Below are 72,089 nucleotides of genomic sequence, written 5' to 3' on the forward strand. Positions count from 1 at the left end.
TATTCAATGATTACATCACATGTTTTGCAGACAAAAGTTTAAAACAACATCCCAACATAATTATGAGCACTTACATTAATGTACATTGCCCAGTTAAGACGAATCAAGGATTTAACGCTAATCTGTCTGTGAACTTTATACTGTATTTTACATTTCTACATTTCTAAGTTCATGCAGGGTAATATCCAGTATGAGTGTACAAAACTGTTTAACTGCAGTATAAATTTGTATCAACATAGATTTTAAAGTAAAGGAAATTGTTTTGGTTTATCTAATAAGGTAGCGTCTCATGGTGAATTGCAGTAACCCACAAGAGCCAATCACCTACCAGGCTCAATTATTCAAATGGGCTGTAAAACTCAACATGACTGTAGCACTTTGGCTGCCACTACTAACCACAGTTTTGAAAACCTTTTTGCCTTGAACTGTAAAGTTGGCCATACCTGCTTACTTTTCTCCATCCACAAAATGAGGTTCATAAAGGAATTTTCTCTGATGGGACAGTGTATTTTGAAAATTGCACCCACTGCTATCAAAATACAACACTTGCAGACATTAGGCTGCAACTGCTAGTCAACACAAGTAATCCAGCATGTTTCTTTGACAGAAGTCAATCAAGCAATCAACTTCTGATGAGTAGGGATACATTGATCAGAATTCAGCCAGTCCATGTAGAACCAACTGAATTTCGATCAATGTATAGTCAGCTTAAAGTGATTGTAAATCCTCACCTTGTAAAACAACCCATTCAGAATAGAAATAAAAAAAAAAACGTGTATAGACAGAGCTTTTTATCTCAGAAAATTATTATTATCATACAGGATTTATATAGTGCCAACAGTTTCCTCAGCACTTTACAATACAGCAACAATACAGTTCAATACAAGAGGGTTAGGAGGGTCCTGCTCCTTGGAGTTTACAATCTAAGAGAAAGGGTCTGGTAGTACAAAAGGCAATAACTGTGGGGGATGGACTGGTGGAAGGAATAGAAGATTCCATTATTAACTGAAGGCAGGGTAGGCTTCCCTGAAGAGATAGGTTTTCAGAGATCGCCTAAAAATGGGCAGAGTAGGCGATAGTCTGATAGATTGGGGTAGAGAGTTCCAGAGGATGGGGGAGGCTCTGGAGAAGTCCTGGAGATGAGCATGGGAGGAGGAGACAGGGAGCTAGAGAACAGGAGGTCGTGGGAGGAACGGAGAGGACGGTTTGGGTGATATTTGGAGAATTTTATTCGTTGGGCAATGGGAAGCCAGTGGAGAGACTGGCAGAGAGGGATGGCTGATATGGAATGGTTAGTAAGGTGGATGAGTCTGGCAGCAGCATTCATAATAGACTGAAGAGCGGATAGCCTGCGGTGAAATAGGCCAATGAGGAGGGAGTTACAATAGTCAAGGCAAGAGATAACCAGGGAGTGAATAAGTTGTTTAGTAGTATCAGAAGTTAAGAATGGGCGTATCTTGGAGATGTTGCGGAGGTGAAGTCTACAAGATTTGGACAGCGATTGGATTTGGGGCTGAAAGGACAGTTGGGACTCCAGGTTTACACCTAGTACGATGGTTGTATTATTGATCTTGAGGTGCGCTACATACAAAGTGCAGAGTTCAGCCTTCTTCCACAACTGTTTACCTCTGCATCCCTGATCCACATCTCACTTTCACCCCTCTTCAGCTCTGACCTCTGCATGCAACCCCCACATTGAGTCACTTACCCAGAAGAATAATACAGATAAGGACTTCTGCTTTCTGGGTCAGCAACTGAGAAAGTATCAATGCCAGTGGATCGGCATTACAGCTGGGAAACTAAATGCAGAAGGAAATCAATTCTGGAAGAATGCAAATCTATGAAATGTGTTGTACTAATTTGTTAAAAGAAGCTGTATGATAAGAACAATTTGTGATGATGGTATGATATTATCTTTAGTATTTTCCATATAATTTTCACAAAGCTGCAGTTATTTCATAGCTTCTATAAAGTATTTCTTCCTTTGCAGTTCATTCCTTTTCTAATTCCTTTTCTTAGCAAATGTATTTGAAAAGGTGTGTTACTGTTCTCTTTTCACCTTTCAGCTTGGCTGTGACACACTTTGTATGCTACACCTTTAGCCAACAAGAACCTATTCCAATAATGAAAGAGGCAGTTGGTTGTGTTTGCCTCCAGAGCCCAAACTTTCCAGTCTTCCCCTGGGCAGCCACATATTATTTAAAACATGTTCACTTTAAAGTGATTTTTATTTTATTTAGAGAGTTTTTATTAATTTATAGCATTTTATTTTATTTTTCTTTATTTACATAGCATTGTCAAATTGAATGACTCTTTACAAAGTGTATGGAATTATTCACATTGGCTCCTATCCAATAAAGGACCCCACAATCTAATGCCCTTAGCAAACACACACTAGGAACAGTTTGGGTGGAAACCAGTTCACCTTCCAGTCTGTTTTTGGACTGGGGAGGAAACCATGGAATGTGGATTAAACCCATGTAGACATGAAGCAAACCTTCTAGCTCCTTGCAGCTAATGTACCTGGCAGTGCTAACCACTTGGCAGCAATGTTGCTATTAGAATCTTTGTCAGCCTGAAGCCTTCTACTCCCACTTCTTCATCTTTTGCTGTACCGCTAGATTCTGATTAGAGATGAGCGAATCGAACATGACGAAGTGGAATTCGTTCCGAAGATTTGGAAAAATTCTATTCGCGACGAATCCGAAGATTAGCAAACTTCGGATGCACGAATCGAATTTTCCCAAAAATGGCGGCGACATGTGTGGCGACGGAGAAAATGGACAGAGAAGATGGGGCGGGGATCTCTGGGAAGGCACGCAGACAAGGCGCGCTGACCCATAATGCATTCATGACATGTGATCGCATTAGCCAATCAGCAGCCAGCCAGCACTGTGTAATGGTGGAGCTATAAATCGCAGCCATCTTAGAATTCTCCATTAGCCTCCGGTCATTCAAGAGAGACAGACCTGTGAGTATTAAGGGACAGAGTTAGGGCCACAGAGACTTTAGGGCCACAGAATCGTTACTCAGGGACACAGAATCGTTACTCAGGGACACAGAATCGTTACTCAGGGACACGGAATCGTTACTCAGGGACACAGAATCGTTACTTAGGGCCACAGCTATCAAAGAATCGAAAATTTAAAGTGACATACACCCTTTTTTTTTTTGGTGGCTGTCGTGCACAGTTGGTGCTGCAGTTTGCCGATTGTGCAAAATAAACTGACTTTCTGCTTCACAACCACTATTGTACATTCAAAGAGTTAGATCCATTTACACGCCGGGTGGCGGTAATATTTTTTGGGTGATTAGTGCATTCCAGTGACATAAACGTACAGTTTCCAGCCAACGGCAAGCTGCAATTGACCGATTGTGTACAATAAACTGACTTTCTGCTTCACAACCACTATTGTACGTTCAAAGAGTTAAATCCATTTACACGCCGGGTGGCGGTAATATTTTTTGGGTGATTAGTGCATTCCAGTGACATAAACGTACAGTTTCCAGCCAACGGCAAGCTGCAATTGACCGATTGTGTACAATAAACTGACTTTCTGCTTCACAACCACTATTGTACGTTCAAAGAGTTAGATCCATTTACACGCCGGGTGGAGGTAATATTTTTTGGGTGATTAGTGCATTCCAGTGACATAAACGTACAGTTTCCAGCCAACGGCAAGCTGCAATTGACCGATTGTGCTAAATAAACTGACTTTCTGCTTCACAACCACTATTGTACGTTCAAAGAGTTAAATCCATTTACACGCCGGCTGGCGGTAATATTTTTTGGGTGATTAGTGCATTCCAGTGACATAAACGTACAGTTTCTAGCCAACGGCAAGCTGCAATTGACCGATTGTGCTAAATAAACTGACTTTCTGCTTCACAACCACTATTGTACGTTCAAAGAGTTAGATCCATTTACATGCCGGGTGGCGGTAATATTTTTTGGGTGAATAGTGCATTCCAGTGACATAAACGTACAGTTTCCAGCCAACGGCAAGCTGCAATTGACCGATTGTGCTAAATAAACTGACTTTCTGCTTCACAACCACTATTGTACGTTCAAAGAGTTAGATCCATTTACACGCCGGCTGGCGGTAATATTTTTTGGGTGATTAGTGCATTCCAGTGACATAAACGTACAGTTTCCAGCCAACGGCAAGCTGCAATTGACCGATTGTGTACAATAAACTGACTTTCTGCTTCACAACCACTATTGTACGTTCAAAGAGTTAAATCCATTTACACGCCGGCTGGCGGTAATATTTTTTGGGTGATTAGTGCATGCCAGTGACCTAAACGTACAGTTTCCAGCCAACGGCAAGCTGCAATTGACCGATTGTGTACAATAAACTGACTTTCTGCTTCACAACCACTATTGTACGTTCAAAGAGTTAAATCCGGTTTTATTTTTGGGGTGCCTATTGAATTAAAGAGTATGTCAGACAACACGCAGAGGAGTTGCAGAGGAGGCAATGTTTTAGGAGCGAGCAGACGTGGCAGCAGAGGAAGGGGTCGAGGCAGCACTAGTCGCAGCCAGAGGCCAGTGCTCCCGGTGTCATCCAGCGGTCGTGTCTCCACCGACAACCCTGCCGTCATCGATTGGTTGACTCGGTCGTCTTCCTCTTCCCAGGTCACCTCTGACACCTACAGCCAACGGTTGGTGGGTACGTCAGACACAACCGTTAGTTGGCATGGCCCGGGAGCAAGCCCACTGAAATCACGTGTTCTCGACCTGCCCCTGTCCTTTGGTGTTCCCTCACCAAGCGAAGTATCGCATGCTGTGGGCTCAGCCCTACTGTACAGTGAAGAAGAGCTAACAGAGGGCGGTCAGGAACGGGGGGAGACATCCGCCTCTTCAGCAGCCAGGCGAAGAAGTACTGGCGAGGAGAGTGGCTCGGTAGCCGGTCTAGAGACAGGTCTGTCTCCTGACCCACACGCAGCCGAGGGGGCTAGTAGTGACGCGGAGACCCTAATTGATGATGATGAGGCTGATCGCACTTGGCAACCTCGTCGTCATCAGGCTATTGCTTCCGCATCATCAGGAGAAGAGGGTGCCAGCTTGCCAGCGAGCAAAACAGTCGGTGGGTTGCCCAGGAGGCAGCAGGGTCGCAGCAGTGTCAGTGGAGCCAAACGGCCACGGAGTAGAGCACCAGCTCCACTGCAGCCTACCACCACGGCCAGTAGTGGTGCCGGTGTGCACGGAGGAAGTAGCAGTCAGCCAGTGAGGAGTAGCGGGGGCAAAGTTTCCTACTCGGCGGTGTGGCAATTTTTCGTCAAGCCGCCCGAGGAAGTAAACGTAGCCGTATGTCGACTATGTGGCCAGAAAGTCAAGCGTGGCCAGGGGGCCAATGTTGGGACTACAGCGTTGCGTCAGCATATGCAGCGTCGCCATTCGGTGGCCTGGGAAAACCGTGATAAAGATACGGCGGTTCTGCCTGCCCCAGCCCCCGCTCCATCAACCGCTCCGTTACTTGCTCCGTCACCCGACGTCAATCGCCCTCTATCTGCCGGTCAAGGCTCCAACACCTCTGCTGAGGGGAGTTGTCGCTCGTTGGCATCTTCCGCTCGTTCAGATGCTCCTTCTCCTGCTACTCCTCTTCACGGATTCCGTCAGCAGTCTTTCTTGGAATCCGTTTCCAAGAGACAACAGTTTGCGAGCACGCACCCGACGGTGCAGAAGCTGAACGTTCTCCTGTCCAAGTTGCTGGTGCTGCAGTCCCTCCCTTTCCAAGTGGTGGACTCAGCACCTTTCCGAGAAATGATGGCTTGTGCCGAGCCACGGTGGAGAGTGCCAAGCCGGCATTTCTTCGCCAAAAAGGCAGTGCCAGCCCTGCATTCACATGTAGAAGAGATAGTGGGCCAGTCTTTGAGCATGTCGGTCTCTGCCAAAGTGCACGGCAGCGCCGACGTATGGAGCTCTAACTACGGTCAGGGACAGTACATGTCATTTACGGCCCACTGGGTGAACGTGGTGCCGGCACAGCCACACCAGCAACTTGGACAGGTCACGCCGCTTTTGCCTCCACATTTGCACGTCCTTGGTCCAGCAAAGATGTCCGCCTCTACCACCTCTTCTTCCGCCGTGTCCTCAGCCGCCACCCCCGTGCCAAGTCCCATTACCCGACCGGCATATCACATGTGCAGGGCGCAACGGTGTCACGCTGTGCTGCACCTGGTATGCCTTGGCGAACGTAGTCACACAGGGGAGGAACTTCTGAGTGTAATGAACAGAGAAACCGACAGATGGCTGTCTCCGCGCAAACTGAAAATCAGAACCATGTTGACCGACAACGGAAAGAACATGGTGTCTGCTCTGCGTCAAGGAAGGTTGTGCCATGCGCCATGCATGGCTCACGTGTTCAATCTGGTTGTCAAGCGGTTCCTAAAATCCACCATCCCACTGCAAGACATCCTTAAAATGTCACGTAAACTTTGCATGCATTTCAGCCATTCCTACACCGCAAAGCACACCCTCCTTGAGCTGCAGCGGCAGAACGGAATTCCACAGCATCGCCTGATCTGCGACGTTGCAACAAGGTGGAATTCAAACCTACATATGTTAGACCGCCTTTACGAACAGCGAAAGGCCATCACCGATTTCCTGATGTTACAAGCGGATAAAGGTACTCCCCTGTGTAACTTAGATGTCAGCCATTGGCAGCTCATGCGTGACACCTGCCGCTTGCTCAGGCCCTTTGAGGAGGCCACGCTATTCGTGAGTCGGCAGGACTATGGGATGAACGACGTCATTCCTCTGTTGCACGTCCTGGAACAAATGCTGTTAACAATGGCTGGTCAGGGTGCGGTAGACGTGGCGCACAGATCTCAACACCACATGACCCCTGTGGGGGCAGGACAGGAAGAAGAGGAGGAGGTAGAGGAGGACATTGGTGCTCAGGAATTATTGAGTGAAATGGGTGGTTTTTCCACTCAGCGGACAGGAGTGGAGGAGCAGGAGCATCTGGTAGAGGAGGAGGAGGAGACAGAGGACCAGACGCACCGTGGCAGTATGCTGTGGAGATGGAGGCAGGGAGTCCCTCGCATTCCTTGGCACAAATGGCCCACAATGTCTCCTCACACTGCTGGTGGATTCCATTTTGTCATAGGGTGCTGTATGGCCTCCCATTGCTGCTGCCTCCACCGCCACACTGTGGCTCCACACTCTGGTTTTGGCCCCGTGACTGCCCAAATGAGTGAAGTGTGCGGTGATTCTAAGATCGACGGCACTCATCTGCATGTCATACTGACTGACAGTATTATTTCTCTTCCCCAGCAGACTCCAAGGGCATTTAAATTAAAGGTACAGTGTTCTGCACTGATATAAAGGCTCTCTGAAGCCTAGAAACACCCTTTTTATAAGTTAAATTCGCAGCGAATATATTCGGCTCGAAGCGAATTTATTCGGCGAATCAGCCGAACCGAATTTTTGAATAATTCGCTCATCTCTAATTCTGATCCTTACATACAGGTATTTATCAGTGAGAAAAACAATTAACTATTACATAATTAAGGAATTAGCTGTGAAAAAAATAAGTATATAACAAACGTTAGAATTCCTTAGCTGCCTGCTGTACTGTACGATTCTGGTGGATTACACAGCTATAGGTTCAAGCTCAATCAGTATTAAAAATATAAATAAAATGTAATAAAAATCTCAATCAACTATATACTCTGCCACAGGCCCCACTATTACCAAACAATGCCAAGACAGTGCTTTTTAGCAACCTCCCAGATGGAACCCCCAGACATCCCCACAGTCTAACTTTCTTTATTCTACTAACGGCTAGGGTGACCATTACCAGAGCATGGAAAGCCCTTACAATCACTGATTTCCACTCAAGAAAAAAATCTCTTGGATTATCATCCACAAAAAAATAGCCAGCATCCTATGCAAAAAGCATCTTGAGGTGGGCTTTCATGGGGGGGGTCAGGTTGGGTTTAGTGGGTCCAGTCCTCGCTTCTGTTTCTCCTCCTTTTTTTTCTGTTACTTTCTCCTCTGATGGGAGTTGAATATAATACCTTGAGCGCACTTAGAATTTTTACATACAGTAGCTGTTCTAGATTTGACATTTCCATTTTTGGAAAATAGAAACCATATTTAGTGACATATTTGTTACTGTCGCATCTTAAAATTAGTTGTGGGCCCTACACCGATATGCTTCTAAATCAGAGGTTGGTATACGCCCACCTTTAACCCTGACGGCTCACTTTCTATATAGATTATTTTTGTGCAATTTTGAAGTAAGGAGAGAGTAGCCCATAAGAAGTACTATGGTGGTCAACCTGGCTGTAATTGACAGGTGGCTCCTACTCAATATGTGCTTTCCATTTGTATGCAGATTCATCCAGATGTACTGATTACCATTACATCAGCGCTTGTACTATGAATCTGTTGTTCTTGTATTTGTTTCCATGTTTTAAAAAAAAAATCACGAATTACACCAGAAAAATCTCGATCAACTAAAAATTAGAAAATGGTGGCATAATGTGATTCACTGCATCAGCTGACTTGACTGTCAGGTTTAGAATGTGGTCACTGGAAGTCTTCTTGTTTCCCAGCTTTAATTTGAAGGAATGTTGCAGTTAACTAATTGAATTACCCCATCTAAATGCAAAACTGACATTATTATTTTGTAATGTGCTTAATAAGATATATCATTTACTTATTAGAACAGCATAATGCATGCATATGAATTCAGCCACAGACTCTTTTATAGAATGACCAAAGCAGAATACATTATTGGCAGGCTGTCAAAGAATAGGTCACAAGCTGGTCATTGCTGCAATTTATGGCCACAAACACACATATCACATGGCACTCTATTAAACACTATTTGTAGCTTATAAAGCCATATAAATAAACAACTTTCAGTAACAATGAATACTGTTTATAGTGTCTCTTTGCCACTAATTGTAAAATGTACTACTTTTCCACAGATTATCGTAAACAAGTAAGTCTGAGCCAATAAAAAAGTTTCCAATATACAGTTGGAGCTTTCCATACTTTGATCCTGCATAAGGTGTGCTGTCAATTAAAGGCTAAGTTCGCCTTCAAGTAAAAAATAATAAATGCACATAGTTTGCAGGTAAAAAAAAAATGTACATTTATTAGTTCTTTATACAGGAGCATGCAAAGTTTACGTGATAGTTTCGCTGTTGATTTAGATTATTGCGTGGCATTTCCGATTACAAGATTTGTAAATTATCTAAAGCGATTGATTTATAAAGCCCACCCGATCCACTACAGTATCAAGGGGATGGAGTTCCTGTCACACACGCTGCTACACCCATCCATCCTTAAAAGGGCACCTCTGGCTGACTGGATCCTACGCTACCCAGAAGTACCTGACTTACCACACACCATCCAGAGGGAGGATAATCCTTGACCTGGCTTAATCCATTTTCTAAAAGGGGACCTCTGTTGATTGATTTAATGCATAATTCCATTACGCATCTGGTGAGTGCGTATTCTTACCTCACTGATTCAGAGCACCAGCACTGAAGTATCGCTGCAGTTCACAATATATGTGCACGGATTGTCACCATGGACTATTAATATATCGATTATATTTATTGATTATTTATACGGACATTATTTATTTCATTATATTTTAAGCACTGCACTTTTTTATTTTTAAAGTATTAAAGTCCACTATCAATAGATTTTAGGAGCAATATCAGGCTATTGCAGACTTTTTCTCCAGCTTTCTGCCAGTACCTCTGTAGGGCTTTCAGTTAGGAAAATTCAAAGAAATACAAGTGTGCTGATGAGCACTCTCATAGACCATTGAGAACTATAAGTCATCTATCGTGGTGGCAGATAGGAATTGTAGTTTATTCATTCACAGATCATTCAGCTCCCTACAGCCACATGATTTTAAATGTGACAGCAATTTTTGGAGAGAAGAACCTACTGTCATGGGAGGGGGGGAGGGCTTGGTGGTGAGGGTGTTCAGTCTTTAGCAACATATTACACCCTAAATATGGACTATTATGTTGCTAAAGGTGAACCTGTCCTGTAAAGTGATGTAAGGTACATGAAAGCCATGGCAATGCTGGGGACTAGACTTGTATAATAGTAGGACTTTTTTTTACAAAGACAAGGAGTAAAAATTATTTACTTTCTTCAAATTCTCTGAAAAACAACATTCTACTTTTTTTTAATTGGGTCGGAAGTCTTCTTTAATAAATATATTCATATGTCACAGTGAATAGATATTCACTCAGCAAGGTCACCTAAGGTCGCCTATTCTTTCTTTTTCTGCAAGCCCTGCAGCTTTAAAAAGGAGTTAACAAACTGTTTGTTTCCAAAGCAGTTTGTAACCGCCTGAGAGATGCCTAGAAGACACCCAAGTTAATTGTATTCCGTCAATATTCCAAGAAGTGTCAGCTGTGTCAGATTTAAAGTTGGACCTTACGAGGGGGGGGTGAAAATGCTTGCGTCCATTATTCAATCTGGCTGAATGAGGTTTCAGTTTTAATATCTCTTGAAATGGCCGGAGCCCGCAATGTTCTGATTGAAGCCATTTTAAAAACATGACAACATCCTCAGGACAATGCGCATATAATATAATGGAGCTGAAATGCATTAAGTAAAAGATGCAGAAGGCCTGGAAAGAGGCAATTAAGGCATTCCAGAGTGGCAACGCCGGGGAGCTATGTGAAATCTTATATGAATTTAAGCAGAAGCTAAATGAAAACAGATGATTTAGTTGATATATTCATCTAATCAATTAAATTCATGGTTGTCTGTATTCTCCCATAGCTGTAGATAGGAAAAGGAATTTACTCCTACATCTGTTGAAGAACATTAATGCATGTGCTCCTGCTGATATCCTGCACCAAGAACAGATTGTCAAAATAAACTGAGGTTGCTTGACAGCTCTGTTAAATTAATGTTTTATCGGGTCATTTTAAACATCACCATTTGGTGCTGCAGGCTTGTTTTCTGCTGATGATAGCGTCTGAATTGTACCAAGCTAATGCTTCCATTTAAAGGGGGAATACCATAAGACAAGGATTTTCAAGTAGCATGTACTAATAGCAAATTGAAATAAATCTGTCAATAACATTACATATGGAATTGAGTTTATCTCTGTGCACACATGGAGAGCAACGAGGAACTGGACAAAAATTTGCAGCCAAGCTAATTGACTTTTCTCCCAATTTCGGTTCCCAGGATTATCTGTTGTAATTCATTGTACCCCATATGCTATCCAATTATGCAACAAATGTGTTGAAATAACAAGTATCAGATGATAGTCAAAGATTACTGGGCTTTTAAGGAGCAATCAAAGTACTATTACAAAGTAAAGTAACCAGCAGAAGTCTGAGATGACAGTTTACTGTAGGTTAAAGGATAAAATCACCTTTGGGAACATGTTACATGTTCCACCCATTTTTAGGCTGGAACATGTAACGTGTTCCCATAGCCATAGCCGCACCCCACTCCCTCTGACATATAGTATGGGGAGAAGTTTCCCCATACTATCTGTCAAGTTTGAAAACAGCGTGCGGGGCTCCGAGAATGAATGAACTGCAAGTCCCAACAGCCTTAACGGCTGTGAGCTTGTAGTTTTCAATGAATGACCACAGAGCTGTGGAGCGCCGTGGCAGCTCATTGAAGCTTCCTCTTAGAATATCTGCTTGACCATTAGAGATGAGCGAATCGAACCAGGCGAAGTGGAATTTGTTTCGAATATCGGGAAAAATTCGATTCGCATCGAATTCGAATTTTAGCCAACTTCGGGTGCACGAATCAAATTTTTCCCGATCAGCCGGCAAAAGTGTCACTGCAGAGAGCTCCGCTATTTCTGACAGTTCTGACAGTTCATTTACAGCGGTTGAAACATTGTATCTATTTGTTTCCATTTAGGATACAGATGTTTTTATTCGGAAATAAATAGATACAATGTTTCAACCGCTGTAAATGTGAAGGAACTGTCAGAGAACTGTCAGAAATAGGGGAGCTCTCTGCAGATACACTTTTTGCTGTACTGGAATACTTCTTCTTTTCATTCTTCTTCTTCTTTTCATTCTTCTTCTTCTTCTTTTCATTCTTCTTCTTCTTTTCATTCTTCTTTTCATTCTTCTTCTTCTTCTTTTCATTCTTCCTCTTCTTTTCATTCTTCTTTTCATTCTTCTTCTTCTTCTTTTCATTCTTCTTCTTCTTCTTTTCATTCTTTCTTCTTCTTTTCATTCATTCTTCTTCTTCTTCTTCTTTTCTTTCTTCTTCTTCTTTTCTTTCTTTCTTCTTCTTCTTCTTCTTTTCATTCTTCTTCTTCTTCTTTTCATTCTTTCTTCTTCTTCTTCTTCTTCTTCTTTTCATTCTTCTTTTCATTCTTCTTCTTCTTTTCATTCTTCTTCTTCTTCTTTTCATTCTTCTTTTCATTCTTCTTCTTCTTTTCATTCTTCTTCTTTTCATTCTTCTTTTCATTCTTCTTCTTCTTTTCATTCTTCTTCTTCTTCTTCTTTTCATTCTTCTTTTCATTCTTCTTTTCATTCTTCTTCTTCTTCTTCTTCTTTTCATTCTTCTTTTCATTCTTCTTCTTCTTTTCATTCTTCTTCTTCTTCTTTTCATTCTTCTTTTCATTCTTCTTTTCATTCTTCTTCTTCTTCTTCTTTTCATCTTCTTCTTCTTCTTTTCATTCTTCTTTTCATTCTTCTTCTTCTTCTTTTCATTCTTCTTTTCATTCTTCTTTTCATTCTTCTTCTTCTTCTTTTCATTCTTCTTCTTCTTTTCATTCTTCTTTTCATTCTTCTTCTTCTTTTCATTCTTCTTTTCATTCTTCTTCTTCTTCTTCTTTTCATTCTTCTTCTTCTTCTTCTTTTCATTCTTCTTCTTCTTCTTTTCATTCTTCTTTTCCTTCTTCTTCTTTTCATTCTTCTTTTCATTCTTCTTTTCATTCTTCTTCTTTTCATTCTTCTTTTCATTCTTCTTCTTCTTCTTTTCATTCTTCTTTTCATTCTTCTTCTTCTTCTTTTCATTCTTCTTCTTCTTCTTATCATTCTTCTTTTCATTCTTCTTCTTCTTCTTTTCATCTTTTCATTCTTCTTCTTCTTCTTTTCATTCTTCTTCTTCTTCTTTTCATTCTTCTTTTCATTCTTCTTCTTTTCATTCTTCTTCTTCTTCTTTTCATTCTTCTTTTCATTCTTCTTTTTCTTCTTTTCATTCTTCTTCTTCTTCTTTTCATTCTTCTTCTTCTTCTTATCATTCTTCTTTTCATTCTTCTTCTTCTTCTTTTCATTCTTCTTTTCATTCTTCTTCTTCTTCTTTTCATTCTTCTTCTTCTTCTTCTTTTCATTCTTCTTTTCATTCTTCTTCTTTTCTTCTTCTTCTTCTTCTTCTTCTGGCAACTCCACCACGCAGCTCATTTTTGTTCCAGTATTACTGTATTTTGCTCCTTCAAAATCCTGAAACTTTCTTTTGGCAGGTGTACAGACTCAGGTACTCAGTGCAGGAATGGTGGGAATCCCTCACAATGGACACAGCAGGTGTACATACAGACACAGGAATTCAGCACAGGGATGGTGGGAACCCCTCATAATGGGCACAGCAGGTGTGCATACCCAGAACCTCGGCACGGGGATGGTGGGAACCCCTAGTAATGGGCGCAGCAGGTGTGCAGACCTGGGACCTCAGCACAGGGATGGTAGAAACCCCTCCATAATGGGAACAGCAGGTGTACAGACCCAGGAATTTAGCACAGGGATGGTGGGAACTCCTCCTAATGGGCAGAGCAGGTGTACAGACCCAGGAACTCAGCACAGGGATGGTGGGAACTTCTCATAATGGGCGCAGCAGGTGTGCAGACCTGGAACCTCAGCACAGGGATGGTGGGAACCCCTCATAATGGGCACAGCAGGTGTGCATACCCAGAACCTCAGCACAGGGATGGTGGGAACCCCTCATAATGGGCACAGCAGGTGTTAGGGGGTTTAACTCTCCAGCATCCATTAGAGACTGATATAGTAATATAGTTCATTCTTCTTTTCATTCTTCTTTTCATTCTTCGTCTTTTCATTCTTCTTCTTCTTTCCATTCTTCTTTTCATTCTTCTTCTTCTTTTCATTCTTCTTTTCATTCTTCTTCTTCTTCTTTTCATTCTTCTTCTTCTTCTTTTCATTCTTCTTTTCATTCTTCTTCTTCTTTTCATTCTTCTTTTCATTCTTCTCATTCTTCTTTTCATTCTTCTCATTCTTCTTTTCATTCTTCTCATTCTTCTTCTCATTCTTCTTCTCATTCTTCTTTTCATTCTTCTTCTTCTTTTCATTCTTCTCATTCTTCTTCTTCTTCTTTTCGTTCTTCTTCTTCTTCTTTTCATTCTTCTTCTTTTCGTTCTTCTTCTTTTCATTCTTCTTCTTCTTCTTTTCATTCTTCTTCTTTTCATTCTTCTTTTCATTCTTCTTCTTCTTCTTTTCATTCTTCTTCTTTTCGTTCTTCTTCTTTTCGTTCTTCTTCTTCTTCTTTTCATTCTTCTTCTTTTCATTCTTCTTTTCATTCTTCTTCTTCTTCTTTTCATTCTTCTTTTCATTCTTCTTCTTCTTCTTTTCATTCTTCTTCTTCTTCTTCTTTTCATTCTTCTTCTTCTTCGTCGTGCCCCGTGACTGCCCAAATGAGTGAAGTGTGCGGTGATTCTAAGATTGACGGCACTCATCTGCATGTCATACTGACTGACAGTATTATTTCTCTTCCCCAGCAGACTCCAAGGGCATTTAAATTAAAGGTACAGTGTTCTGCACTAATATAAAGGCTCTCTGAAGCCTAGAAACCCTTTAAATAAGTTAAATTTGCGGCGAATAAATTTGCATCGAATCGAATTTCTCCCGCAAATTCGGCGAATCAGCCGAATCAAATTTTTGAATAATTCGCTCATCTCTATTGACCATACATCCCATACAGCAAGCAGATATTCCAGCAGGTCTGCAGGAGACCTGCATGGCATCAGCGATCTACTGATCGCTGGTGCAGTGCTTTCCAGGCTCCTGTAGACAAAAATAAATGCTAATTTTTTTTTTACATGCAATAAAATGTGCATTTATTATTTTTGTCTAAAAGGTGAACTTATAGTATCTTTTAAGCAGTACTCAATAAAAACATCTTTGTTAAAGCAACACTTTAGCAAAGAACATATATTCCAGACTAATAGTTCTGCTCTCAAAATTAGTGCGTTCTGTAAATTGTCTCCAGCATTGTACCTGTTTCTGTTTGCCGGAGGCTGCCATTTTGCTGAAACCCAGAGCCCCTGAGCAGCATTAAATCTTTACGCTGCCATCAAATCAGCCTCTAGTGGCAACTGAGCATGTTCAGAGCTGGTTGAGAGCATGTATTAGTGGATTTTATACAGTATAAGCACTAATTGTTAATGTTTTACATAGCCATACTTGCAAATGGGGCCAGCCTGAAGTGGTCTAGCAGTACTTTAAAGTTCCACTTTAAATGAAATTAGTGTAATAACATGAATCTGCCAACCTCATGTAATCCTATCAACATCATCACTAGGAGAAGGTAGGCAATACTATGAGCCCATCAGGTTTTGTATATGCACATGTGCTGACAGTGAACATGCTGACAGGAGGTGAGAGGGGAGTGGACATATGAATGTTCTCAGCAGTGACCTGCTGCAGCTTCATTGTCCATTCACATAGTTATGGTCGTTTTCTTACCTAGTGGGCAAGTTGTACTGTATCATGGGGGGTCATGGATCTCAAAACTGGTTGCACAGAACTACAAATCCCTCAGCAGTAAAATAGTTCTTCTATATGAATTTCAGCTGTGTATTTGGATGCTTCCTGGTGCTCAGCTATATAGCTCCATGGTTTTAATCACTGTGAAAATCAGACAGATGTGTGAATTACCTTTTATAATTCCTGAATATATGCAAGCAGATTGGTGGAGTCTGCACTAAACACACAATCCATAAATCAAGATTGCCAAATTTCCTAAATTACATGAATCTATGTAAATCTACATGGAATGGAAAATCAATGAACCAGTGGTTCTCCTAATTTGTTCATATCTGTTCATATCATGTCTACTTGCATACTGATTGGATATATGAATGTGTCATCCACAGTAGACTAAAAGCTTAGCTGGGGTAAGAACTAAATTATTTGAGTTCTGCAAGGACCAGGTTCATACTTCACAATGCAAATGTGTTTTTTTCAAATGCGTTGGTTAGAATACCAGCTTTACACACCAGTTCCCATTCCCTGCATTCCTGGATCCTTCTAGCTTATCCGACTTCCTGGCTTCTGCCTAGTCCCTTCACCCACTGCTGGTCTCCCAGGACTTGCTTTCTCTTGACTTTTGGCCTGTTGAACTCTCTCTTTATGAATGCTTGCTAAGCTTGATCACAATGGTCTTCCCTATCTTTTTGCTATGTTTTTGACTACATATCTGCTGCATGTTCTAATTTTGCTGTCTACCCCTGACAACAACCTTAGGCAATTTTTCATGACTGAGAGGCATTTTTATAATGCTAACGAATATATGTTATGCACCACTATACACAGAGTGGCTCGCACCACACCAAGTTTCCCCATAGCAAGCCACTTGCTGTGGGGGCATTCATGCGTACTCACATACAAGCCGGCTCTTTGGACTGATTCTATGCTGCTAGGGATCATACTGCCATCTTGTGCCTAATTAGTACATTACTGGATATTCACCATACCTAGTGCAGATATGCACCTACTGAATGTGAGTGCATTTCTTATGTTTTATGTGCAATAAAACTTTTTAAAGCATAAAGCACTATATTGAGTTTTGTTTATGAGGAATACGGCTGAGCCTGAGGCGGTTATCTGGAGGGAGCATTTTTTGGAGTTATTATTCAGCAATTTGATCTTCAGAGTCTATACATTTGGGACCAAAAGTGCAGTTGGACCAAAACATTGCATAATGTGAGGTCACACTGCTAGAAGTAAGCAGATTTATGGTGGAGGATGTTTTGCACTGGAATTCTGTGACAGATGCACATGATGGTCGTTATCTCAAGGAGGGGTCACAGGAGAACACTTAATTGATTGGACTTTAATTAATTTATTTATTTTTCTGGAATATTTTTCTTTTGAAGTCACATAATCTCTTTTTTTATATCTCTGTTCTACGACTATGTATTTTATAGGTATTGTGCATTTTTGTATATGTAGTGCAGCATTTTTTTCATTGATATTATTCATTATTTAGCCCACTGAGACATGGGTTGTGTGCACTAGCGGCTATAGTATTCAAATTATACTTATTTATTTATATTTTGCATTCACCATAGTAAGCGCTTGAGTTTATTCACAATTTTCATTATCTTTGGAAAATTAGTAACCAAAACAGCAATAACCTACTTCCTTGAAAATAACATAAAATTCTTAACTAGTATACATGTTATTAAAAAAACACATATTTTCTAATTATCATAGTGTTAGTTCTTTTATGTAAGCTATACAGAATAGTGATATATTCAGTTTTGAAAAAAATCTGGAAGCTGATCTTAGTAGCTAGATGTATGGAAAAGCAGACTGAGGTAATGCCCTAAAGATGCCTTAAAGTGTTACTAAACCCAGGACCCTGCATTCACTATATCTGGTCTCCCACAGTACACAGAATATGGAAATGAAATTATTTTAGTAAATATAAACTGCTAAATACCTTTTCTCATCAGCAGTTAGAGCAGTCTTGTGACTTCTATCAGTGTCCAGCCAAGCACCGGTTAAGTCTTCATTTTGCTCTAGGAGGATGTAGAACCCCTGACCGCTGTCTGGACAGTGCTGATTGGCCCTGTCCTGATCACATACACTCTCCCAAGAGATAAAAAACCTGTTTAGCAATACGCACCAAACTGAGCATGTGCAGAGTGACTCCACACGATATGTCTTATCAGGAGATAAGAGGGGGCACTGGAAGAAGGGGAGGATCAGAGCAGTCAGGATCAAACAGGGTTTATGCAGAGAATTAACCCCTTAGGTTCCACAGTGAATATAACAAGCATGCTTTACTGCATATACAGACTGATTTTACTGTTGTGGGTTTAGTAACATTTTAAGACAACAGAAAATATTGAACAACGATCTTAAAGTATAGCAATCAGTGCTTTTTTTTTCCTTTTTTCTTAAAAGCATTTTGTTATATCTAAGCAATAAGTGCAAAAATGCCTATCATCTTTGTCAGAAATTCAGAGCTGCCCTGTGTCCTGTGCATATTTTCTGCATTATTTCAATGAACCTGGTTAGCCTTTTTAGTTTTTATCCTGGGACTACAGATCAATTAGTGCTTATGTTGGGGAGATGAGAAGAAGCTGCAGCAAAAACAAATGTGCAGGGCTGACACGATTCAGTCCACAAAATGCTGTGTGCTGTAAGCTCATAACAGGGGTTAGAAATTCATTACATTTCTGGCAGAGAAGAAGGTATTTTTCTGTACTGGCCAGTTAGTTTTACATATTTTAAATTTGATTTGACATACACTTTAAAAGTGTTTGCATGCTGGCAGAATAATTATTCAGCCAAAGTTTCCTGGACACATGTGTCTATGTACATGTGTCTACCCTCTATATGACAATAGTTTCAAACAATGCACAGCAGAATGCCCTGCTGCCACATTCACACTGATTTCCGCAGGATTTAGAGTACGGTACAGATGTATATGCAAAGAATGAAATATTTTCACAGACTGCCAAAGATCTTCCCAGATCTAAGACAGCCAGTCATCCACATTGTGACTCATCAGTCTCTCCAGAGTGCTTCTAGGACTTACAACCTAACACACTGCAGAGAGGGAAAAATCACATGAAAGGGGAAGATTGTGACAAATACGGTCCACAAGCATTCTAAATGAAGTGTTCAGAAGCAACAAAAAATGCTTTCACAGGACACTTACATCACAAGTAAAGCATGTCACTGAAAGAGTCTGGCCTTTCCTGTTCTGATAACAAGGTACATCTTCATTCTTAGAGACTGGAAAAAACAGAACTGTGCTTTCATAAGTCTAGGTTGTACTATAGGAAGGTAAACTGTCAAGGAAGAAATGATTGTTTAAAAGAAAAAACACAGATATACAGTTGCAAGAAAAAGTATGTGAACCCCTTGGGATTACGTGGAGTTTTGCATGAATTGGACATAAAATGTGCTCTGAACGTCATCTAAGTCACAACAATAGAAGAACACAGTCTGCTGAACATAATACTACACAAACATTAGATTTTGCCATGGTTTAATTGCACATAACATGTAAACATTCACAGTGCAGGGAGGAAAAAGTATGTGAACCTTTGGACTTATTAACTGGTTGACCCTCCTTTGGCAGCAATAACCTCAACCAAACGTTTCCTGTAGTTGCAGATCAGACCTGCACAACGATCTGGAGTAATTTTGGACCACTCCTCTTCACAAAACTGTTTCAGTGTACTAATATTCTTGGGATGTCTGGTGTGAATCGCTCTCTTAAGGTCATGCCACAGCATTTCAATCGAGTTGAGGTCAGGACTCTGACTGGGCCACTCCAGAAGGCGTATTCTGTGCTGTTGCAACCATTGTTTTGTTGAATTACTTGTATGCTTTGGGTCATTGTCCTGTTGCATCACCCATCCTCTGCAGAGCTTCAGTTGGCGGACAGATGGTCGTACGTTTTCCTGCAAAATGTCTTGATAAACTCTGGAATTCATTTTCCCATCAATGACAACAATCCGTCCAGGCCCTGAGGCAGCAAAGCAGCCCCAAACCATGATGCTCCCTCCGCCATATTTTACAGTGGGGATGAGGTTTTGATGTTGGTTTGCTGTGCCTTTTTTTCTCCACACATAGTGTTGTGTGTTGTTCCCAAACAACTCAATCTTGGTTTCATCTGTCCACAGTATATTTTGCCAGTAGTGCTGTGGAACATCCAGGTGCTCTTTTTCAAACTTCAAACGTGCTGCAATATTCTTTTTGGACAGCAATGGCTTCCTCCGTGGTGTCCTCCCATGTACTCCATTCTTGTTTAATGTTTTCCTTATTGTAGATGTGTCAACAAAAATGTTAGCATGTGCCAGAGATTTCTGTAGGTCTTTAGCTGACACTCTGGGATTCTTCTTTACCTCATGCAGAATTCTGCGCTGTGCTCTTGCAGTCATTTTTACAGGACGACCACGCCTAGGGAGAGTAGCAACAGTGCTAAACTTTCTCCATTTGTAGATAGTCTGTCTTACCGTGGACACATGAACATCAAGGATTTTGGAGATACTTTTGTAACCCTTTCCAGCTTCATGCAAGTCAACAATTCTTGATCGTAGGTCTTCTGAGAGCTCTTTTCTGCGAGGCATGGTTCACATCAGACAGTGCTTCTTGAAACCAGTAAACCCAAAACAGGTGTGTGTTTTTTAAGGGCAGGACAGCTGTCAGCAACACATCCAATATCATCACACTGATTGGAGTCAAGGTTGGCTCACTCCTGGCTCCAATTAGCTCTGGGAGAAGTCATTAAGCTAGGGCCTCACATACTTTTTCCTCCCTGCACTGTGAATGTTTACATGTTATGTGCAATTAAACCATGGCAACATCTAATGTCTGTGTAGTATTATGTTCAGCAGACTGTGTTCTTCTATTGTTGTGACTTAGATGACGTTCAGAGCACATTTTATGTCCAATTCATGCAAAACTCCATGTAATCCCAAAGGGTTCACATAATTTTTCTTGCAACTGTAAATATGGGATTATATTTTTTCTGTCACATTTCCAAATTAATACTGCGGAATGGTATGCTCTGACTGCTTTTCTGGTCAGAGAGGAAAGAGCCTTTTTAACTTTGATAACTGAGGTGTATAACAAGCCTAGAACTAAAGAAGCTTGGACTCCTTTCAGGTAAAGCCCATTGCTGCATAATATTGTTTGTCCAGAATACTTTTTTCATTGCCATCCACCTGCATACACTATATTGCCAAAAGTATTGGGACACTCCTCCAAATTATTGGATTCAGGTGTTCCAATCACCTCCATTGCCACAGGTGTAGAAAATCAAGCATGCAGACTGCTTCTACAAACATTTGTGAAAGAATGGGACGCTCTCAGGAGCAACGTGAATTCAAGTGTGGTACCATGATAGGTTGCCACCTGTGCAATAAGTCCATCCATGAAATGTCCTCGCTATTAAATATTCCACGGTCAACTTTTAGTAATATTTTAACAAAATGGAAGCAACTGGGAACAACAGCAACTCAGCAATGAAGTGGTAGGCCATGTAAAATGACAGAGTATGGTCAGTGCATGCTGAAGCGCACAGTGCGCAGAAGTCGCCAATTGTCTGCAGAGTCAATAACTAAAGACCTCCAAACTTTGTGTGGCCTTCACGTTAGTATAACAACAGTACATAGAGAGATTCATAGAATGGGTTTCCATGGCAAAGCAGCTGCATTCAAGCCTGACTTCATCAAGTGCAATGCAAATCGTCAGATCCAGTGGCGTAAAGCACGCCGCCACTGGACTCAGCAGTGAAGATATATTCTCTGGAGTGATGAATCATGCTTCTCTGTTTAGCAATCCAATGGACATGTCTGGGTTTGGTGGTTGCCAGGAGAATGGTATTTGCTTGACTGCATTGTGCCAAGTGTAAAATTTTGTGGAGAGGAGGATTATGGTGTGGGTTTTTTTCAGAGGTTGGGCTTGGCCCCTTAGTTGAAGAGAACTCTTTAGGCGTCAATATACCAAGACATTTTGGACAATTTCATGCTCCTAATTTTGTGGGAACAGTTTGGGGATGTCTCCCTTCTGTTCCAACATGACTGCTCACCAGTGTTTAAAGCAAGCTCCATAAAGACATGAATGAGTGAGTTTGGGGTGGAGGAACTTGACTGACCTGCATAGAGTCCTGATCTCAACCTGATACAACACCTTTGGGTTGAATTAGAGTGGAGACTGCGTGTCAAGCCTTCTTGTCTGACATCACTGCCTGACCTCACAAATGCACTTCTGGAAGAATGATCAAACATTCCCATAGACACATCCCTAAACCTTGTGGACAGCCTTCCCAGAAGAATTGAAGCCGTTATAGCTGCAAAGGGTGGGTTAATTTCATATTGAACTCTTCGGAACAAGATTTGAATGCCATTAAAGTTCATGTGCATGTAAAGGCAGGCGTCCCAATACTTTTGGCAATATAGCGTATTTGTATGTATTACAGAAAAAAAAGGATTACCATTTTTCTAAAAAAAACTACAGACCAAACAAATTTATTTTAATATAAAAAAAGTATTGCAATATATATATAAAGCACCTAAGCTTATACTACTCTGAATAACTTACAAATATTTAGATTAACTCCACTTTTGTAGGAAGAAAAAATCTGCAAATAAAGACAAAATAATATAGCATTTACATTGCGACTCAAGTCATATTCTCATGAAATATTATTAAAAGTCCCATATAGTTTCACTCTGCACATAGACACATACAAACAAACATCTACTTCTTCAAAATAGAAAATGGTAGGAATCTGCAACAAAGTTTGTTAAAATCCTTGCAATGTACATAGATCACCCGGGGGAATGTTTTTTTCTCAACAAAAGTCGAGTGTTTACGGGCCTGTGTCAATAGTGTCAGTTTGACATCAACTTGAGACACTTCTGTTTTGCTTTGCATCTTTTAAAGTTCTTTGCGTTAAACCCAATGAAGCAAAAAAACCTTTTTGTAGTGTATTAATGTGCTTTTACTAAACAAAATGCTGTACATACAAACTATTATAATTATAGGAATATAATAATAATAATAGGAATACAAGACTGACAGATATACAGTACATACAACAGGCATGCACAAACACTACCTATTTATACAATAGGAATACGCTAAAAGTTACGTACCTCAGGCTATAGGAGCTACAAGATCCCCTCAGGCAGTCAAAGCTCCAGGCTTACTCTACAGGTGAATACAAAAAAACAGGCCCTAGCATCATCCTCAGGTGAAATTTCTTTTTTGGTCATGTGAAGTTTCCTCTTGCATAGGTTGTCTTTGTTATCAACTTATGCTGTATGTACTTTTATTCAGAAAGGTAGACAATCTCACATGGGCATATCCTTTTCTGTCTTAGTTTGTATACACATTTCCAAGCTCTGGAACTGGCACTGTTGTATCATACCTGCCAAAGGTTACATATGTCAAATGGTCAAGCTATTATTGACCTTGGATATAGAATTGTTGACCTTGGTTAGATAATTTCTGTAACAATGGGAGCATCTAACTGCCAACTAAGATTTGCCCAACATACAACAATAGTGTCCATGTTCCCCATGTATTAGAGGATAGCTTGTGCAAACGTTTCCAACCTCTCTATTCCCCATATGGAGTTGAGAACAGAGGTCATGCGATCACTTATAAAAGAGAAAAGTATTTATTTATGTTTTTTCTTTTATATATACACAAATGTGTTTCTTTGCATTTGTATTTTAAACTGAATGGGTTGTTTTACAAGGTAAGCATTCACATATACTTAACTCATATTCATGTTTTGTCTAAGATGCTAGACAATCCAAATTCAATATTTTTTCATATCTGTGCTAGACAATCACTGCAATAGTAGTTGCAGATAGAATATAAATTTTTGCTCACTTTAACTCCTTTATCACATAGGCTGATCAGATCAATTGCATAGTTGCTAAGAAAAACTTGCAACAGTGCAGTCAATATTATCATCAAGTTTGTAAAATTATTGCTTTTTAGATACATTCAGACCCTTATCACATTAAAGATGCCCATAGGTAAGATACAAAATTATTATTATTATTAATAAATAATAAAAATACAAATTTTTTTATTATGATTGTTGCTAACCATAAGATCACTTTGAGCATTGCTAGTTATAACTATTTCATGGCAGAGCCCCATAATTTTGAATATTAAGATGGAGTCATTTGAAGAGATCTTATGGCAAGATTTGTCTTGCACATAAGTAAAATGTAAGTACAATCAAACAGTATAGGAAGTAGAAAGAGGAGAATCTCGCAGTGCAAAACCACTTTATTAAGATGAAATAAAATAAAGTTGAACCACTTGGCTATAGTCAAGCACTAAGGATGAAATTGTTTAGTTCTTTTTTGATGCAGTGTACAACTAGCGTATCCTTCCATACATGAACAAAAGGGGAGGATAGTGGTTCTCCCAAATAGGGCTAAATTGCTGGAAAACTTATTGCAAGAAAGTGAGTAGCACAAGCCCCATAATTTGAAGTGAATGGTTGGAAGAAATGTGTTTAACTCTTATTATTGAGAATTCACATAATCACATGGCGGTTGGCAAATATGTTAGTATCTGGTCTTTCTGGCTAGAAAACTATTGGGCTCTGATGGAATTAAAATGAGAGCCCACTTGTTTTAATCTATATATCCTTTCAGAACAGCTGGCTTATATGTTCTTTGTAGGGGCAACATTATATACCATTTGTGGTTGGGGCATGTCTCCTGTGGCCTCTCTATCTTGTGAAAGAGAGCATATCCTGGCCATCACAGTGGAGTATTGCTTATCTTCATTCTAACTTGACTAGGTGATTCTATTGTGTGTCTTCTATTTATTGCCTGGTCTGTAAATGGTATTATGAACAACAGATGGATGGTGTTGTCCTGTTTAGGTACTACTCTTTTGGCTGCATTACTTTTGTTCCCTTTGCTTTTTGTTCTAGAAAATCCAGAAGAACCTTCTGCACATTGCTAGTTATCCTTTCTAGCAAACTTTGCAATAAAATGTAGTTCCCCACCCCCCAACTTGTGTCTATCTGCCCCATATTGGCACTGTATCCACTGTAGCAGCAAGTTAGGGACTGGCAATAGAGGGATTACTTTGACAGAGCTGGCCAGTTTAAACATGTATTGCAATATGTTTGAACCACAAATTAGTTTTTTCATTGCATCGTATGCTAGAAAGGGTATATAGTAGTGTGCAGACGGTTAATCCAGAATTGTGTTAACATGTGGTCACACCACTTTAGCACCTGATGGATTATATACACTCACCTGCCACTTTACTACTAGGCGCACCTTGCTAGTACCAGGTTGAACCCCTTTCTGCCTTCAGAACTGACCTAATTCTTCATGGCATGGATTCAACAAGGTGTTGGAAACATGGATTTTGGTCCATATTGATATGATAGCATTCCTTTCTATCATTCCCATTCTCATCTTACTTCTGACATTAACAAGGCATTTTTGTCCACACAACTGCCGCTCACTGGATATTTTATCTTTTTCGGACCATTCTCTGTAAACCCTAGAGATGGTTGTGCATGAAACCTTGAGTAGATCTGCAGTTATTAAATACTCAGACCAGCCTGTCTGGCAGCAACAACCATGCCACGTTCAAAATCACTTAAATTCCTTTTATTCCCCATTCTGATGCTTAGTTTGAACCTCAGTAAGTCGTCTTCACCATGTCTAGATACCTAAATGCATTGACTTGTCGCCATGTGATTGGATGAGCAATTTGTCTTACCAAGTAATTGAACGGGTGTACCTAATAAAGTGGCCAGGAAGTGTGTGTGTGTATATATATATATATATATATATATATATATATATATATATATATATATATATATATATATAAAAGCCATTTAAATTTGAGTACAGGTGAATCTTTCTTGTACTGCATTGCAGTTCAGTGTTCAGACCTGAACCTATAGCTCTCCGCCAACTTGTGTCTATCTGCCTCACATTGGTTCTATATCAATTGTAGCAAATGCAATATGCAGAGCAGGTTAGGGACTGGCCATAGAAGGCTTACTTTGATGTAGCTGGCCAGCTTAAACAAGTACTACAATATGTGCAAACCAAAAATCCCTGAGCCAGAGCAGAGAGAGTTCACCAAGGAGGTGCAGGCTGGAGAGGGAGGCTTAGTATTTCATAAGCTGCCTATTGCCAGAAATTACCCTAGTAGTGCATTGAATTGTAGAGATTAGTTAGAAAAAGTGCAAGCAGAGCCAGTGCTACACTATTTTTGGTTCTAGGAAGGACCAGCTACTTGCACCCCCCCTAAAAAAAAAAATGTGACAACAAGAAGGGGAATTCTGTCCTAAGGATGAGTCCCTGTGTCCAGTATGCAGTTACAGTGGGTGCTATGGTGACAGAGCCTTTGTATGGGCTGCCATGGTGTCATGTTATGGTAACGTAAGAGATGACTGGTGCAGCCCATTGATCTATAACAGGTGTCAGTATAAGAACCCCCTTGTGGTCAGGATGCACAGCTATGAGTGCATGTGAGAATTAGATGAGTGGTGCTGCCCATTAATGAGGTAAACACAGTATAAGATTTCCTGCTTGGTCAGGCTGCACAGCTATCAGCCATTCAAACGCTGTCAGATTGGACCCACCAGGGCAGCGCCAGCTTCTGCTCTAGCATGAGCTCCAGCTTCTGTCCTTGCTTGGACAGTCAATCATTGGCACTGTGAAGCTGGTAGCAGCCCTCCAGCATAATCCTGACCTTAGTTACAAATTGGTCTATAGCATGGTATTGGCCCACAAAGAACTTCTCCTCCATCCTGAGGAAAGACATGGTGCCTGCCTCTTCCTCCTCTGCCCATCCAGCTGTCCCCAGACTCCTGGGAGCCGGCTCAGTGTTGCCCTTTTCACATGCCGAGCTCCCAGCATTTGCCACGGCTGCAGGTAGCCTTCAGCCCTTCATGTTCCCTGTCCAGGCTACTAGGGAAACTAGAGGCAGTGAAGGCGGCAGTTTGCCTAACGGTAGAGCTCGTACTGAGTGCAGTCTCTATACTTTATCATCCAGCAAGGGGAACTGCAATTTACTTTTTATCTGGGAGACAGACTGCTGATTGGAGGACATCCATATGGCACCAGGGTGGTGAAAAGCCTTTTGTCACTTTATATTTGTGAAGTCTGTTTGTTACTGAAGTTTTCTACAGGCAACAGGATGCTGTATAATGTGACCACCCTATCTATTTTTTTCTGTGGATTACAAATACTCTTATTTGACAGTGAGATCTCCAAAAAGAGTTAAAATACCCTTCATCAAACCTATTCTGTATAGTGTTTCTTGCCTTGATTGTTATTCAAGCCATTCAGCTGTTATTCCCCGGTGCATTTGGCAAAGCCCATCATGGACATTAGGGGTAAATTAATGGTATATCCTGGGCTACATATATTACTGTTCGTTATTTGATATTTGCACAGTACTGCCCTCTCCAAGATTGTTAAATCATTCCTTCCACCTCAGAGCTTGTTCTGGCCCTAATAGATCAGTTTACTTTATTATTGAACCATACTGTTCAGCAGTGGTAATATATCTTTCACCTTTTGGATACGGAAATCAGCCAACGCACAGATTGATTGATGCCTTGTTTGATCTGTTCCCATGAGTTCTGTGCGCTGGCTGATTTCCGTATCCAAAGGTGAAAGATATATTACCACCGCTGAACAATATGGTCCACCAGTGAGGGGGATATCATCCCTACATCACCGTTTTAGCACTTCATTTTGTATTTTTCACATTTTGCTCCACTTTCTCATTAGTTGTATTCACATTATTTAATTTATGTTATGATGGACTCATGTCCCACTATTACTGTGATTTAGTTCATATTTTATTTTTCCCTGATCATTTCTGTGCGTTTTGCCCACGGTCACGGTTTGTCTGTTACACTTTTTGGTCCTCATTTTGGACCTTTATTATTTCACCTTTCACTTCACTCCCATATTCCTTCCATTTACTATGTTATGGTGTATTATCTATTGTCTTCTCATCTCATTATTTGTCTTGGAATGTCTGTGGCATTATTGTGATTAGCGCAATATCAATTTTCTGTTTGATAAGTGGGTGCTGCAGCTGCACTGAGAGGTGCAGGATTTGGCAGAGCTTCATTCTCCTCTCTGCTGCTGACTGCTGAGACAAAGTGCGGGCAGACACAAGGAGGTACCTGCAGGAGAGGCGCAAGGGCCACATGAAATGGCCTGGAGGGCTTTGTGTTTGACACTTATGCTGTACAGTATATCACAGTATTTTGTCGCAGAAAAACTTTAAATTGTTGCTTTAATAACCATATATGATATTCTGTTAATAATAACAGAAAAAGGACTATAAATAAACAATATCATTATACCAGAAAAAGCAATCATATTCCATGAAAATGATTGTCTTCAGACTTTTAGCAAATACACACTAGTGGATTATAGGAATGAGCACACAGTATAATTCCTTGGCAAACATTAATGCTGAATGACTGTACATTAGATACAGATAATAAGCCTTACAGTTTTCTGATATCCATTTTGGTTATACTGAAGCAAAACCTTTGGGTACACAGTAAAATATCTTTAAAATAACAACACGTACAAATAGGAGACCTTTGAGATTTGAAATGCTTTCTGCACATCGCATTATAAGCATAGTATTGTGTTATTGGCCTTTTATCATGCCTGGCAATGAATATAAATGTGTTTTTTCTTACAGAGGAATCATCTATTGAATTTAGCAAGTGTTTATTTGCAAGAAGCGTGTTAGCTGTCTGAAACAACATTTAGTAACACGCACATCCCTGAGGGATTTTGAGTATGTTTAATTATCTGCCATTATCGTGCAGCAACCTGAAGAAAAATACATTATCTTTGTTTTTCTCGCATGGGCCAGTTTTTTTCTGCATAGCATCATCTCTGGCTGCTATAGTCAGATGCATCTTTGTTTCTCCTGGCTGTAGGATCCAAGAGGCTGAACATATATTTTTTCCTCTTACACTGTTCCTAACTGCTGTGGTCAGAGGCATGATAGACAAACCTATCTGAATTACTGCCTATCAGCACAGCCTTTGAAAACATTCTATCTCTGAGTTGTTCATTCAGCGTGTAACTTATTTCATACTTCATCCCCTCCATGAATGAGTTGCAACAATGTTCCCCATCTGTAAGTGAACTGTGCTCTGGCTTGGGCCGAACAGGGTCATTTCTATTAACTGTAATGAAATTATATATTTCGCACCATCATTTTCAATTATTTGTGACACCATGAATGATATCTAACTTAGCAGGAAGTGGAGTTTGGAGAAGTGAACATTGTAAAGAAAGAACTGTAATATTTTTCCTCCAGTGGTATAAATGTCAAGGATCCGAGCCATACACTAAATATGAATACTAAATTATCAACAAATAAATGCATTTCAACTTAAATTAAATTCATTATTAAATAATGGCCATACTATATAGAAAATATCACGTTGTTAAATGCCTAGGCACCTGGGTCACATATTCCTTGTTTCCTGGCAGATGCGTGAGTCTTAGAAAGTAACACATTATCTCTGGAAGTTTATTGCATACACAAATAACTATATTTTTGCCGTGAGACTTCATATGAGGTGCATCACAAAGACATAATGAATAATTCATACACATGGCTGCAAGTTTTATAATCAATGGATACAAATCTCATTACAACAAAATAAATAAATATTTGATAAACACGATTGTAAATGTAGTAATCAATGGTTAATACACATATTTGCAAATGTAATAATCAATTAATACAAATCTGATTACAGCAATAAATAATTAATGATCATGATTGTAAATTTAACAATCAATGGATACAAATCTCATTACATATAAAATCTATTTAAAATGACAATAAGCTGATTAATAATCAATTATCATGTGGCAATATGAATTCATTCACAGTTATGGTGTTAATGCAAATATTCATTCCAAATACTGTTTTAGGGGCTGCGGACAGGGCGGGACCTCATATCACATTTGGTGGCAATGCCCCAAAGTGAAACGTTTCTGGATTAGACTCTACAATTTTATTGATTCTCTTACTCAAATAAATTTTAAAAATATCACCAACACAAGCACTGCTGTGTGGCCCAGTGCAGAATGCCCCAAGACATTTACGCTTTTATGATCCATGAGAACCAGAGGGACAAAGAGTGGGCAGATTCATTACTGGTGGAATACAGAGCCATATAGTCCATATTGTCACCCAAGGTGAACACCAACAATATCAGTAAGGAATATTTTAGTGTGCATTACTATAATAAATAACTATGTCAAAGTTAGTGATGTCTAACGAAAATGAGCACAGGACAAAATGTGATAACTGTGATAGATAGATAGATAGATAGATAGATAGATAGATAGATAGATAGATAGATACGATTAGATTTATGAAAGAAAGAAATTGCCAACCTGATCCCCAAAGCAATATGAAGAATCAGAGTAAAGTCGTATCCAAGAAGCAGAAACCATTATAGTCTCACATGTTAGAACTATCATCTAAAGTGTTGCTCCACAAAAGTCAAATAAAAAAAGAAATATCACCCATCTGCCTCTGCTATTTATCCCACCAGACTGATAATGGGTATCTCCCAAAACAATGTGAGCACTCTCAACAGGGGGAGGCACCCCAAAAAACTGCCATGCACTACCATATAGGCAAATGGCACCAAGAGCATACCCCCTGTAAGGCAGCGGCAAGATGACGTGATCCTTGCTGAGTGTGACAATGGATGCACACAGCCGGGCTTGTGGTGCACCTGCACAGTTGAATACAAAAAAAGTGGTGTAGCGCTATCCCAGAGACCTCTATGTCCTCATCCACATATTTAAACCATAATCAACAATGCAACCTGGCAATGATTATAACAAGTAAAAATTGATGCCATACATATATAGTGAATAGTAGAACAGAGAGGAAAAAATAAAGAAAGTTAGAAATGTGCTGACCAGGGAAAAATGGTCAGTATTGTATTACGTGCAATATGAAACGTGAATGATTGAAAAACTTCCTTTTTAAACATGTAAGTGAGCTCCAAGATGTCTAAATGTTGCCATCAAAATGGTGCCTAAAAAGACCAGTGCAAGAAAAATATGTGCAAAGGGAAAAAAATGAAGAAAAGTGCTGCCCGAGGCAAAATAATCAGTTTTTAGTTAGAGCACAATAGAACGTGAATAGTTTCAAGCTGTCCTTTAAGTGGAAGGCTATAAGTGAAAATGGTGAACTTCCAGATGCCCAAGTAGTGGCATCAAAATTGTGACCCAAATGGCTAGTGCACAAACTGCGTGCAATAATACCACTAACGGTGGGACCAGAAAGTCCTAAATATTTTCCACGTATTGTTACAAAAAAAAACACATAATAATATTAAATCATGAGAAAGTGACCTCCAATATTAAAAAAGAAATGCTGGAAAACAAACGTGCCCAGCTATAGTGACCTTCAATACAGTCAGTCCCTTAATATAGAAGAAAAAATGTAAATGCATAGACAACTAATATCTCACGTGTAAAAATGCAATGCCCCAAACTCAAAAGATCACAAATGATCTTATAATAGCATTGAAGTAATTTAAATAATAAACAAACAGAAAAAGTCCTAAAGAAATATGCTGAACATGTGCAGATTCCAGCTGCCTAGATTGTGCAGATACATGTGGTCTCAAGAAATAAATCCATCACCAGCTAGATTGCTGCCTCACCTCCACACATAGACCCCACAGGGCCAATGCGCTTGAAGAATGCACTGTAATAGTGCGCCTCGTCTATGAAGATGCCTCTTGTCTTTAACGGGCCTCAGCAGTGATGGTGGTATCTCCCCGTTCACCAGTAAAGTAATGTGCCACACTCCTGTCCTCAGGTCTCTCATTAAGGTGCTCCGATGTGTACAGCCATCTCATTGTAACCGATTTTGAGAAAGAAAAAAGATCCTCCCATAGTGCAATAAGTTCAACAATTTATTAATAAATGTATAGCCAGAATGCACACTCGCATGTTAAAAGAGAATTCTCAGCATTTAAAACCTCATGGTTTTGTTGGGTGTACATGCATGGGTGTACCAAAATGGTGTCCACGCTGGATATGACGTCACCACGCTCCGTATGCTGTTCTGACGCATTGCGTCCCAGATCACGTGACTTCCTCATGAGGTTTTAAATTCTGAGAATTCCTTTTTGACATGTGAGTGGGCATTCTGGCTATACCCAACAGGGTGCAGTGCCGAGACAGGTACATGAAGGGTGGGACTGCACTCCCTCTCTTCTGGCCACTGCACCCATCAAACTGACAGGAAAATAGCTGAGGAGGTTAGGGGTAGGAGGATCCCAATGGAAACTGAGATTAGTTCCCCATAAGTCTAATAGTGGATTTGAATCCACCCACAGCCATGCACTGTCAATCAAAAGTAAAGCAGACCTGATGGTGAACTACTTATACAGTTCCCGGTCAAGTTCCACCTACCCAGTGACAAGTCATCTCCCAAATATTGCCATTGCCAATATTGGGTAATGACATCACCATTATCCTTTCCCCTTGTTTGCATTTAGCTTTTGGCCAGAGAATCCCCTGACTGGTTGTTGAATGGGGCTGGGGATGCAGTACTGTGTGGTAAGCTGTCACATGCATTACATTTTCCCAGCAAAGACATGCCCCTCGCTGAATACTAGTGTACCTCTGTACTCCAGCTCTGGGCTAGTTTCCTAATCTCAGAACTGGTAGTAATTCTTTTTACGAATCTGTTGTTGCCACAGTGACAGGTTCTTCACCTCCCTAGCAGTATGATTATTTCAGATTTTTGGTGCTGATGCCCCTCGCTGAATACTAGTGTACCTCTGTACTCCAGCTCAGGGCTAGTTTCCTAATCTCAGAACTGGTAGTAATTCTTTTTACGAATCTGTTGTTGCCACAGTGACAGGTTCTTCACCTCCCTAGCAGTATGATTATTTCAGATTTTTGGTGCTGAAAGCGGTACCATTATTTTGCATGGAAATATGTAGTTTTTTTTATTGTAGGCTGTAATTTTTAGCAATAACTCACTCAAATCTGTCCAAACAAGAGTCTAGTAAACATCCTGGGTATGATAAAATTTGAAACACGAAATCATAAATTATAATTTAATAAACAATCATAAAAAATAATAATATAATAATAATACATTTAATTCAATAATATAATCAAACCGAAAACACTGAAATTTGAAATAGAGCGTCAAGTTCGCACATCGCTGAGCAAAGTCGCAAAATCATTTTCTGTGTCTGATGATGAATTTCCCCACAAATCATTATCACTCAATTCTGCAAGTGGTTCTGATTTACTATCGCTGTTCTCTAGCTGATCTAAACCCGCTTTTGACCTAAAGGGACACTTTTTGGACGCCATGGACTTTTCTCAGTTTCCAAGCAGAAAGAACAGACAAAATGCAGGCAGGGTACAGGACAAAGCACTAGGGACAAAATGTATGTGAAATGGGTTGAAACAGAAATGTTTTACTATGTAAAATTTGTTTGGAAAAAAATGACATTTTTTAAAATTTTCAAATTTCCCGCCGCCGGCGGCGCCCGTACGTCCCGACGTCACAGAAACCGGAACACAGAAGCCGGATGCCGGGGACGCTGCGGGGGACACATCGCGGAAGCGAAAGGACAAGGTAAGTGCTGCAAGGACTCCCTATGCAGTGCCGCATGGTAAGCCTGAGTGTAGCTCGGGGTTACCGCTTTTGGTACAGACATTTTACCCCGAGCTACACTCGGGAATACCGCCAGGGAGGTTAAAGTGGTGGTAGTAAGAACTACTTAAATTTACTGCACATCCGTAATGTTACTAACACCAGCGTAAATGCTTGTCTGAAATAAGTGCAGGTAGGAAACTACCTTTAGAAAATTATCAGTAGGACTTTATTAAATTTCCCTGTGTATGTTGTATTTTTTTTATGATCAAATATTGAAAAGTGTTTTTTCAAAGGTTTTATGTGTATTTTATAGTATAATTTTCCTTTATTTCCTATGTAGAAGTCAGCTCACAAAACTATTTGTAGTGACCTCTTCTGACTGACTTAGGCTGCTAGGCTACATTTAGTTTTTGGCTTCCCTATAATCAGTGGAGCAGTGACATACTGTTTTTGTTTGGTCAGGGTTTCCTTGCTGGATGCTTGATTTCTCTCACTTCCTTCTGGAAGAAGCTTCCAGAATTTAGGGCAAGGAGAGTCAAATGTCCAGTATGAATATTTATCATGCCCTAGCCTGGAAGAAGGTGTCTAGGGAGGTGATAAATATTTGGTAAGAATATTACTGAGACAAGAAATTGCTGTCTGGGCCTCAGATGGAGCTGGGCTAAGAGCCCAGGGAGGATTGCTAAAGGATTACTTGCTGGAGGGCATCATTTTCAAGTCCTGGTCAGGAGACAGATCTTTTGTCTCCTCACTGAGGAACAAGTTGCAGATACTGGGTAGGAGAAAGCTCCAAGGACATTGTGAGTAAAGATCTTGCTTTGGAATCTTGGGAGTGCAATTGCTAGACAAGAACTATGTACAAGAGGATGCTATATTGACTGGCCATCCTCTGTTACCCCCAGGAAAGGCTGCTTAGAGAAGATTAGTGGGAAACTGTCCTCCTGTTATGTTTTTGCTATTGTTTGGAGTATCCTGATCCCTGAACCCCTCTCCTGTTTCAAGTTATTCAGCAACAAATTCTAAAAAGACATACCTAAACTGATCCTGTGTTGTTGGTGTGCATGGAACTGTGCTTGTATCTGGTAGCCTCTGAACTACTTAGGGAGGGCCTGTCTATTACCAGTGGTCCCTCAAATGCTAGATATCATATGAATTGTCACTCTATAAAATACAGCTGGCTTTTAACAGTCATTAATCATGTAGTTCTACAGCTTAGGAAGCTAAGTGTTATATATTTGAATTACTTTAAATCTTTAAACCTAATCTCTGTGTGACTATGGAGGGGTTCACTAATACTAACCATGTTTTGAAATGTACTGAAAGTTCTAACGCAGACGTAAAAAGGTCTGTGGCCTATATATAAACTATGAGTAACTTTCAGTTTGCAGCAAGCTTCAGTATTTTAGTCAATCAGGCACTCAACTGCCTATAGTATGGCAAGTAAACTAATGTGTTCCTGCAGCTCTAAAGGGACATGCTAGTCACATAGCAGCTGGAATTACTGTATACAGCAGAAAGATGTTGGCATCCAACATATTCAAAAGTGTCAAATGCTGAAGATTCCATTGAATCTTCCAGCTCATAAAGAGAGTAAAGATTCTTTTTCTACTATTTATCCCAAAAGTGGACAGCCTTTCCATAGCAATGGAGTTGTGGTGCTGAAGCGCAGAAGAACATGAGTCTATCTGGAAAACTACTAAAGCGTCATCTGTTACCCTTTAAGATAAACAACCTAAGTGAAGATTAACCACTTGCCCTCCAGAGGATTTTCCCCCTTTCCTGAACAGGCCATTTTTTGCGATACGGCGCTGTGTTACTTTAACTGACAATTGCACTGTCATGCAACACTGCACCCGAATGAAATTTATGTCCTTCTCTTCCCACAAATAGAGCTTTCTTTCAGTGATATTTTATCGCCTACGTGTATTTTTGCGCTATAAACAAGAAAAGACCGACAATTTTGAAAAAAAAACAATATTATTGACTTTTTGCTATAAAACATATCCAGTAAAAAACGTAAAAAATCAATGTTCATCATAATTTATGCAAAAATGTATTCTGCACCATGTCTTTGCTACAAAAAATCCCAATACGTGTAAAAGTTATAGCGTTTACAAATGACGTTAAATATACTGTATTTTTTTCTTTTTTTAATACTAGTAATATCAGCAATCAGCGACTTATAGCGGGACTGCAGCGGGCATTCTGACACTGGGGGGGAACTGACTAACTGCCACTGACATCCCAATACACTAATACAGTGATCAGAGCTAATAAAAAGCATTGACACTGTACTAATGACACTGGGCAGGAAAGGGTTAACGTCTGGGCCGATCAAAGGGTTAACTGGATGCTGTGCTCTGTTTCACTGTATGTGCTGTGTGTGTTTTACTACGGAAACATGCTACTGTGTATTTCTCTGCTGTGCAGAGAAGTACACAGCAGCATGTTACTACTGGCAGGGGAGTGTAAGCAATACAAAGCAGTATGCAGGACCTGACAGGGGAGAGATCTGTATTGTTTACACAGGTCTCTCCCCTGCCACTGTTCCTCGGTGATCGCTGGGTGCCAGCAGGGAATCTATAGCTCCCAATGGCAGCGCGGGCGCGCGTGCCCCCTACCCTGAAACGCAGAATATATACGTGATTTTGTGCAGCCCTTCCGTCTTGTGGCAAAATTTCTGCTATAGGGCAACAAGGAAGCAGTTAAATCTGTGGAACTTTAAACAGTACACAAACCAACACCACTCTAAGCTTTGTCTTAATAAATGCTAATAAAGTTTATCTAAACCTAAAAACAAAATTGTAAATATGATCAATTAATGATCCTTAGATGTGACTGCTGCATTCTTTTTATTATTTAGCCTTTTTTACCTTTATTTTCACCTGGTGATCCAGCCAGTAACACACTTCCTGTCTAAAAAGTGGAACTAAATCTTCAGTAAAAAAATGACTGGCAGGCAACTTTTTAATAAAACAAACATACCTGTCTAGAGAGAAAACAGGTGGCGCACACACCTAGTGCATTATCCAAGGTTTATCGTAGGAGTGAAAGAATAATAAAAACATACTCACAGATGAAGCATGTATGTAAAAAGCATAAAAAAATGACAATGGCCACAACGGCAGGCAAGGTGTTCTCACTGTCAGTGCGGTCAAATGGCTGATGCGTTTCGGGGACGAATCCCTTTCCTCAGAGCTGATGACCAACCTCTAATTCTGATGTATGATGAATGGAAAGTAAGAGCCTTGCTGTTGGTGCCTTGAGGCAAGGCTCTTACTTTCCATTCATCATACACCAGCATCAGAGGTTGGTCATCAGCTCTGAGGAAAGGGATTCATCCCTGAAACGCATCAGCCATTTGACCGCACTGACAGTGAGAACACCTTGCCTGCCGTTGTGGCCATTGTCATTTATATGCTTTTTAGATACATGCTTTGTCTGTGAGTATGTTTTCATTATTCTTTCACTCCTACAATAAACCTTGGATAATGCACTAGGTGTGTGCGCCACCTGTTTTCTCTCTATCCAGTGGCTGATTTCCCCATCTGAGGAGGGCTGCGCCCCTGAAGCATTTCCTTTGGTTGTCGCTGTCCTGGTACCCTTGGCTTCCCTTTTGGCTGTGCATATCCTGAGGCGCTGGAGAGTACATACGATAAAACATACCTGTCTGTTCACAGTCTTCTATTAAATGGTCTTTGTTCACTGTTGTTCAGCACAGTGGCAGTGTGACAGGATAAATGACTCCCTTGCACATGTGCAGGAGTCATGTCATCCCTGTTGGCCAATAAAGAGGCCAAAAACCCAGCAAAGGACCCAACAGTCACATTGCTGGAATAGAGGTGAGTATTTTGCAGACTGTATTTCTGCTTTAAAGTAGCTACCCTCACTCCTTCATTGTATATATGGAGGAGCATTGTCACCCTGTCAAGAGGCTAGAGTTAGGCAGGCTGTAGACAGAGCAAATTTATTTTCTGCAAGCAGTGGTCAGTGGTTGATGGGAAGAACTCTTCCACCAAACCATTGTGTTCTCCCAGTGGGGAAGCAAGGGAAGCCACTGTGTTTGTAAACATAGAAACCTGTGTGTGATTAGATGCAGCCTGTCAGCTGACTTCAGCCAAAATCATTGGCTAAAATCAGCTGCCAAACTGTGTCCAATAACAGCACGGGTAGGCAGGGGGGAGCATGTGCATGCCCCAAACCCGGAAGAAGGCTGATCACTTATAATTAAATGACTGTGCCTGAACTTGCCTCCCTTCCACAGCAAATGTACAGTGGCAGAGCAGAAAGTGGTTAAAGCAAACTCTGGCTAACACTTTTTAGGCAGTTACAGTTTCTTCTCTTAGGATATAGGTTTTGCCTTTTTGTGTAAACGATGATAATTATAAACACTCCTGTCAGTGTGAAATGGTTTTTCTCAATCCTCTAAATTCCACTTTTGCTGTTAAAAAAAATGGAAAAATAACAGACTTAGTACGGTGTTGGGCCTATTTATCGCATACCAGGGATCATGGATCAGTTTCAATACATCAGAATACTTGAAGAGGTCATGCTGCCTTATGCTGAAGAGGAAATGCCCTTGAAATGGGTGTTCCAACAAGACAACGACCACAAACACACCAGTAAACGTGCAACATCTTGGTTCCAGACCAACAAGATTGACGTTATGGAGTAGCCAGCCCAATCCCTGGATCTTAATCCAATAGAAAACATGTGGGGTGACATCAAAAATGCAGTTTCTGAGGCAAAACCAAGAAATAGAGAAGAACTGTGGAATGTAGTCCAATCATCCTGGGCTGGAATATCTGTTCACAGGTGCCAGAAGTTGGTTGACTCCATGCAACACAGATGTACAGCAGTTCTCAGAATCAGTGCTTATACAACTAAATATTAATTAAGTAATTGAAAGGAAAGCAAAATCTTCAAACATGTTTCAGTTTATATAGTGAATGTTTGAGTTTGTAAAGAAGAATACAAACACTGCTATTTTTTTAGCAGTCTAATATTCACTTTTCTTCAATTTTTGTAGAGGAACAATACACATTTGATATATTTTTCTTCATGTTTTGATTTGGAATAGAATGTGTAGTGATCCCAATGCATTTGTGTGGATGGAAATAAAAGCTATTAGAAGTATTTTGAGCTTTTTTCACTTTTTTCAACACACTGCTATTATTTTGAACACAACTGTATGTTATTTTTGATTTTTGCTCTTAGTTCCACTGTAAAACAAAGTACACTATCCTTCCAATACCTGAGGCCTTAAAGCAAACCAGCTCCAGGTGCATATCTTTAATCAGAGTTGTGGGAGCTTTTCTGCTCAAAAGTAAAATATTTTAAGAATCTTGAATTTTTATTTTTGGTGCTTGTCCCCCACAAAGCCTGTAACCAGCACTAAATACACAAGCACAATTCCAGATTCCACATTTAGATGCATGAGCCTTAGCACTAAAACACATTTAGGTACAGCTGTGCAATTAATCCTATTTTCTTTTTATTTTCTCCTAAGTAAATTTGCCTGGATGTATTAGATCAGAGAATAACAAACACCCTGGTAATTTTCAGTTTAACTGGTATAAATGAGATCCTAGGAGGATTTAATACTTCTCTGCATTGCAGAAAGCAGCAGGTGCGGCATCTTAAAAAATGTCATTTCCTCCCCTTGTTCTGACACTGTTCACTGACGTTCCCATGTAAAAAGGACAAATCCTTCTACAATCCTTAATCAGTCGAGGGCACTGGTTTTAGAGAGTTTTGTACCCTTTACAAATGCCATCCAGATATAAAGGTGGGAAAGGTGGTCATAAATCACTGGACAGCAATGTAAAAAAGACAGCACAATTTAAAATTTTGCAGCAAAATTGGACAAAATCAAAGAAAGTACACAGTAAGCTCAAACTTTTCTATTAAGCTGTGAAATAAATTATACAATATGGCTTAAAAAGACCTGTTTGCAGTTCTGAAATCCCCATCTGTCTGTCTCATATAAATTCGCTTGTATTTTAGTATATACATGTCCACATAAACTGGGTAGGTCACCCACTTGACTGAATTGAACGCAAACCTGTACTTTGCTGCTGTAAAGCAAAATTACAGATTTGGTTTATAAGAGGCACTATAAGCTATGTTCCCCAAAGTTGCACTGAGAAAAAACTAGTATTAGGGAACAAATTACTCTTTTTGCATTACTGTCATATAATATACAGTTGTTTCCTGTCCTGGCATATCTGCTCCCACTACAGTTAGTAGCTTGTGGCCTGGCTAGTCAGTCATTCAAGCTATAACTATTTGAGTATAGGTCAGCAGCTCAATTTGAAACTGCCAAAACGTCCATTGATTCATGCTAGTGAGTCATGAATGGCAGTGGGTAAGGCTGATATGGGCCCAGGGGTTGTTGAGGACAAATATGTTACATAGTTGGTAAGTTTGAATAAAGACATCAGTCCATCCAGTTCAACCTGTGTGGGTGTGTGTATATTTATGTCTTTAACTCTTTCCATATCCCTGTATATTTGTTACTCTAAGATGCCTGTTACTGCAGCCAGCTTTCTTCAGGCTGTCCAGCTTCTTCCCACACAAACAATTACAAAAGATATTGGAGAATGGCTGTCCTACAGGATCCCAAATGCCAAAAGTGGTTGTTTCAACAAACATAGCACAGGCACAAGCCACAGTTATCACCATCAGGAAACCCACCCTGAGAAATACCATGCAGCCATAGATGGAGTACATGCATGTGTAGCACTCTCCTAGGTAGTTGCAATAATTAGATAGATAGAATTAGTTGTTTTTTTGATAGATAAATGTAGTTGTCACTCTGTAATTAGTTGTTAGGTAAAAGCATATTTTGTTCACTGTACTTGGTGAGCTGTGATCACTTAGTTAGGTCTGATCTGTGTGGTCAGGTGCTAGTCTTCCCAGCTTACTCTGTATCCAGGAAACTGTAGAAGTTTTTGATTGATAAGCGTGGAGCTATGCAGATGGCAGCATGAATACAGTCTTAGCCTATCCCATAGAGAGGGTTTCTAAGGCATGCTGGGTTACTGTATATATTCAGGGAGCACACAGGGCTCTGGGTTATTTCTGGTCCAGGACTGATCCAACCTGAGAGAGGGCCTACCAGGCATCTACCACCCACTGACCTGAGGGCCTGAATGCTGAGACCTGGGTTCTGTTATGCTGACTGAGGGGCTGTCTACTGAAGATCTGGTCCTGTATCACAGAGGAAGGCACCCAGCTGCTCTAAGGCCTTGTGAGTACAGACATCCCTAAAGAATCCTAGAGACTGTGTGGTACGTACCCCCTTTGGTGCTAGTGAGCTAGCAAAGGGAACACTGACTGATGTGCCGAAGAGCTTTGTCCACCTGCATTGTCCACCTGGTCTACTGTAAAGGGCAACTGTTCTGGGGTTCTAAAGAGGTTACTACTACTACTACAACTTTTTACTACTGCCTTAAAGCTAAAGTCCTCTGTTTGATTCAAGCACGGACTCTATCATAGCTTATCCTGAAGATTAGATAAAGTCCTCAAGGTACATAGTTTCTATTTCTGGAGTATCCCACCTATCTCCCTCATCCCTATCCAAGTTCTCCAATAAAAACAACAAAAACAACACCCCTAGACTGGTTATTGGAGAAACAAGTGAATGAGCTTATGTGTCTGGCTGCGGGGCAAAGTAACTGGGGAGGACCTGGACAGTATTCTTGCTACTCAGACGGGAATAGTACTACACATGTATAGAGGAAGTGGCAGGAGATCAGCAGCACTGAGATGCAACAAAAGATAATAAAAATGTGTAAACAAGTATTTTATTAAAAAATGGGTAGTAATTGTTTATCATACACTGTGCTTCAGCAAAGTAAATCACATTCAATTAGAGTTTTTTCAGTATCTACTTACATCTTCAAGTAAGGATCTGTTTGCTACCACCAACTTTGATGATGTTGTGTAGTATAATAAATAGTATAGGAAAATTTTAACATCTTAAAGTTCTGTCTAATGATGAAACCCCTAATTAAATTTACCCACATTTGTCAAAAGGTTAGCAAGTTAACCCTCTTAAACTCGGTATACAGCTCACAGATCTCTGCATCAACACAATGATGCAGGGATCTCTCCCAATGTGCTATAGTATTCTGACTCCCCCCTTCCCACCAGAATACACTGATCAAAGCCGGGTTCTCCAGCAAGACCATTCAACAGAAGCCATTTGTTAAATTCTAATGAACAGACAGCGTACCAAAAGTCACCTGGGTCCTGTTGAACTGTCCAACTTTCAGTATGTGCGTACTGAGCTTAAGGTAGCTTTAGGTTGGTTCCATACTATTAAGTCCCATGGTAGTGTAGTTGGTATTAAATATTATCACTTTAAACTTTTAAACCTGCAAGATATGACATACTGTTTCATAACAGCCCCAACATAACTTTTTAAAACTTATTTAAAGTGCCTGAGACTAGAACATTTCTGTGTGGTGACATCTCTTCAGATAATTAATTTTCTTTGTTTACCTAGGGCAGGAATCTGCTAGTACAATTTATTTCTTCACGCACCAGGCAAATTGGCTACCAATGAAAGAAACAATTGCAAACTGATGAAAGAGAATTAAATATGAGGAGCAAGGCACAGAAGTCATGCATTTTTAATGGGACAGTTTTGATGACTTGAGCCATGAGTAATATGTGTAACTGTTGTTCAACTGTATTCTGTAGACTATTTAAGGCAATTTGTGTTTGTTTGTCTTCTCAGTAGAGTATATTTGTCTGGGAAATAAAGTTCCTAAATAGGGTGCCTAAAATTTAAATTAAATGAAACTCAAGATTATCCTCTGAAGACAATATTAGGCCTCATTCACAGTGCTGTCATTATAGACATCTAGGCAGGTGTAACTGACACCTAACAAACTGAAGTTTTAATAGCACCTCCATCTGGCAGCACTAGGGTCACCAGTTCAAATCCCAACCACGGCACTATCTGCTTGGTGTTTCCTCCAACACTCCAAAGACATGCTGGAAGTTTAATTGGCTCCTTTCTAAAGTGACCCTAATGTATGTAGGAATGAGAGTTAGGGACCTTAGACTGTAAGATCTTTAAGGACAGGGACTGATGTGAATGTACAATATACTGTATATGTAAAGCAATGTGTAAACTGTAAGTGCTATATAAATACCAGTAATAAATAAATATAGGCAGAGGGCAGATTAACCTGGAAATCTTAATACTAGCATCTTTTGTTCGACTTGATACCACCAACCTGTAGATTTTGTTTACTGAATGATCAGTGCCGCTAACTATAGCCAGCAACACTGATCATTGTATTCTGCTGGTGGGGAAGACTCCCCACTGGTAGAATACAATAGCACAATGGGAGTGATTCCCCCATCCACATTGAGTGTGTGGTTGGGGGATTTGTACCTATTTTTTGTTTTTTCATTAGACCAGCGTTCACTATATTGCCAGCCTTAGAATTGCTGGGGTATAGCAAAAGCACAATAAATTAAAATTCAGTGTTAAGAACCCATCAGAAATGCTTACAATGAGATACTTGTGCACTTAATGTTCTTTAGTCAGCATGTGGCAAAAAAACTGTATTTCAAACTTTGAGAATGGGAGAATCCACCCGTATCAGCATGTGAAATTTGAGGGAGAGGTCAACGATGACATATATGGAGACTTAAGCTGGGTATACATTTACCAAAAGTCAACCAGTTGAATATCTGAGTACCACTGTCTGTTAACCACTGTCTGTGTACCACTGTCAATAGAAGCCAGTCTAATGACTGATTTCTGTCGATCAGTCATGCTAGAATTAGTGCTTGCAGCCAACGGCTGATCTGTATATAATGGCACAGTGGGAGAGATCCACATTGCTTGTGCAGGCATGGCATCTGTGAGGTTTTTGCCCCTTTGATAGGCTGTGAAAGAACACAGGAAAGTAAACTTCAAATCTACAGAAAGAGAAGGGAGGACCAAAAAATGTTGAAGGAATTAGCAAATTTATTGTCAGATCAGTAAAAGATCTGATGAAGTCACGAGGTCACGTGACGCAACGCATCGATGGCACTTATGTGTGACGCACTTCTGGCGTGGTGCCATTTTTGTACACCTATCAGCGCTTTTTCTTCATGCAGTACACCTTGCATATTGGATTCTACCTTGATATAAGCTGTATACTGTGCTCATTGGATTCTACCTTGATATATGCTGGATTCCACTTCATGCAAGCTACATTTATGTGAGTGCACTTCTGGCTTATTTCCTTTATATGCCATTAAACAGTAATACACTATGGAGATTGTGTTCTCTTTCTGTTCTATGGGCATATGATTTATGACACCTATGAGAGTGCTAAACTGCCTGCAGACCAGTCCAGTGGAATGGGGATTAGTGATTACCTGTTGGCACCATCTGATTAATAGAGTGGTTACTCTGAGGATCCAGAGGAGCTTTTTGCTTTGTGGCCCTTCAGGGTCATGAAGTAGAGGTGAGAGGCCATTGCAGCCATACCTTTGGGGATCACATTGAGGGTGTTTTGACATCCACACCGTGCATGAACAGAAAGATCACTACACCAATTTGTGGACTTTTAAATCACTTTATATGTAATGTGTGTTTCACATAGTGTGTTATTTTGATCCCTCAACAGGGATTCACATCAGTGTTTGCTATTTTTGTGTCCCATCAGGGTACTTGGGGATCACAACTTATTATATCCCCATGTGGATTGGGGTCACTCTTGCTGTGTGATCACTGATAGGTCTGATTCTTAGACCTTTTTATATTTTATCTGTTTTATACACTTTATCACCCATGATTGTTTATTTTTCTACAATAGTGCTGCATCATTATAAGTATATGGTATTGTCAGATCAGGTTGCAGTACCATCACCATACTAAGACTTTATATACAGTATTTAAAACAAGTAGTAATGCTGTATAATAAAAATAGATTATTGCAGCACTCATTATGAACTTCTGCAGCTCTTTGAAATGTTAAAGCTGCATTTTAGTAGTCTTGGGGGGGGGGGTAAAACACCAAACAGAATAGTTTCTTCCTTCCTTCTTGCCACCAGCAATTGTGTTGATCTTCTGGTGCTACAAGGGTTAACAGCATTGGCTGTGTGTGTGCAAGACTGCTGACACAAATATACCCCTTCTTGTCCTCTCTGCCATTCACAAAACTCATACTGTTATTGCCCTACCATACAATACATTCTTTAAATGGAGAAGGAACAGATGAATGACAGGATCTCCCCTGACCATCTCCCCTTGCCTTTCCCAGAACATGTTGCATAATGGGACAGTTCTAGTATGAACTTTGTGAATGGTAAAGGGGCAGAACTGGGTGGGTGAGTGTCACAGATTCATCACTCTTGCAACCATTGCTTTTAACTCCTGCAGCACTAAAAGGTTGCCGCTCTGGAAAGAATCCAGTGGCATGAAAATATTTTGTATATTAACTGCTCTATAGCAGAACCACATACAGTATATATATATATATAATTTTGTATTTCCAGTTTGTATTTCTCATGCCGCCATTGGCTGGAGATTCCCCGCTGGCACCCGGTGGTTGACGAGTATCACTGATGGGGGAGAGGTCTGCATGTAAACAATACAGATCTCTCCCCTGTCAGCACCAGCATGCTGCTTTGTATTGCTCTGCATATCAGAGCAATACAAAGCGGTGTGCTTACACATTAAAACACAGCACACAACACAGTAAAACACACACAGCACAGACTTAACCTTTTTATCGCCCCAGATGTTAACCGCTTCCTGCCCAGTGTCATTAGTACAGTGTCAGTGCCTTTTTATTAGCACTGATCACTGATCACTGTATTAATGATACTGGTGATGTCCTGGGGATGTCAGTGACAGTCCCCCCACAGTTTCAGAATGCTTGCCACAGTCCCGCAGCCCTGCTATAAGTCGCTGATCGCCACCATTACTAGTATAAAAAAAAAACTCCTGTATATATTGTATACTGCCATTTGTAGACGCTATAACTTTCACATAAACCAATTAATTTACACGTATTGGAATTTTTCTCTAAAAAAAGTAGCAGAATACCTTATGGCCTAAATTCATGACGAAATTAGATGTTGTAAATTGTTTTACTGGATAAGTTTTATACCAAAAAGTCAAAAACATTGTTGTTTTTTTTTCAAAATTGTCGGTCTTTTGTTGTTTATAGCGCAAAAAATAAAAAACACAGAGGCGTTTAAATACCATTGAAAGAAAGCTCCATTTCTGGGAAAAAAGGACATCATTTTCACGTGGGTGCAGCATTGCATGACCGCACAATTGTCAGTTAAAGTAACGTATCGCAAAAAGTGGCCTGGTCAGGAATGGAGGGTAAATCCTCTGGAGAAGTGGTTAAGCAGCAGCCTGCAGGATATGGCTGACACACCATTACAGGTGCTAATATGTTTAGTGCTGTATCCCTCAAAAACAAAAAAATACTAAACTTTAGCTTTAAGAAAAAATGCAATAAAACAATAAAGTAAATAAATAAATGTCAAAAATGCCACACTGATCTTGTGCTAGAAGACAACAGCAAGTACCAGTCAGAGAGATACCATGCCAGAAAGGAACATAAAATGTAATCTGTTATCAGACATTCAGTGCTTGCAACCTACCTACACAGGTATTAATTCAATCATAATAAAAGTCTATTACTTTCACATTTGGTTAGCTCTCTATGTAACATTGCTAGCTTAACATCCATTTCACCAATACATTGCTATTCCAGGTCATGTGATCAAAACATAATTAATGTTGCATTCAATCAATTTTGAATCTTATGATTTACCTGCTCATAATAATAAAAGCACTTTTAAATGCACAGGAGTAGTAATATTATACAGTGCAAATGCTGTCTGCAGCCAGGTGAATGATACAGCCACAGTACCTATGTTCATTGTCACGATGCTGATCGCAAGTTCTGTGGCTGGGTAACACATGGCTGTAGACAGTGTTTGCACTGTATACTACTACTGCTGCTGACTCCTCAAGGCTGCTTTTGAAGTGATGCAATGCGGTTTGACCGCACTGCAGGAGTAGCGCAGTGTACCCACAGGTTTGGTGAGCGTTAGCTGCACTTCCCCGTATGGTTCTATTAGGTCTTGTGGTTTAGGTGCACTTTCAGAAAGTGAACCAAATTTGCAGCATGCAGGAGTTTTGGAAAACAAAAGGAAAAAACTATTTGCTGTAACTGATTATAAAGTTTGAGCTGGAGCTTGGCTTCAGTGTGAATTTGTATTCATATCTGCTAATACATTTAACACAAGCACACACACCCAACACCCTCCCACCCCTTCCCAGACTGACAATACTCCCATTTGCTGTGTCTTGTACTCATTCCTCCAGTGTTGTGTCTCACTAATACAGAAGGTGTGTTACTGGCCAGATCACAAAGTCAAAGGAAAGAAAACCGATGCAGCCACCACATCTAATGATCGGTAAGCTGCAATATAATACATTTAATGGCTTTGGGTTTGATACTGCTTTAAAGAAGAAGTGTGGGATATAAAAAAACAAACACACATACTCACCTGAGTGGCTGAAGCCTTGATCCGATGCTGTATCTGTTCCCCAGAGGCTGTAAGACTGAGAACCAAACAATCACATGACTGCTAATCACTCAGTTGTCGGTCTTCAGTGAGCAGGGAGCCGGTGATTGTCAGTCACGACTCTCTGTTCTGCACCACTTGCACTCATTGGAGCAACAGGCTGTGGAGAAGTTGGGAGCAGGGGTGGCTCACTGAGCCTACTTATGAAAACATCACTTGAAATACACATGTTACATATTGCTGCTGTTAAGAACCGCCTGGCAGTGTCTCTAGCAGCCCACAGCACGGATTTCCCCAGGGCGCGGGGTCTAAGTCCCAGCCTGCTATTCACCAGGGCCCCTGATGGTGGGGATGGCTTTGGTGCAGACTGGAACCAGGTCACGATCCCTGAGAGCGTCCAGCTGTGGTAGAGAGCACCGGCAGGGGTCTGCCGGAATGGAGTCTGATGGGAAGAGGCAGGCAGACTTACTACTAGTGATCCGTGCGGGATGGATGGATGGATCGGAGGGGGAGTAAGCGTAGTCAGGCAGGCCGGGTCGGTAATGTGCGGGCAGCGCGGTACAAGAGGAGCAGGCAGAGAATGGTCAGGGTCACAAGCCAGGTTCAGCAGTTTGCGGGCAGCGCGGTACCAGGGATCAGGCAGAAGAATCGTCAGGCAAGCCAGGGGTTAATCAGGAGAATCAGGTCAGGTACAAGCAGAGATTGGCAACGGAAATAACACAGGAACACAATCAGGAACAAAGCAGGTAAGACGAAACGGCAATTTGACATACCTGGTTCCTCGTTTAAATAGCCCGCCCTGCGCTGTCATTGGTGCCAGGCGCGTGTCCGCGATCGCGAGTGCGCATGCGCGAACACCGCTGCCGCCGTGCACGCCCAGGTCCCGATGCTCATCCACTAGCTAGGACTGGTGTTTCTGCGCATGCGCCGCCCAGCGTGATGCCGCAGAACACTCGCGTCCTGACAGCTGCATACTCAGGAGTGAGAGCTATAATGCTAGGCCCATCATTCAAAATTAACTTTAAACCAATGACCAGTAGGGGCTTTTAAAACATTATCTATGGAAAATATAGGGTACTGAAATTTGTCATCATTTTACAGGTGCATTCAGTTTTAAGCCTTAACATGTTAGATGTCTATTATTATTATTATTATATAGGATTTATATAGCTCCAACAGTTTGCGCAGTGCTTTACAAAATGAAGGTAGACATAACAGTTACAATACAATTTGGTACAAGAGGAAACAGAGGGCTCACTCAGTGCTACGTAATCTTTTATATTTTACCAAATATTAGGTAATATATTGCATTTGTGTTCTCTTATAAGGATATTACCGCATTCTACACTATATGTCATCTTAGACTCTTTTTAACCACACCCCTTTAAACCACATCCAACATTTAGTGAAATGTAAACCAGGGCCACTTTTAACCATGGCGCCATTTCCAGGTCTAGGCCCCAACTTATGATCCTGCACACAAGCCCACTTATTTCATAAAATTCCCCCGTATTGAGTAGTGTAAGTAACATACTTTTTCTCAGCAAGCAATGTCAAATCAATAGCAAAGGAACGCCTATTTAAAACTGTGCAAATGTAAACATGTGAATATTATACCAGAAAATATACAAACCATCCATAATAAATAAAATTTAGTCCATGAAACATCTACTGTATAAATGCATGATTACACATCTAAGATGCAAATCTTTCTGCCACCATTGTGCGGACAAAGTGGAAATCAAAAACACCCAATGATTAATCCCATAGGAGAGCAGCTCCCCATTTTTTCTCAGCAAAACCATTATGGAGACCATGTAAAAATGAGCCACTAGAAAACAGCATGTTAGTACTGGGTGACAACAGCTCAGCATTGGTATTTTGTGGCCAAGTGCTGAAAATTCCAAAGTTCACCTATGTGCAAATATTATTATTATAAAGGATTTATATAGCACCAACAGTTTGTGCAGCACTTTCCAAAATGAAGTTTTGAAATGAAATGAAGTCCAAAATTTCCAACATTACAGTTACAATTTGGTACAAGAGGATACAGAGGGCACTGCTCATTAGTGCTTACAATCTAGGAGATATATAATCCCCAAACCATCTCCTACAGTAAAGCACTTTATTCTAAAATAATTCCTTAAAGCAGGCCTTGCACCAAAATACAAGGTACAGCTGTTTATAAGGCTCCCACCTCCCCATATAAATATGCCAGGATTAAACAAAACAAAAAACATTAGGAGCAAAAACAAAAAGATACTTACATTATACTCTAGCTTCTTGTCCATTGGTCTGTGAAGTCCCTGCCTTTCTGATGGATACTGGGAAGGCTAAAGAGTTCAAATCCCATGAGAATACATTCCTTAACTTCCCCGGGACTCTAAATGAAGGTGAGTATTTGTCTCCTATATTTTTTTGTACATGTGAATCTATCTGGCAGGTGGAACTCTAGACACCGAGCGCACACAAATATACGGGCTCTCACCGTTTGGGCCTTGACGCCGAGCGACAGCATATTTACGCACCATTTGAAAATACATATGTGCTGAGAGCGTGCGCCCTGCGTGCTCCCAGCACATATGTCCGTGACTCACGGAAATTTCCCCTTGTGATTGGGACCTTTTCCGATCATGTGACCGCCATGACAGCGAATCATGGTGGTCACATGACCCTAAAACCCTGCCCCACCTCCCGGCTTCTGAAACCTCTTAAAGGGCCGGGAGGCACTGGAGCAAAGGGGTTAATAATAGGTGAGTAATTAGGTTACAGGGCTGGACTGTGCTGCACTAGTGCTGCAATGGTAATCAAGGGACCCCCTGCCATGGTGGCAGATGGAACGTGTAGTATTTTTTCATTCTCTAAGAATGAATGACATGGCTGTGCAGAAAGAACCACAGCCATGGTAAATTCAAATAGTGACTGTAGCTAATGGACAGAAGTCAGTTTTGCGGTGGGGGGGCTGCAGACTTTGAAGCATGGTCAGAAATCTAAACTACTCTTTTAACTACCTAAAGTAAGTTACATTCACTCAGCCTAAACCCTTCTGTATATTCATTCTATGGTGCTTAGCTGTATGCTGTATGGTGTATATACAATATAGGAGATTAAGAGCACTAATAATGTATACTTTCAGTTTTGGTCAACATTAGGATCCTTGATGTCAGTGTGTATACATGGTTATAAAGATACATAACTCTTAATTTGTTTGATTACAGGACATATTGATACAGCTAATATAGTACACCTATCTCGGTTATGAATAATTCCCTATACTTATGAAGATAAGGAATTACCCTTTATGAGGAAGTCAAGGAAGTGACAAAATGCGTCAAGGGACGTGACGTTGCTCGAAAGACAGGAAGTAGCGGAGCGGCTATCTTTAGTATGGGAAACACAGTCTGGCATTCCTGGAAGCTGCTTGAGGTGGAGTCATGGGATTTTAATGTGAATTTTTATGGTTTATATGTAAGCAGATATTATTAAAGTGTGAATCTTTATACCTTCATACATATTGCACTATATGGCTTTGTTTTTTCCCTCTATGATTACTATGGAGCATGAGAAGGTGGAAGTAATGAAGTGAGCATTTAAGGGATCTGAAGGCTTCCTTGTGGATCTAGTTGGTGTATACCCTCTCTGGATTCTATATTCATATAAGGCTGGCATATTTTTGCATTAGGGTAAGGGTATGTGATTCAGCCACTTAGATGTGTCACTGAATGTTCACGGAGAAGTGTATATATAAATATTACACAGAGTGTTTCACTATCACAAGTGTGTTCATGATTTGTGTGTTTTGGTGCACGAAAACAATGAGGAATTATTTGGGTAATTATTTATATATTTAACAATTTATGAGGATAATGCACTATTGAGTTTTCTTTGTTTTGCAGTGCACGGTAATTATTGGACTCATAAGGCAATTTTTACAGAAATTGGAGAAGGATTTATGGACTTATTTTGGGTGTTAGTTCACAATTTTTTTGACTCTAAAAAGGTTTATTACAATTGATTTATACTTTCAAGGATGAAAGATGGACTTTTTAGTATTGTTTCACAGGGTATTATGGAGAGTATTAGTTTATAGACACCGATTAATAAATGATAAAATTTCCTATACTTGCCTGTATCCTAATTATAGCTCTGTAATTTCCCTGAAAAGATTTGCATGATGTCTACAATCCCAGGCGCCCAAGTGACAAGCCTGAGTCTAGGCAGGAACAGTCAATTGAAAAATTAGCTGAAGAAGTCAAATTGCTGCCAGAACAGCTTCAGCTGGTCAAGTCAATGTACTGTTTTTGCCATGAGAGGTTAGCACTGGAAAATATGGGAAACTCTGGTGTGCATTGCAACATCTGCTAGATCCCTTAAGAATCTTTTTTTTTTATTATTATCGCAGATGTTTTCCTGGCACAAAAAAAGCAAAGGATGTTTGGAAATCAAGGACAAACAGTCAATGTGTTTGGGGACATTTTCTGTCACTTGTGTTAACTCCTCAAATTTATCCTGTTGTTAATGTTCTTATAAAGGAAGAAATATAGAACCATTCCAAGTTCCATAGTCTTCGCCAATTTTTATTTATTTAGGATCTTTTGCTTTCTGTGCACAGTATATTTTACTACAGAGTCTCTTTACTAGCAGAAAGTGCCCATCACCTTCAAGAGAACAATGGGTATGTCTGGCTGCAAAATAAATGGAGGAAAATGCAGGAGCAGCAAACAACTTGCCAGTCTTGTATGCACGAATGCTATATTTATGTAATTGTGTAACTGATATAAACTGATATATAAAGCGTTAAGGATTTAAAGTGGTTGGAAACCTATAAAATAAGAAATGAACAAAGCAAATGTTTCTATACTGTGTACTTGCCTTGATCCAAATTACCTAGTGTTACAAAGCTGGTGTTATTTCTGCCTGCTCGGTCATTCCTCTGCTGTCTGCATGAGTCACTTCTGATGATGACATCTATGATGACACTAGACAATCCAAGATAATCGCCCCCTCCAGCACACATCAGATGATTGACAGCATCAGCTGTGCATGCTTCCCCTTGAAACTGTGTAGAGAGGGCTGTGTACATTCCCTCCACTCAGGTCTCAGATTACACTCAGCTCTCCTTTCTATACTGTGCAGTGTGTTACATTACATCCCCGCTCCCTTCTTTCTGAAGCTCAGAAATGCTGTGTGAAATGTGTGCTTTTGAAGACTGTAGAGGAGAGAGGGCTGCAGATAAACATGTATGATTTACATTGCATATAGGAGGATTTGTTTAATCTCTGTGTATCACCTGAGGCTAGTCAATTCAGTGGGTATAGGTAAAGGTTTACAACCACTTTAAAATGGGTAGAACACACTGTGCACTTTCAATCAATTTTATATAGGGGGCTTAATTAACACATATTTATATGTCATAAGGATATAAATGCCTGGTGATAGAAAACTACAGAATATCATAAAACAGGTCCACACAGAGACCAAGCTGCAGAGTAGTGTTCAGGACCTCCAAGGGCAAGGCTGCAGATTACTGGTGGAGAGAACTGTATAATGCTGCCAGACACCAGCTTTGAAAGGGGGCCCTTGTGTGTGTGCAGCAAGTCCTTTTGTCTAGCCCTAGGGGGCTGATCTTCTGTGATAAGAGGCATCACAGAAGTGATGAAATGTGGTTGCATTTTTCAAGTTGAGCACTCCAACCAGGGCCCCAACAGCAGCAGAATCCAGACTGACACACTGACTCGTGACATAGGCAAGGCTTCTTATTTATAGTTAGGCTATACATTTGGGACTTTTTCTCTTTTGAAGCAGTGCCTTTTCTAGATATTACTGTGAAGCTGTTGTTTGCTGTGTTTATACTATTTTACCAAACATTCTTCCTCAGTGTCTACCTTTTCATAAATGCTATTTAAAGCTATCGGGTGTATATGTATGTTGGATTTTGCCATGATGGGTCATCACTGGGCTTCTATATGGGTAATGCTACAGTAGTTACATTATATTATAGGTTAGCATTGGTCTGTGTGACTGGTTGCCCCATTCAAGCATTTTGGGAATATAGAAGTTACCTTGGAAAAAGTCAAAGCAACAAAATGAATGTGTAAAATATAAATAATAAGGGACATATTCAAAGAAGTTAATCAAGTGAATCAAACCTTCATGAAACATTCACCATAGGTGAATCCATCTGGTTGCATGTGTTTTAACCAGTTCCCGACCGTGTTATAAACAAATGGAGGCTAAAGCGCGGTAGTTCTGGGAGGGCATCCATGGACGATCACAGCTGATCACATTACTAAGGAATGGGCCAATCACAGCCGCTTTTACCATATGACCAGCTGTGTCCAATCACTGATCACCGGGTAAATAGGAAATATCAGTTATTGGCAGTCCTCTCCTCACGCTGACAGCGATTGAGGAGAGTAGAGCCGGTAAGCGGTATTTCGCAGGGGGACATCTACACTGATCATCAGTGTCCTGGTGATCAGTGCAGCCCCATCATTTCGGCCAATAGTGCCCATCAGTGCCCATCTGTGCTGGCAATCAGTGCTGGCAGTCAGTGCCCATCAATTGAATCAGTGCCGCCTATCAGTGCCCATCAGTGCCGCCCATCAGTGCCAGCTAACAGTGCCCATCAGTGCTGCCCTACAGTGCCCATCAGTGCCACCTATCAATGCACATCAGTACCACCTAGCAGTGCCTGCCAGTGCTGCCTATTAATGCCTATCACTGCTGCAAAACAGTGCCCATCAGTGCCGCCTATCAGTGCCAACAGTGCCCATCAGTGCCACCTAACAGTGTCCATCAGTGCTGCCCATCAGTGCCACCTAACAGTGCCCATTAGTGCCGCCCATCAGTGCCAACTAACAGTGCCCATCAGTGCTGTCCATCATTGCCACCTAACACTGCCCATTAGTGTCACCTATCAGTCCAGCTTTATCAGTGCCCATCAGTGACTCCTCATCAGTTCCCATCAGTGACTTCTCATCAGTGCCCATCAGTGCAACCTATCAGTGCCCATCAGTGAAGGAGAAAAATTACTTATTTACAAAACTTTATAATAGAAACTAAGAAACTTTTTTTTTTAAATTTTGGTATTTTTTAGTTTGTTTAGCAAAAAATGAAAACCCCAGTGGTGATAAAATACAAAAAGAGAGTTCTATTTCTCTCAAAAAAATGATAAAAATTTAGTTTTGTACAATGTTGCACGACCGCACAATTGTCATTCAAAGTATGAGAGCGCTGAAAGCTGAAAATTGGTCTGGGCAGGAAGGGGGTAAAACTGCCCAGTAGGCAAGTGGTTAAAAGACAGTGATTGATTTACCACCAGTGAATGTTTGGGGAAAGTTACATTTATATGCCCCTAGTGTTTGATATAATGGGCTTGAAAGTGATAGGTAAAGTGTTGAGTAGCGTTGTAAATTAAAAAAAAATAATAACCAGCAACAATTTTAATGACTGACCTAGCATGATAAAAGTTAAAATTTTATTAGTCTCCTTGGGTTGCTATACATTATTGCTCTTTGTACTGGCTTATTTAAGTCCAAATATGTGACACTATATAAAATTATTAAAGTGCAGCGCTATGATATCAACATAAAATTCACAACTGATAAGATGAAATATAAATATAAAGTGATAGGTATAACAATATTCTGAGAAATGGGTATAAGATGTGATAAACAAATAAATAAATAATCTATGGTGAACTGGTGTGCAGGGGCGGACTGACCATCAGTGGGGGGGCCCCATGAGATGCCCCTAGTACCTTTTTTCATAGGCATTTTTGAGTTTGGGCAAGGACACAGGGGCCCCATGATCCTCTATTGCCCAGGGGCCCCATGAGTTGTCAGTCTGCCCCTGCTGGTGGGTGATTATTGTGGTACAAGTTAATCCAAAATTTTAATAAAAAATAAATGTATAAATAAATTAATAAATAAAGTGATGAATAATTGTCCCAAGGAAAAAGGATGTATAAATTGTCAGTTGTGAATTTTATGTTGATATCATAGCACTGCACTTTTATAATTTTATATGCTGTTTTGAAGGTGCATCAGCTTTATGGTGCATTAGCTACTACACTATTGTCGAGTGCTCGTTTTTTAGATATGTGACATTGATTTTTTTTTTAATTTCTGGATAAATATGTTTCAATATATTTGGACAGTTTTGGGATATCCTCTGATGATGGCAGCTCAATACAAATGATATTTCAACATGACCTAAATCAGACCTCATATTATAGTGAGAATTTAAATGCATTTGGATAGGTTCAGTGTTAAAGGAAACAGATTCATTCTATCAGCATAAAAATATAGCCAGGCAGCCAAACAGCCATTTAACTTTTAGAATGCACTTTCCTCCAGGGATTTCTTCATCTGCTTGTTGATATTGACAATTATCATTCTCATATTGTACAAATCATACGCAGTATGAATAGAGTGAGCAGTACAAATAATTTTTATTGGCAGCTTGTGGTGTAGAAAGAGATGCACTCCCATGAATGCATTTTAAAAGCTCCAAGGCTGAACCAGTGAATTGGCTACTATATTCTGTTATTTTGAGCAATTGCACCTGTGAGACCAGAATGTACATTTCAATGAAATCATTAATTATGTGTAAATGCTTTTTAACTACCTATTTATTAGGTTTCTGGAAACAATTGGGGAAACACAACAGAGATTTCTAAATGTCTTGTTCATTTTTATCTGTCGAAATTCAGCTCATTGTGCAAAATTTACATTGATGACATAGAATTTTAATTTTAATTGCACTTGGGATTATGTAAATTAGCCAGGGAAAACAGGGCTGCTGCCAATTCTATCCACCCACCTAGAAGATTGTTGATGCAGTATGTGATAACAGATTTATAGTTGTGTTTGCAATATCTTATGATATCACACAATGTGCAGAGATTCACTTTTATCCTCCTTTAATTTGTCAGGTTTTTTTAAATTAGTTTTATTTTAGTAACTCTTTGTACATACTTTTAAATAAACTTTTTTATGGAAAAAATAAACATACTCTATATATAAATTATAATTAGACATTTATAGTAATGGGTGAATCTTTTTGGATTCAATTTGCTAGAGGTTCAGTAAATCTGTTTTTAAGTTCAGTCAACCTGAAGTTTGCAGTGAATCCCATTAAAGTCAAAGGGTGAATGAATCCACTATTAAATTCTGGCTTTTTTTTAGGGCTAATAGGCACTACCATGGGGAACATAAAGAAGCATAACATTGCCATCCTTTAAATGCAACATTGAAGAAGACATGCAAAACTATATTTTTTTAATTGCTTGGCAGATGCCTTTACGCAGTGCAGAACGGTACTTTTACGGACAGCGTCAGCAGCACAATATTCTGGCATTACATATTTTGAATGTGTATTGATTTTTTTTACTTTCACCTTTAGCTTGGCTTAAATAAAGCAGCAGTACCGAAAACTGAAAGATTTCAACTTGGAAAAAAAAGGTTTTATAGTTTTGGCTGCAATAATAAGCCTGAACTGAACCATGGAGTAGCAGCCACAATACATCTAAAAGCTATAGAAAAGTTTGATCCCAAAAAATAAAAATAAAGCCCCCTAGTTCATACAAATTAGCCAGTGGCAAAAGAGTTAACAGTACAGTTTGTGGGTTTCTGTTTGGCAGTACCACACAACATTACCTGTTTTTGCTGCAGATTATGAAATTCCAAAAAGACCCTAGTAAAAATAATTTTTTAACCTAGCAGAAAATAAAAACATGAATAGATATGAAAAAAGGACTTGTTTTCACTTTGTAGCAACACATATTAAAGCACCTATTGCTTTAACATGCATTTTTTGTGTTTATATGCTTTTGTGATGTGTTTTTGAAGCTTTAATAAAGCTTGGCAAATGTACTGTTTATGTTGATGTTGGGCAAGTGATGTCAAATGGGAAGTCATGATGAGGAATTCTCCAGATTTAAGATGTGGTTAGGTGTTGGTGTGGTATTTAGTGTTTTGGGTTTTTTCTATTTTGGTCTGTTATTTGGTGATTCCCTGCCACCAGTTTCCTGCTCGGTCCTTGTCCTGATTCTCATTCACCTTCCTGCGGTATCACTCTCATGCTGTACACCATGTGTGATATCTGCTGATCCCCCACTCTGGTCCCCACACACTTTCCTGCTGCTCCATACTGAATACCATAGCCGGGAAGTGAACACAAAGCACAGCTAATGCTACCCCTCAACAGCTAATGCTGTCCCCCTGTCAGTGCGTTATAGGCCTCGTATGCACTTGTGATTACTAGGCATTAAAACCCCACGGTTGTGCCACATTTTTGTCACTCCCCAGCTCTATACACTAATCCAGTAAACTATATTAAGTGGCTATTGGGAACCCATCCTTTTATAGCGAAGATAGCTGGCATATAACAAAGTCCACATTACTGGCCATTGCAACCCTATTGACCAAATTGAATGGTTAGGCAGGGCATTAACAGTCCTTTAAAAATCATGCTTGAATCTCCAAATTCCCTAGATTTGCAGCAAACCCAGAGTACGCTGAATTTGAATTTCACTTCTAATTTTCTTGAAGTTAACAGGAAGGATTAGATTGGATTTCCCAATAACTACCTTTTTCTTGCTATAGTCATTATGTATATTCTTATCAGTGTGAGCTAGTGCTATAAGGGTAAGAAGGAGAAGCACCAGGATTCAGAAACTATAGATGAGATTAATTTGCCATACAGGTGAAACTTGAAAACTTAGAATATATTGCAAAAGTTCATTTATTTCAGTAATGCAACTTAAAAGGTGAAACTAATATATGAGATAGACTCATTACATGTAGAGATGAGCGAATTATTCAAAAATTCGATTCGGCTGATTCGCCGAATTTGAGGAAGAAATTCGATTCGATGCGAATTAATTCGCTACGAATTTAACTTATTAAAAGGGTTTCTAGGCTTCAGAGAGCCTTTAAATTAGTGCAGAACACTGTACCTTTAATTTAAATGCCCTTGGAGATGAGGAAGGACAAGGAGAAGGAGAAGGATGAGAAGAAGGAGAAGGATGAGAAGAAGGAGAAGGATGAGAAGAAGGAGAAGGATGAGAAGAAGGAGAAGGAGAAGGAGAAGGATGAGAAGAAGGAGAAGGAGAATGATGAGAAGATGGAGAAGGAGAAGGATGAGAAGAAGGAGAAGGAGAAGGATGAGAAGAAGGAGAAGGATGAGAAGAAGGAGAAGGATGAGAAGAAGGAGAAGGAGAAGGATGAGAAGAAGGAGAAGGATGAGAAGAAGGAGAAGGAGAAGGATGAGAAGAAGGAGAAGGATGAGAAGAAGGATGAGAAGAAGGAGAAGGATGAGAAGAAGAAGGATGAGAAGAAGAAGAAGGATGAGAAGAAGGAGAAAGATGAGAAGAAGGAGAAGGATGAGAAGAAGGATGAGAAGAAGGATGAGAAGAAGGAGAAGGATGAGAAGAAGGAGAAGGAGAAGGATGAGAAGAAGGAGAAGGATGAGAAGATGGAGAAGGATGAGAAGAAGGAGAAGGAGAAGGATGAGAAGAAGGAGTTTCAACCGCTGTATGGAGGGAATGTCACAGAACTGTCAGAAATAGCCTATTTCTGACAGTTCTGTGACATTCCCTCCATACAGCGGTTGAAACATTGTATCTATTTGTTTCCATAAATGGAAACAAATAGATACAATGTTTCAACCGCTGTATGGAGGGAATGTCACAGAACTGTCAGAAATAGGCTATTTCTGACAGTTCTGTGACATTCCCTCCATACAGCGGTTGAAACATTGTATCTATTTGTTTCCATTTATGGAAACAAATAGATACACTGCAGATACACTTTTTGCCGGCTTGGAATTCTTCTTATTTTCATCCTACTTCTTCTTCCTCTTCATCCTCATCCTCTTCTTCTTCTTCTGAGGATGAGGATGAAGAAGAAGAAGAAGTAGGATGAAAATAAGAAGAATTCCAAGCCGGCAAAAAGTGTATCTGCAGAGCTCCTCTAAGTGTATCTGCAGAATAGAGGAGCTCTGCAGATACACTTTTTGCCGGCTTGGAATTCTTCTTATTTTCATCCTACTTCTTCTTCTTCTTCTTCTTCATCCTCATCCTCAGAAGAAGAGGATGAGGATGAAGAGGAAGAAGAAGAAGTAGGATGAAAATAAGAAGAATTCCAAGCCGGCAAAAAGTGTATCTGCAGAGCTCCTCTATTCTGCAGATACACTTAGAGGAGCTCTGCAAATACACTTTTTGCCGGCTTGGAATTCTTCTTATTTTCATCCTACTTCTTCTTCTTCTTCTTCTTCATCCTCATCCTCAGAAGAAGAAGAAGAGGATGAGGATGAAGAGGAAGAAGAAGAAGAAGTAGGATGAAAATAAGAAGAATTCCAATCCGGCAAAAAGTGTATCTGCAGAGCTCCGCTAAGTGTATCTGCAGAGCTCCTCTAAGTGTATCTGCAGAATAGAGGAGCTCTGCAGATACACTTTTTGCCGGCTTGGAATTCTTCTTATTTTCATCCTACTTCTTCTTCTTCTTCTTCATCCTCATCCTCAGAAGAAGAAAATCCGATTCGCGCACCCGAAGTAGGCTAATATTCGGATTCGACGCGAATCAAATTTTTCCTGAAATTCGAATCGAATTCCACTTCTCCTGGTTCGATTCGCTCATCTCTAATTACATGCAAAGCAAGATAGTTCAAGCCGTGATTTGTCATAATTGTGATGATTATGGCTTACAGCTCATGAAAACCCCAAATCCACAATCTCAGAAAATTAGAATATTACATGCAATCAATAAAACAAGGATTGTACATAAAACAATATTGGAACCTCTGAAAAGTATAGGCATGCATATGTACTCAGTACTTGGTTTGGGCCCATTTTGCAGCAATTACTGCCTCAATGCGGCATGGCATGGAAGCTATCAGCCTGTGGCACTGCTGAGGTGTTATGGAAGACTAGGATGCCTCAATAGCGGCCTTCAGCTCTTCTGCATTGTTCAGTCTCATGTCTCTCATCTTTCTCTTGGCAATGCCCCATAGATTCTCTATGGGGTTCAGGTCAGGCGAGTTTGCTGGCCAATCAAGCACAGTAATCCCACAGTCATTGAACCAAGTTTTGGTGCTTTTGGCAGTGTGGGCAGGTGCCACGTCCTGCTGGAAAATGAAGTCAACATCCCCATAAAATAAAGGTAAAGCGAGCGCTCAAAATTCAGCTGCTGAAACACTCTAAGGAATCACTGGACCTTTAAACAATAATAATAATATATAGTGCAGCGCTGGTATATAAATAAAAAACAAACATAATTAAATGAGTACAGATAAAATAGTTCATAAAGTCCTTCCACAATATTATTAGCATCCCCATAAAGCTCATCTGTGGAAGGAAGCATGAAGTGCTCCAAAATCTCCTGGGAGACGGCTGCGTTGACCCTGGACTTAATGAAGCACAGTGGACCAACACCAGCAGGTGACATGGCTCCCCAAATCAACACAGACTGTGGAAACTTCACACTGGACTTCAAGCATCTTGCAGTGTGTGCCTCTCCATTCTTCCTCCATACTCTGGGTCCTTGGTTTCCAAATGAGATGCAAAAGTTGCTCTCATCAGAAAAGAGGACTTTGGACTACTGAGCAACAGACCAGGTCTGTTTTTCTTTAGCCCAGGTAAGACACTTCTGACGTTGTTTGTTGTTCAGGAGCGGCTTGACAAGAGGAATACGACATTTGAAGCCCATGTCCAGGATCCGTCTGTGTGTGGTGGCTCTTGATGCTTTTGATGCACTGACTCCAGCCTCAGTCCACTCCTTGTGAAAGTCCCCAACACTTTTGAATTGCCTTTTCCTGACAATCCTCTCCAGGCTGCAGTCATCCCTGCTGCTTGTGCACCTTTTTCCTCCACACTGTTCCCTTCCACATAACTTTCTATTAATGTGCTTTGATACAGCACTTTGGGAACATCCAACTTCTTTTTCAATTACCTTTTGAGGCTTTCCCTCCTTATGGAGGGTGTCAATGATGGTTTTCTGCACAACTGTCAGGTCAGCAGTCTTTCCCATGATTGTGATTCTTACTGAACCAGACTGAGAGACCATTTAAAGGCTCAGGAACCCTTTGCAGGTGTTATGGCTTAATTAGCTGATTAGAGCGGGACACTTTGAGCCTAGAATATTGCACCTTTTCACAATATTCTAATTTTCTGAGGTTGTGGATTTGGGGTTTTCATGAGCTGTAAGCCATAATCATCACAATTATGACAAATCACGGCTTGAACTATCTTGCTTTGCATGTAATGAGTCTATCTCATATATTAGTTTCCCCTTTTAAGTTGCATTACTGAAATAAATGAACTTTTGCAATATATTCAAATTTTTCGAGTTTCACCTGTGTGCGACACCTGTAACAGCATTTAGGTACAGTGGAACAGGGAGTCAGTTGATTTCTGTTACTGAAATTATAGCTAGCAGTCATCTTTTGTTTTCAAATTCTCTATTTATCAAGGAAGAGGTTTCCATTACATCCAAACAGAAAAGAATGAGGTACAGTCACCAGTTCAAAATACATCCATGAACTTCTGATGGACATGGCTACAGACCAGAATGGTAAACCCTTATAGGCAAGATGAAGAAACACAAGATGTAATTCCATTCCATGAAAAAGCTTGAGTAGGGTCTATTACGGCATAAAGGTCTAGCAGTCATCTTTTATTATGTAGGCTATCAATAAAAATCTGTAATTGTTTTGGATAAGATTTATTGTATTTTGCTACGTTTATGTGTTTTTAAATCGATTGGTTCAGTCTATTCTTATGTAAAACTTTTTTTTACTTTAAATATTTTATACAAAGTGCACCATAGTACTGATTTTACTGTGAAATATTGGATTTTCTAAAGCATAAGCTGTTACGTTCGGAATATATGCGTTCTTATGGAACTGTCTCCAAGGACGCCTCATGTCGAGTCCGGAGGAGTTGAAGCCTTTTAACACCTCCCATTCAAGTCCATGGTGACACTCCTCAAGTGCCTGGCAGGCATTTGCAGGATGTTTGAGAGGCGTTTGTGAGGCGTTAATACCATTAAGTTCATTATATGCGTTTGTGGTGCAGTTTTAACGCTTATAAAACACCTCAAAACCACACATAGGGCATTTAGGAGCGTCTTTAATGCTTTTAAAACACCTGTCTAATGCTATAGGGGCGTTTGGGAAGAAGTCAAGTGTGAACAAGTCCTTAATCATGTGACCTCACCTCCTTGAGTCTTTGGAGAGTAGGGGTGGGGTCTGGGTGGTGTTTGAGGGGTGTGGAGGCAGGGTCATGGAAGATCTGCTGTGTGGTGGGACGGGGTGTGGGAGGAGTTGGACATGGTGTGGGAGGAGTCGGGGCAGATTCCTCTTGGTGCGCAGTGCGGTTCGTTTTGTGGCAGAAGTGAGGATCTGGGATTGGTGAGTATTGGAGGAAGAAGGGGTGGTTGCCATGGGGAACAACTGACCACCCCCTGTTCTGTATATTGTATATCATCATTGTGTTGAGTAGGGAGCCATTTATTGGGCATTGACTGCAACTGCACCCTTTTTAATAAAGAACAGCAAGTGTCTCTGTTTGTTAAAATAAAAATTTCCCATCCACCATTGCAGTTCCATTTAGCTTCCAGAAGAACACCAGTGAAGTCCTCCATTCTCCCTTTGATACAAATTTGCCTGAAAGTTCTTTCATTGTGTTTATTAAAGTCACATACATAGATAGCTAGATTGCATTTAAATGTATTCAGTGTGATTTGTAGGTAACTGTTTGCAAAACGTGTTCTGTGTATGCATTTGTAATAGACATTGGGGAACTGGAGAAAGTACAGAGAAGGGCAACCAAACTGATAAGAGGCATGGAGGAGCTCAGCTATGAGGAAAGATTAGAGGAACTGAATTTATTCTCTCTTGAGAAGAGGAGATTAAGGGGGGATAAGTTCTGGAAAAGTCCTTGAGGTACGCATGGGAGGAGGTAACAAGAGAGGCAGAGCGTAAGATGTCTTGAGAGGAGCAAAGAGGAGGATTTGGGTGATATCTGCAGAAGAGGTTGGTGATGTTGTGGAAGGCTTTGCACATTATGGTTAGTATTTTGAATTTACAAATGAGAAGGATAATCAAGGAAACTGGGTACAACTGGATCAGGCTGGAATACAAAGTAAAAGAGAGCTAACAAGTCAGGAATGGGGATCATAAGAGGTAGAAGGTTCAGGGTCTAAATGGTCGAAAATGTGGAGGCTTACAGTTAAAATACTGAGGCACTCTGTGAATTCTGAGGTGGGGTTAAATGCACCTAGAATAGGCAGTAAGTAATGTAAGTCTGGAGATGTCATTGCCTCGAGTAGGTGTTCTAGCTCCTTTCAGGTCCTCACAAGCTCCATTGGGCTGCAACAGCAAGACTTGTGACATTTGACTTAGGTGTGATTGGAATAAAGTGTTCAAGGGGGGTTTTGTAAAAATGTAATTTGTGAATGAGTGGGGTGGGGGTTTGGGGAGGTGTAACATTTGCCTTGACATAGGCTTTAACTAATAACTTCCAATTCTGTAATATAATTAAGTGACCTATACAAATAAGGCGAGATTTCAGCAATTCAGCCATAAAAAAAAAAAATTGTATCCACATACCATCAAATACTCTGCATATTTTTTCAGCTGAACAATTTCTTTTTAGCCACAAAAATGGCATGTTTTCAGGTGCAATTGGATTAATATTGTATATTTCTATAATATAGCATAAACCAGATTTTCATCCATGTGTGTACACTTCAAAAATTGCAGTACTCTTTGGCATTGATTTGTACAGTATATAATTCAAAGGTTGCAGCACTGCTTTGAATGCCAATTCCAAGGTTAATGTTCCAAGCACTTAAAGTATATGTGATCCTTTACCTTGTAAAACAACCAATTCAACTTAAAATAGAAATGAAAGGCAAAACATGTGTGTATATGTAAAAAACATTATAAATACCTTTTTCTTTTTTTATAAAAGATCACATAATCTCTGTTCTTAGCTGATCACATGCACTCTCCCAAGAAAAAAAAAACCTCTCTAGAAATACACATCATGTATGTGCATGCATGTATCTGCATGTGCAGAGTGTTCCCACATGATACTTCTTACCAGGAGATAATAGGGAGACACTGGAAGAAGGGGAGGAACAGAGAAGTCAGGATCAAACAGCCTTTTTACACAATGCAGAGGATTAACCCTTTATTTTCTACAGTGAGTATATCAAGTATACTTTACTGCATATACAGACTGATTTTATTGTTATGGGTTTAGTAACACTTTAAGTAATGTCTCTGGTCCATCAGAGACAAACAGTTGTGATAATTGAAGTGGTTAAGTAGCATCTGGCAATCTCAGTGATTGCTGTGTCCTATGGACACAGCTGATCATGTGATGAGGTAAAAGGCCAATCACAGCAGCCTTTTACCACGTGATCAGCTGTGTCCAATGACACAGCAGATCACCGAGTAAATATAATTGCTGGTTATCGTCAGCACTTTCCTCACGCTGCTGCAGCGTGAGGAAAGTACTGCTGATAACCGGCAGCTATCACAGAGCAGATAGGCACTGATTATCAGGGCACTTAAGATCAGTGCCCTGCCGTGCCACCCAGCAGTGCCTCCCAGCAGTGCCACCCATCAGAGCTGCTCAGCAGTTGCACCCATCAGTGCCCAGCAGTGCCGCCAGTCAGTGCCATCAGTCCGTGCTGCCAGTCAGGGCTGTCAGTCAGTGCCATCAGTCAGTGCCATCAGTCAGTGCCGCCCATCAGTGTCGCCCATCATTGCCGTCTATCAGTGTCCATCAGTGCCGCCTATCAGTCACTTTCATTGCTGCATATCAGTGCGGCATCATCAGTGCCTCCTCATAAATGCCCACCAGTGTCACCTCATCAGTGCAGCCTATCAGTGCCCATTAGTGCAGCCTCATCAATGAACATCAGTGAAGGAGAAAAATTACCTGTTTGCTAAATTTTACAATAGAAACTAAGAAAAACTTTTTTTTTCAAATTTTTTTCTCTCTTTTTATTGATATTACAAAAGATAAAACACCCACTGGTGATTAAATACCACCAAAAGAAAGCTCTATTTGTGTGAAAAAAACAATAACAATTTTATATGGGTACAGTGTTGCCTGACCGCGCAATTGTCATTCAAAGTGCAACAGGACTGAAAGCTGAAAATTGGCCTGGGCATGAAGGGTGTATAAGTGTCCAGTAGACAAGTGGTTAATATCACTTAAATAAAATAAATATAATTTTTTTATTTACCAAAAAAAATTACAGTATAGCTTCAGCTAAAGAGCAAGCCATTTGTTGAATTAAAGCCTAAAGATTTCTGCAGTACGAGCAACTAATGTTTTTGCCCAGAGATAGGTTTTAAAGAATATAGAGGGTTGAGCTTGTCTATAGTCTCTACATTGAGGCCCTTGCATTTCTGTCTTTGAGAAAGATTTACGGGGAAAGTGTCTGAGCTATTGCTATTTACAACTTCTCAGGAATTGCTTCCTAATCATCTTTCACCATTTTGAACACACCAAGAAACGTAATTGAACCTGGTCTCTACTACTGCTCTTTAAAAGTGTACAATTGTGAATACTACTTATTTGTGTTGTAAGAAAATGTTGCAGTTCTTGCAAAGATGACATACTAAAAGGAAACAAAACTCAACTCTTAGTGATATAGGGGTAAAAGGTTATAGATAATTAAGTGCTACCTAAGCCTAACTTTCACAACAAAACCACATGTAAGCCCTCATATTGAGCTAAATCAGCATTTTCCTGTTGGGAATTTCTGCATGAAGATTTGCACTTCTCTGACCTAATCCCCTTTAGACAGTATGCAGTGTGGCAATAGTGTCCCAGTGGCACACATTAATTGGAACATTTCAAGCCCTGTCGTTCTTGAATCTTGACACTTTGTTTTCCACAATGGAAACACAGTATGGTGTTTTCCCTAAGGGCATGGTATTTTTTCCTGTCTACTCTGTGTTATTTATATCAGTTTGGTCATGCTGTGACTGCATATGCTCATTTTAGAGCCTTTCAAACAGTGAGATTGGACTGACACATGCTTTTACATCTGACTGAATATGACAAATTAAAAATTGATATGCACCAGGTAATCTGTTTATGGAGAAATGTAAACATTCTAAGCTTGGAATTGTGCATGGTACTCTCTTTCATAGTGGTACTGAGGTCAGTAAAACTATTTTTGGTTCTGAATAAAACCTCTAAAGTTAACTGATGGGAATCATAATTAAGATTAATGCTGATAAATTGCTGGGGGGGGGGGGTCATTTAAAAAAAATCATTTTAAAAAAATCGTGTCATTTGTCATGATATGACACTACTAGCAGAAGGACAAAGAGCACAGGTGGTCCAAGTTCCATAAGGTTGGATGGAATCAGGTTACTGCTGTCACTGAACTGTTATAGCTCACATTGTTTTTGTGAATACGGAGTCTTTCATTCATAGCTAGAGGTCACAGAAAGCTTACTATGCACCAGAACATGACTTAAAGCCTCTGATGCCCATAAGTGTGCATTATGACTGTTACACAATGACACAATTATGTTATACAAAAAATGATCTCAAAGTGCCCGAATCAGAAAAGCACTTTCTGTAATGCATTATATGAAAACAGTAATTACAGGGCTTTCCTTTCAAATTACTGTTAATGACATTGTTTTCCAACAGACTTAGATCTATTTACTTTCTACTTTTTAAAACAGACCTTGCATTAAATTGCGAGGTGTGCTGAAGTTTTAGATCTCTCCCCATTTAAAAATAAACAGTATTACAAGTAAAAAATAGTAAACATGACCAAGGGACTAAAGATGGCTTGATCCAGTCCTACTCAACCAATACCTACCCCCCCCCCCTCCTTAAACTGAAGCAACCACACAGGCAACAAAAATGGAGTTAATGGCCCAAAACAGCCTTTTATTACAACTAGAGATGAGCGAAGTATTCAAAAATTCGATTTGGCTGATTCGGCGAATTCGAGGAATAAATTCGATTCGAGGTGAATATATTCGCTGCGAATTTAACTTTAAAAAGGGTGTTTCTAGGCTTCAGAGAGCCTTTATATTAGTGCAGAACACTGTACCTTTAATTTAAATGCCCTTGGAGTCTGCTGGGGAAGAGAAATAATACTGTCAGTCAGTATGACATGCAGATGAGTGCCGTCGATCTTAGAATCACCGCACACTTCACTCATTTGGGCAGTCACGGGGCCAAAACCAGAGTGTGGAGCCAAAGTGTGGCGGTGGAGGCAGCAGCAATGGGAGGCCATACAGCACCCTATGACAAAATGGAACCCACCAGCAGTGTGAGGAGACCTGAAAGTGGCACATGGCAGAGTGTGGCGATGGAGACAGCAGCAATGGGAGGCCATACAGGGACCCATGAAACACTCTGGACCTGGCAGCAGCATGAGGAGGCGGTACAGGGGCCCATGACAGATTACCGGCCTGGCAGCAGCATGAGGATTCGGTACGGGGGCCCATGGCAGATTACGGGCCTGGCAGCAGCAATGGGAGGCCCGTAATCTGCCAGCACCCTATGACAATATGGAACCCACCAGCAGTGTGAGGAGACCTGAAAGTGGCACATGGCAGAGTGTGGCGATGGAGACAGCAGCAATGGGAGGCCGTACAGGGACCCATGACAGATTACGGGCCTGGCAGCAGCATGAGGAGGCGGTACAGGGGCCCATGACAGATTACGGGCCTGGCAGCAGCAATGGGAGGCCCGTAATCTGCCAGCACCCTATGACAAAATGGAACCCACCAGCAGTGTGAGGAGACCTGAAAGTGGCACATGGCAGAGTGTGGCGATGGAGACATGGGCCCCCTGGCCACGCTTGACTTTCTGGCCACATAGTCGACATACGGCTACGTTTACTTCCTCGGGCGGCTTGACGAAAAATTGCCACACCGCCGAGTAGGAAACTTTGCCCCCGATACTCCTCACTGGCTGACTGCTACTTCCTCCGTGCACACCGGCACCACTACTGGCCGTGGTGGTAGGCTGCAGTGGAGCTGGCGCTCTACTCCGTGGCCGTTTGCCTCCACTGACACTGCTGCGACCTTGCTGCCTCCTGGGCAACCCACCGACTGTTTTGCTCGCTGCCAAGCTGGCACCCTCTTCTCCTGATGATGCGGAAGCAATAGCCTGATGACGACGAGGCTGCCAAGTGCGATCAGCCTCATCATCATCAATTAGGGTCTCCGCCTCACTACTAGCCCCCTCGGCTGCGTGTGGGTCAGGAGACAGACCTGTCTCTAGACCGGCTACCGAGCCACTCTCCTCGCCACTACTTCTTCGCCTGGCTGCTGAAGAGGCGGATGTCTCCCCCCGTTCCTGACCACCCTCTGTTAGCTCTTCCTCACTGTACAGTGGGGCTGAGCCCACAGCATGCGATACTTCGCTTGGTGAGGGAACACCAAAGGACAGGGGCAGGTAGAGGACACGTGATTTCAGTGGGCTTGCTCCCGGGCCATGCCAACTAACGGTTGTGTCTGACGTACCCACCGACCGTTGGCTGTAGGTGTCAGAGGTGACCTGGGAAGAGGAAGACGACCGAGCCAACCAATCGATGACGGCAGGGTTGTCTGTGGAGACACGACCGCTGGATGACACCGGGAGCACTGGCCTCTGGCTGCGACTAGTGCTGCCTCGACCCCTTCCTCTGCTGCCACGTCTGCTCACTCCTAAAACATGGCCTCCTCTGCCACTCCTCTGCGTGTTGTCTGACATACTCTTTAATTCAACGATTCTGTGTCCCTGAGTAACGATTCTGTGTCCCTGAGTAACAGTTCTGTGTCCCTGAGTAACAATTCTGTGTCCCTGAGTAACAGTTCTGTGTCCCTGAGTAACAATTCTGTGTCCCTCAGTAACAATTCTGTGTCCCTCAGTAACAATTCTGTGTCCCTCAGTAACAATTCTGTGTCTGTCCCTGAGTAACAGTTCTGTGTCCCTCAGTAACAATTCTGTGTCCCTCAGTAACAATTCTGTGTCTGTCCCTGAGTAACAATTCTGTGTCCCTCAGTAACAATTCTGTGTCTGTCCCTGAGTAACAATTCTGTGTCCCTGAGTAACAGTTCTGTGTTCCTGAGTAACAATTCTGTGTCCCTGAGTAACAGTTCTGTGTCCCTGAGTAACAATTCTGTGTCCCTGAGTAACAATTCTGTGTCCCTGAGTAACAATTCTGTGTCCCTCAGTAACAATTCTGTGTCTGTCCCTGAGTAACAATTCTGTGTCCCTGAGTAACAGTTCTGTGTCCCTGAGTAACAATTCTGTGTACCTGAGTAACAATTCTGTGTCCCTGAGTAACAATTATGTGTCCCTCAGTAACAATTCTGTGTCCCTCAGTAACAATTCTGTGTCCCTCAGTAACAATTCTGTGTCTGTCCCTGAGTAACAATTCTGTGTCCCTCAGTAACAATTCTGTGTCCCTCAGTAACAATTCTGTGTCTGTCCCTGAGTAACAATTCTGTGTCCCTGAGTAACAGTTCTGTGTCCCTGAGTAACAATTATGTGTCCCTGAGTAACAGTTCTGTGTCCCTGAGTAACAATTCTGTGTCCCTGAGTAACAATTCTGTGTCCCTCAGTAACAATTCTGTGTCCCTCAGTAACAATTCTGTGTCTGTCCCTCAGTAACAATTCTGTGTCCCTCAGTAACAATTCTGTGTCCCTCAGTAACAATTCTGTGTCCCTCAGTAACAATTCTGTGTCTGTCCCTGAGTAACAATTCTGTGTCCCTGAGTAACAGTTCTGTGTCCCTGAGTAACAATTCTGTGTCCCTGAGTAACAGTTCTGTGTCCCTGAGTAACAATTCTGTGTCCCTGAGTAACAATTCTGTGTCCCTCTGTAACAATTCTGTGTCTGTCCCTGAGTAACAATTCTGTGTCCCTGAGTAACAGTTCTGTGTCCCTGAGTAACAATTCTGTGTCCCTGAGTAACAGTTCTGTGTCCCTGAGTAACAATTCTGTGTCCCTGAGTAACAATTCTGTGTCCCTCAGTAACAATTCTGTGTCCCTCAGTAACAATTCTGTGTCCCTCAGTAATAATTCTGTGTCTGTCCCTCAGTAACAATTCTGTGTCCCTGAGTAACAGTTCTGTGTCCCTGAGTAACAATTCTGTGTCCCTGAGTAACAATTCTGTGTCCCTGAGTAACAATTCTGTGTCCCTCAGTAACAATTCTGTGTCTGTCCCTCAGTAACAATTCTGTGTCCCTCAGTAACAATTCTGTGTCCCTCAGTAACAATTCTGTGTCTGTCCCTGAGTAACAATTCTGTGTCCCTGAGTAACAGTTCTGTGTCCCTGAGTAACAATTCTGTGTCCCTGAGTAACAGTTCTGTGTCCCTGAGTAACAATTCTGTGTCCCTGAGTAACAATTCTGTGTCCCTGAGTAACAATTCTGTGTCCCTCAGTAACAATTCTGTGTCCCTCAGTAACAATTCTGTGTCTGTCCCTGAGTAACAATTCTGTGTCCCTGAGTAACAATTCTGTGTCCCTGAGTAACAATTCTGTGTCCCTGAGTAACAGTTCTGTGTCCCTGAGTAACAATTCTGTGTCCCTGAGTAACAATTCTGTGTCCCTCTGTAACAATTCTGTGTCCCTCAGTAACAATTCTGTGTCCCTCAGTAACAATTCTGTGTCTGTCCCTGAGTAACAATTCTGTGTCCCTCAGTAACAATTCTGTGTCCCTCAGTAACAATTCTGTGTCCCTCAGTAACAATTCTGTGTCTTTCCCTGAGTAACAATTCTGTGTCCCTGAGTAACAGTTCTGTGTCCCTGAGTAACAATTCTGTGTCCCTGAGTAACAGTTCTGTGTCCCTCAGTAACAATTATGTGTCCCTCAGTAACAATTCTGTGTCCCTCAGTAACAATTCTGTGTCTGTCCCTGAGTAACAGTTCTGTGTCCCTGAGTAACAATTCTGTGTCCCTGAGTAACAGTTCTGTGTCCCTGAGTAACAATTCTGTGTCCCTGAGTAACAATTCTGTGTCCCTCAGTAACAATTCTGTGTCCCTCAGTAACAATTCTGTGTCTGTCCCTGAGTAACAATTCTGTGTCCCTCAGTAACAATTCTGTGTCCCTCAGTAACAATTCTGTGTCCATCAGTAACAATTCTGTGTCTGTCCCTGAGTAACAATTCTGTGTCCCTGAGTAACAGTTCTGTGTCCCTGAGTAACAGTCCTGTGTCCCTGAGTAACAGTTCTGTGTCCCTCAGTAACAATTCTGTGTCTGTCCCTGAGTAACAATTCTGTGTCCCTGAGTAACAATTCTGTGTCCATGAGTAACAATTCTGTGTCCCTGAGTAACAATTCTGTGTCTGTCCCTGAGTAACAGTTCTGTGTCCCTGAATAACAGTTCTGTGTCCCTGAGTAACAGTTCTGTGTCCCTAAAGTATCTGTGGCCCTAACTCTGTCCCTAATACAGAGAGGTCTGTCTCTCTTGAATGACCGGAGGCAAATGGAGAATTGTAAGATGGCTGCAATTTATAGCTCCACCATTACACAGTGCTGGCTGGCTGCTGATTGGCTAATGCGATCACATGTCATGAATGAATGCATTATGGGTCAGCGCGCCTTGTCTGCGCGCCTTCTCAGAAATCCCCGCTCCGAAGCCACAAATGTCGCCGCCATTTTTGGAAAAATTTCGATTCGCGCATCCGAAGTCTGCTAATTTTCGGATTCGGCGCGAATCAAATTTTTTCTAATATTCGAAACGAATTCCACTTCGCCAAGTTCGATTCGCTCATCTCTAATTACAACCATTAACTAGAAAAGCTAAAATTTCTGGGGAAATTGTGTGAAGTGTTCTTGCCTCCACCAGTAGTCTACTACTGGAGTGGGTGGAGTAACTGGGTGGAGTGGCTTGAGTAACTATTGTGTAGTTGGAGTGGCTGGAGTAACTGTGAAAAGGTTGGACTGGGCGGAGTAACTTTATGGAGTGGGCAGAGTAACTGTGTGGAGTGTTTGGAGTGAGTAAAGATAGTAAACATTACACTAACCAAATGATTGATCAAATTTAAAAAGTGCACATGGTAAGCTTGATAGAGTGAGAAATGCATTTCAACGTTTAATTATTTATATAGCACATTTAATTGCAATGTTG

Source organism: Staurois parvus, unplaced genomic scaffold (genome assembly GCF_062004578.1).
Source record: "Staurois parvus isolate SC_StPar_1 unplaced genomic scaffold, SC_StPar_1.0 ptg000454l, whole genome shotgun sequence".
Taxonomy (NCBI): domain Eukaryota; kingdom Metazoa; phylum Chordata; class Amphibia; order Anura; family Ranidae; genus Staurois; species Staurois parvus.